This window comes from Pipra filicauda, unplaced genomic scaffold (assembly GCF_003945595.2).
Source record: "Pipra filicauda isolate LSUMZ 115617 unplaced genomic scaffold, ASM394559v2 scaffold135_size2527700_pilon, whole genome shotgun sequence".
Taxonomy (NCBI): Eukaryota; Metazoa; Chordata; class Aves; order Passeriformes; family Pipridae; genus Pipra; species Pipra filicauda.
Window position 1 is genome coordinate 254,672 of NW_024103829.1, and position 71,743 is coordinate 326,414.

General features: G+C 38.5%; 3 protein-coding genes across 7 annotated transcripts; all 3 read right to left on the reverse strand.

Annotated features, from left to right (window-relative positions):
• Positions 1-17,604: 17,604 nt before the first annotated feature.
• LOC114001938 (pancreatic alpha-amylase) lies at positions 17,605-24,196 on the reverse strand. Of its 2 annotated transcripts, XM_027747520.2 has the most exons (11): positions 24,011-24,196; positions 23,342-23,488; positions 22,944-23,141; positions 21,605-21,835; positions 21,088-21,221; positions 20,878-21,000; positions 20,694-20,793; positions 20,366-20,487; positions 20,129-20,254; positions 19,624-19,722; positions 17,605-17,823 (listed from the first exon to the last, which is right to left on the reverse strand). In XM_027747520.2, exons 1-11 carry the CDS (start codon positions 24,179-24,181, stop codon positions 17,697-17,699), a joined length of 1,578 nt encoding a protein of 525 aa, XP_027603321.2. In that variant the 5' UTR covers positions 24,182-24,196; the 3' UTR covers positions 17,605-17,696. The 2 variants fall into 2 exon arrangements, with proteins under 2 accessions (XP_027603321.2, XP_027603324.2); XM_027747523.2 differs by lacking the exon at positions 17,605-17,823 and having other exon boundaries at positions 19,400-19,722.
• A 2,204-nt stretch (positions 24,197-26,400) lies between these two features.
• Positions 26,401-35,261, reverse strand: LOC114001939 (pancreatic alpha-amylase-like). The gene is made up of 11 exons (XM_027747528.2): positions 35,204-35,261; positions 34,252-34,467; positions 32,595-32,741; positions 31,107-31,304; positions 29,665-29,895; positions 28,636-28,769; positions 28,426-28,548; positions 28,242-28,341; positions 27,914-28,035; positions 27,677-27,802; positions 26,401-27,079 (listed from the first exon to the last, which is right to left on the reverse strand). Exons 2-11 carry the CDS (start codon positions 34,417-34,419, stop codon positions 26,890-26,892), a joined length of 1,539 nt encoding a protein of 512 aa, XP_027603329.1. The 5' UTR covers positions 34,420-34,467; positions 35,204-35,261; the 3' UTR covers positions 26,401-26,889.
• Positions 35,262-38,589: 3,328 nt separating this feature from the next.
• RNPC3 (RNA binding region (RNP1, RRM) containing 3) lies at positions 38,590-52,383 on the reverse strand. 4 transcript variants are annotated; one of them, XR_005562396.1, is made up of 15 exons: positions 52,080-52,383; positions 51,029-51,076; positions 49,774-49,892; positions 49,081-49,161; positions 48,232-48,343; positions 47,701-47,769; positions 46,915-47,063; positions 45,937-46,062; positions 44,910-45,046; positions 43,939-44,100; positions 43,684-43,778; positions 43,545-43,603; positions 42,968-43,100; positions 39,030-42,123; positions 38,590-38,830 (listed from the first exon to the last, which is right to left on the reverse strand). XR_005562396.1 is itself a non-coding variant. In XM_027747519.2 (15 exons), exons 1-14 carry the CDS (start codon positions 52,377-52,379, stop codon positions 42,064-42,066), a joined length of 1,650 nt encoding a protein of 549 aa, XP_027603320.2. In that variant the 5' UTR covers positions 52,380-52,383; the 3' UTR covers positions 38,590-38,830; positions 42,051-42,063. The 4 variants fall into 4 exon arrangements, 3 of the variants coding, with proteins under 3 accessions (XP_027603320.2, XP_039234261.1, XP_039234260.1); XM_027747519.2 differs by having other exon boundaries at positions 42,051-42,123; XM_039378327.1 differs by having other exon boundaries at positions 38,590-39,757; positions 42,051-42,123.
• Between the last annotated feature and the right edge of the window lie 19,360 nt (positions 52,384-71,743).

Sequence of the window (71,743 nt, forward strand, 5' to 3'; positions counted from 1 at the left end):
ATCATCAGACTATCCTTCCCAGAGATATTTGTGCACTGCCTCTCAGGGGAAAAAAAAAAAGGGGGGGGGGGGGGGGGGGAAGGAAAAAAAAACCCCAAACACCTACAGCAAATTGTTTATCGTGGGACCATGCTAATTGCTGACTGTGTAGGGGATGTAATTTGTTCTGTTTGTCTGGTTACTGGGGGTTGGCAGCAGGAAGGAGGGGGAGTTTGTTTATTTTTCAGTTTTGCTGTTTGCTTTTCTGTTAAAGATATGATGATCCGAATTCCAGTGCCTGTGACTCGAACTGTTAAAACTGTCTTGCCAGAGCAGAATAATGTTCCAGATTTGGTACAAACCTTGGAAAATACTTCCAGGTTTTACAAATGGCAACTTTGCCCACGTTTGAGGCAACGTCATATTCCTTGCAAAGTTCCTCACCTCAGAACTACATGGCAGTTTATTTAGTCACTGTCACTCAAGTATAATAGGAAGCTCTTAATAAACTGATTTAGTGATCATTTTAACAATCCTTTCAAATAAATTAGAATAGAATAGTTTCAGTTGGAAGGGACCTACAACAATCATTTAATCCAACTACCTGACCACTTTTGGGCTGACCAAAGGATGTTATTAAGAGCATTGTACAAATGTCTCTTGAACACTGACAGGCTTGGGGCATTGACCACTCTCTAGGGAAACCTGTTCCAGTACATGACCAGTCCTTTAATAAAGCAATGCTTCCTAATGTCCAGACTAAACCTTGCCTGATTCACATCTTATTTACAGGCTTTGTCAGTGTCTCAAAACCTTCCCATTTGACCTGTTAAGACTCTGGTTAGAGGAAATGCGTGTGTCCCCCCCACAATGTTGTAGCTTAGTGTCCGTAGTAGCTCCATATGCTCGGCAGGAAGACAAACTGTGGATTACACAGCTGTGAGAGGCAGGAAGGACAACGACTGCTCAGTGGGGACAACATCTCTGGGAGCCTCTGTGCCACACAGTGTGTGTGTGTGCCTGTGTGGAGGTGCATGTGTGTGAAACAATCAGGCACAGAGGGACTACTCAGGCTTTCCAATCTTTAGGTGTAAGTCATGTTTCTATTCAGACATTTAGGCCTTGAAGCCCAATCACTGTTTGGAATTTTTTTTTAACGCACTGTCAATCTGAGAGGCAGCAGAAATGGTAATGTACTTGGGCCACACTGATGCTCTGCTTTGCTTTTTATGGCACCTTGTGAAACAAATGTTTGAATAAATTTCATACCGGCTAAAAATCCGAGGCTCTAAAGTTCTTGAAAGGTTGGCTGAAAAAAATCCTTTATGAGATTTTATCCAAAGTATATTGGCGTTGGCAGTTGCACAGTAACAATGAGGAATTGCAGTGTGTTTCGGTTGTGTCCCAGGAAGACTCCTGGCTGAAGCAGCAACTCAGAGGCTTTTGATGGGCTACTGGCATGATGGAAATGTGTTTCAAAGTGTGAGTCAACTATCAGAGCCCTAAAGACCTACACAGCTGAAAATAAAATACTGTTTTCTCTAAACTCCAGCCACAGTGGGCTTTTAACAATGGTTTGCAACTTGCTGGATAATCTAGATGTGAAAACCCAGATTTGAAGGATCAGTTTTGGCACCCAAACTCATACTGGGTTTTCTAGATTTCCCTGAATCCGTAAGAACTAAGATGCAAGAACAATTCTAAAAGGTAAAGCAAAAGTTTGTTTATAAAGTTGCCTCTTTAATCTATGAAATAGCATATAAAGTAAAAAACTCATTCACAGAAATTATTCTTTTTTTACTAAAAAGCTGCAGAATCTTTAAAACAAGTGGCACTTCCATGCTTATCTAACATATGGAGGTTTTAACATAAACTGACTTCAGTGATTTGCACTTTGGCCTTGCCTATTAAAAGTACACTAAAGAAGAAGCTAGAAGAAGCAGGTATTAATAATGGATACTTTTAATATCATAAAGAAGTTTCAATTGCATTTTCTAGGAAAGTCCTCATAGGGGACTGAAAGGACGTTTATACAGAGATATGCTATGTAATTTGTTTTGCATGCTCATTTGGAGTTCTAACAGAAAGTTTTCAAGACCTGAGCAGAGAGAGTCTTCCTAAGCAAATAAAACTGTAATAGTGATCTAACATATGCCTTCAACCATCTGTGCTTTGCTGGCTTATAAAATTTCTATGAGAGTTTGTTTTGATGATGTAAGCAGCATTTTCTCATGCTTTCTATGCATGAGAAAACAAATACAGGGATATTGCACTGCCACTCCATAAATGAAATATTGTCAGTAACCTGTTTTCTGTAGGAAACAATGCTGGCACTCCGTTTTCTCTGCACTACTTATAAACCAATAGGCCTGAGCCTTAGGGGGAAAAAAATTAAATAACCTTATCTCTGATCATATAGATTGCCTTTTTCTGCACCATTTTTCTGTTAAAGCAAATATTATTAATAAACATTTTGTAAGACTGATGTTCATTTAACAAAAGCTAGGAAAAGCTTAGAGAGCTCATATGACATAGAAAAGGAACAAATTAATATTGTGATTAATGTGTATTTCTAGAACTAAAACTTTGTCCTGAAAGAAACATGTTTCTTTTACAGACAGAAGAGTAAGAGGACTCTAATATTAAATCTTTTTGATACTTTAAACATATTAAGTATATTTAAAGATATTTATCTTAGGGTAAATATGAAGTGATGAAATTTTGGTTCTATTAAACTGGGTGATAAAACCACCATAGCAGATTCCTTTAGATCCATAAAGTGTCTAGTTCTGTTGTTGAGACTAAGCTTAAAAGTGTCCATGCTCTTGAGAACCTTTCTGCTAAATGTAAGCCAAAACACTACTGTTACAAGTTTTTAAATACTCTGGAGAAGAAGGAGATAGACTGGGGAGATATTCCAAATATTTCAATGCCAACAAATTTAAACAGAGGGTGATTTTAACAGGACACTGGAAGGACATTGTTGAATTTGGAGCAGAATGGTGACTCCACATTCATGTTGAATGCAGCCAGAAAAGTACATTTGACTTGTACCTAGTGTTCCTTTCTTTTGCTAGGAAAACTTTCAAAAATTCAGTCATCTTTGAAAAGCAGAAAATAGATTTGAGTACCAGGGGAAATAGTGTGAAGCCTTGCAGAGCTTTTGCAGTCTCATAGAGAAGACGTGAAAAGGGCCAACAAGAGAGATCTAGAGATGCAGATGAGATTCAGCCACATTTTGCTAAAATGATTGGGGTAACCCAGTTTACAGAAATGTGTTCAGAAACCATCTTTTAACAGAGAATATTTCAGCTGTAAATCGCTTACTGTGAGCAGTTCAGGTTCTTGTTGCTGATTGTTACCTTTTGGTGTCATAGCAGTATTGGTACTCACCTGTTAAACCTTGTCAGTACAGGAAGTTACTGCAAGGTAAACACAAAGATATGACACTGTAGTACAGTCAGCTTTTCTCTATTAATTTACTTTATACAGTACCTGTGGGCAAAAAAGACAAGGTAACCAATTCCACTTTCTGTAGTAGCCCACAAGGAGTAGCTGTTGCATACTAAATGTGTGTAACAGCCCTTTTCCATACAGTAATGCCCACATCTGTGTCACCTGGGTAACTTTAGATCAGTCTTGGGGCTGTAGCGTTATTCTGATTTTCAGTTGGAGTATGAAGCAGCCAACACCAATGCCACTACAACACAAACCTCAATTTAGATTTTGGATGCCTTGATTCTTATTTTCTCCATGCTACATTATCCATTTTTTACACTTGCTCATCCTATTCACTGTAGGGTAGTCAGAGCAGATTATGGGATGTATCATGGTTCCCAAAAGTACTCTTTGCAAATGACAATTCTTCCCAAAACGACAGTACAATATTAGACAATGGGTACATTCTGCAATCACTCTCAGATATATGCCTTGCAGGAAACCTTCTTGGGGTATTGATTTTTCAAATATGCCAAAGCTTAAAGCTTTCATCTCCTTGAGTATCTTTGAGCTGCATGTCACCTGAAGAGTATGCACACATACGAACACAACATACACACACAAATACACCCACCCACCCATTTCTTAGGCAGTGGGTTAGGACCACTAGAGGATGAAAGACACTCAAAAGCAAAGAAAATTTGATGCTTCTTCTGATTTTCCCTCTACTCTGTCCTTTTTTTTTTTTCCTTAGGGTATCTTTTGCCACCTCTCAAACACAAAAATAAAACCAGTGATTCTTGCCTCTGTGGCAGCACTATTGCTCTTTAATAGCAAATAAAAATGCTAACAAAAACGTTTTTTGCTGTAGTAACGATTCATTAACCTGAAAACATTGTGAAAGAATGATCTGAATTATATTTAAGATAGAATGAAGAAATGTTAGGCTAGAAACCTTAGTGCTTTGTGCTTTTTTTTTTATTTAACTAAGCAGTTCCTCACATCTAAAGAAGTTATCCCACAATTTTCCTTTACATTCTTTTCTTGCACTTTCTACAGAAGTTGGTCACTTTCAAAGACAGAATATTGTACAAGATATGTGGGGCTTATTCTCTGGCACAGCAGATCCAGTGCTCAAATTCAAGGTGACTTATGGCACAGCTTGTTGCTGTCCTTTGGTCCTGTAGCCCTTGTCATCCCCTGATAAGGTATGGCAGAGTGACAAGTTACCTAGATGCATTTAATGTGAAATGAAATATGGTGCCTTTTTTTGCTTCTGTTTATTAATTTTTTATTTTAATGGCATGTCATCTTAAAATATATACTTGAAAACAGTTTTGAACTAGGGAGCATATTAGTCTACAGGTCACTTTATTATTTATTTATACTTTCTTCCACGCTGTCATGCTACCAAAAATGCAGCAAAGAGATTCTGAGTTTTAGGAGAGCTGGAAAATGTCACAGTACAGAGTGAATAAAGTAATTAACAATATCAGATATTATTATCTTTTCTTGGTGTGTTTTGAAGACAAAAATACAAACATATATATATAGTCTGGACAACAGTGGCTTTCCATATTTGCACAGGAAAATACTAAAAGTTCTGCTAAATACTTTCCTGGTTCTGACCTTCCAGATCTCCACTGCTTTGGTGGACCCTGACCTGTAGCAGTAACAGCTTGTTATGATAAATCATAGAAGGTTGTTTTTAAGGACCAGTTTCCCACACACTTGACACTAAAGGCTGGATATTCTCAGCCCACTGCCTATGTATCCTTCATCCCTATTTCACTTCATACAAGTTGAGTTGGAAGGTAGCTAAGATCGCTCTTTGCCTGTAAAGACAGAGCTCCCCATGGGACACACGAACATGTAACTAGGTGTGAATGTCTAGTCTAAATGCTAGAGGTGTAGGAGAAAATTCAATTTCTAATACTTGTGTGGAGAACTATTACGTCTTTCTCAGGAAAACTTGAATTATGACAGAGAAGTTACACTGAGATCAATGTGAAGTTTTTGTTTCCATGAAGAGTAGGCATTAATGGCTACTGATGAAAATTATGAAGCAAAATGAAGGTTAAAAATCATGCCTGAGCTGTATGTCCACAATGCCTGAATGTTTAGGCAAGCAGTGAGTAGAAAAGGTGGATTCGTCTGGCACTTGATATCATCTTCTTGAGAAGAATTCTAGTTGCAAGGGTGAGACTGTGCAATTCAAGATATGAGACAGATATAACATTCAAGATATAATGCTGAAATACGTATGGTAAGATACTTGCTTTTGGTTATTTTAAAATTAGCTCTGTGTAATACAGTAAGTATCTTATTGTCTAATAAGGCTTTGGTTTTAAATAGTTTGGTTTAAAAGACATTCTTAGGAGTTGCTATTTTCTGGAAATTCAGTAAGATTTTTTAATGAGAACTGAACTCAGTTTCAGATCCAGTAGAAATACTTAGGACTAAGAACTGCACTCTTAAATTAAGGTCCAGAGTAGCTGTGCATAGGCATTCAAGGACAGACTTATTTTCCTCAGGGTGTGTCCTACTTTGATGTTTCTAGAGTCTATAACCTTTTAAAGTTAATGGGAGTTACATGGTATAGTATACATCAAGGAAAAAAGATATACCCTGCAGTTAAATATAATAACATTCCTCTTCATAGACCAGTACTATGTTCACATTGCTGAAAAACATCCCTTGAACGAGGCTCTGTACTAGCGATTTGCATCTGTCAGTGCAAACAGAAACAGATATGTTGCGTTTGTCATGGCAATTGGCAGACTAACAAGTTCTTACTACACCATGACAAATCTTTAGTGTGGCAAATCAGCAGCTCTGCAGCCTGCAACTGCCAGCTCCCTAGCAGAGTGCTCTCTGAGACAGAGACTAAAACAGCAGGTGCTGACCTGCTGTAAGCGATTTCCCACATGATTCTGGAGGCAGGCATGTGTCTAGGACTCCTCTTGCCACTCTAACAGTGTACAGACAAGACTAGATTTTCTAGCTTTATATCATGATGTATGTCCCTGGAATAGAATTTCTTTATAATTCCTCATCACTCCTTTTAGCACTGTACAAGCATGTATGTGTGTTTATGCACAGGAGTTTATGTGCCTTTGAGGAAGCCCTCTGACTGCGAGACCATCCAGCTCTCACTCCCATACTGGGTAAGATCACCACCTGTCTTCGACCTGCTGCTGCAGAAACACTTTGCTGTGATTGTTTTGTTATAAGAGATGACAGCAATAACTATTTAATAACATAACCTGGAAGTGCCCCAGAAAGGGAATATGATGTTTACCCTTGAGTATATAGTATCATTTTATCTGCTTGCTCTGAATGACACCTTTTGCACACAGCACATTTTATACCTACGAAACAATGCCACAGCAGCTTCCTGCATCTGCTCTCTCTGCTGCCTGAAATTGGCTGTAAATATTAATGTGATAGCTAATGCACAAAAAATAGCTGCCAGACGCTACTTAATGGCCTCAAATTTCTCTTCTCCAGAAACTGAGGAAAGAGAAAAAGAGTGTCCAGTGTGTTCATTGATTGCAATATGTTCCTTATCTCTATGTGTTTTGTCTTGAAATCCAGTACCATTGTTCCATTGTAGCATTGTTCCACTGGAGTCTGAGCCACAGTATTGTACTGTTCTACAGTACTTCTTGAAAGGAGAATTAAAACAAACCCTGCAGATACTCCTAACTTGTGATTACCTTTCTTGAAAATATCCATCTTACATTGTAGTTGTAAACAAGTGTTATGTGTACTATCTGCTACGAATGGTCGTAGCACTATTGTTTTAGTGGAGTAAGCTTTATATTTTAAACAGTAATGCCATCTTGTGGTATGACAAGTTTTATCATTCTGTTTCTTTTTGCAACCTTCTTTTTCTTTATTGTTTTGGCAAGAATTCCTGAAATGCCACGGCACATGCAACAGAATAGGTATCGTCCCAGTTACAAAACATTCACAGAAAAAAAAAAAAGCCTATATCTGCATGTCATAAACTATTTCACCAGACTTTTAGCAAGATAATTTTGTCTTCTTCCACTGAAAGGAAGGGAGTAGATAGATAGTGCTTCTATTAGAAGGGTCATTGTGAGACACGTGATTGTAAGAGCTGCCTTATTAATTATTGCCCGCTTTTGAAATGGAGTTTGTTCCAGACACATACCCTTCAGCAAGTGTCTGGTCTCTTTATGTGTGTGTCCTGGACCACTGGTAAGCTACAAGAAATTCACAAGACCATTCACCATCTACAGTCCAAAAAGGGACCTGTAGTATCTTAGGAGTACTTTTATTTCAGACGCTAATGATAAGGGCTCAGAAAAAATGTTCTGAATTCACAGTGACAGAGGTTCAAGTTCTATTTTTCTCAAAAATTCAATGTTTTCTGTGTTTGTAGAGTGCTAGTACTAAGGGACCATGCTCTGACTCACTGTTGACAATGTTAATCATAATGTACCACTGACACTGGCCTCAGAAGATGCCCTGTTAGAATTCAAGACGTGCAGTCCATTGGATAGGACTGCTCAGCATTTCAAAGAGTGACTGCAATTAGCCTCTTGGTTCAGAAAACTGAAGATACAATCCCTTTCTCCCCTTCGGTGAAGCCTTTTTACTGCACCAATAATTTGTCAGGTAACTCTGAGCTCTGCCTTGTTACATGAGTTGCTGAGCACCTGGTGTTACACAGTCCCACTGAAAGAAAGAGGCTGTGACTTCTGCTGCAGCTTAAGAGATAGGCACAATTTCTTTTCCCCTCTCTTATCTATGAAAAATGTCAAGCTACTTATTGTCTGCTCAAACTTTCATAGAAAACAGCAAGTCTCATATCAGAACTACTTACATTCTTGGTATGAAATCTTCTGGTGACCCCAAGAGAGCATCACCCAAAGCCAGGGCTTTCCATATCTGAAGCCAAGGCCCTGCAAGCAAGCAATGGTTTCCCTGGGTCTTTGCTCTTTCCCACTTATCTTGGAATTGTTCTACGTGGTATAAAATCAGTAGTTTTCAATATTCTGGATTTGAGATCCTGTAGAAATTTGCCAAGTACTAAAGAGGTACCTTTGAAAATCTCAGCTGTGTGAAACACTGTATAGTGCACATGAACTTTAACTTCTTCTTTCAGGACAGTCAGGTTGAGCCTACGAATCAGGATTTCTTATTTTGGACGCCAAGTCCAGAGATACCACAGTGTCAGAGAGGGAAGTTTACTGACAAAGAACTTTTCTTGATAAACCAAGGATTCCTGACAAACTTTCTCCATATTAAAGCTTATCAAAGTTGTACAGTCTGTGAAGGATTCTGTTTTAACTTTCCTGGCCACAAATCTAAAAAGATGAGTTTGTGGAAGTAATATCTTCAGCCTGGAAAGTCCCAAAATGAGTAGCCTTCTGTTGGAAATATGCTAAAGAAAAACAACAGGATCTGTATTTATCCATGAGTTTCAGGACTGAGTTATAATACTTATTGACATCCTTTTTTTGTGCTTGACCAGTGAGCATTGCTAGAAGATCTGTGCTACATAGTTTGTACTTTTATTCCTAATAGCTTGTCCCAAAAATACCATTATGATTGGTAGAAAAATTTTCCTCTGTAATAAATCAGAAAGCAAACACATGAAAATAAGATTTCAGCAATCTGTATGTCTTCTGATGGATAAAAGCAAAAGACATAATTCTTTCACTGTAGCGATATAGAAAATGCAGAGTTATTGTGGCTCAGGTTTCAGAATACACTGCAAATGATGTACTGCACATCCTTTACACCTAGAACCAGACTGAGATAAAAGATGAGATTACATTTATTTATGCATGAATGTAGCGAACATCTGACAAAAATCTATCTAGTTATTTTAATTCTTCATTTCAACAAACTTGACCATCTGCTCTGTCATCAGCAGAGATCTTGTTCTAAAAGCTAAATCAAAAGATCAGCTGTCTTGTGTGTCTTGTGTATCTTGTTCTCGCTTAGCAGAAACAAAATTCTAAAGTTATCCCTCTGGAGGTGTGATGGTGACCTGCAGCAGGTACACACTTATTAAGTCAAAATTAACAGCTGGAACTGTAGTGAGCATAATGACAGTTAAAATGTTTAGACTCTATCAAAGACTAAAAGTCCCCAAGTCAGGTGTGCTGCTTAAAACAGTCACTCTATATAATCATAATACAGAATTTTTAGACATATAAAAGCCAGTGACACAGAAATTAAAATAAGTACACTTAAGGTGATGCTAAAGTCTGGAATGAAACTGTTGAACTTGTATGTTCTTTATATTTCAGGGTACATGGTAACATACAAAGGTTCTATGACTGCATAAATATAAAATGTAATACAATAATACATGACAAAGTATTACAAATCAATTGTATTATCAAATTACAGAATAGAACATTTCATTTTTGTTGGGTTTTCAGGTGTATTTTTTTTTTCTTGTTTCCATCCTTGTCAAAATGAAGGAAAATAAGAGGTAGGTGTTACATTACTTCAGTGCTCCCTAACAGGAAAGTGTTAAAGAACAGGATATAATCATGTCATTTGACTTAATGGGCTTTTGTATTGCTTGCACAGCCAACGCTGGCCTTGCAGAATTTTACTGTGTTAGTTTCAACAATAAAAATGTGGAAGCTTTGCAGGACTGTGAAGACTTCAATAAAGAGTCAACTTCCTCATAAAGGGAAATCTTCCAGAACCAGTGATCTTCAGGGACTGACTCCCCCAGCTCAGGCTGCCTGAGGAGCCGCTCTAGCAAGAAACACTCAGTGCTACTGCAGCTCAGGCAAGCTGAAACTGCTGCCAACATTTACAATGTTTTGTTCCTGTTGTCAGAACCCGAAGTCTTCTCTAATTGAGGCTGCTGATAACAGTATATAGTTGGTACTTAGTACTTAGGAAAAAGGCAGCATTTATGCTATGTGCTTATTTGCAATTCACTAGAACTGTTTTGTCTGGCATTGGAGTGAACTTGTTTCTGTGAACTGAGTACAGTCTGTCAGCAAAAATTACATGACTTCATCATTTTCTATCAATACCAATTAGCAGCTATTTTCCAGAACAGTCCAATTTAGATTGAGCTAAGCTATTAATGTTATTAGTATTTATATTATCCTGATGATCATGATCCAGCTTCTTTAATTAGGTACATCAGTGTGTCTAAGACTGCACTTTTTTAGACATTCTTTTTAATTTTTATTTATTTATTTTTTGTTAGAGACCCATTAGCCTTACTGACACATCATTTTGTTCCCAGAAACATGTGGCATTTGGGCCTTATCTTTGAATTACACGTGATCTTTCTGAAATATTTTTAATCAAAAAATCATAGGATGGCATTCAAGGAGTAGAGATTATTTGAAATAATAAAAAAAAAATCTAGTAATGCTTCACTACATGCAAACCTGGGCTGTAGAGTAGTAGAGGTAACAGAATAAAGCATTATATTTACTCATGAGAAAAGCAAATTTCTTTCCTCTCGCGAATTTACTGTGTCTCTTTCAAAACCCTCCCCATGACAACACCTTCATTGGGCCCGCTCACAGGATTAGCTTTGCTGGGCACAGGGTGGCCATTGTCACACGGAGGCCACGAGAGCCCATCCTGTGGCACCAGCACAAAGTGGGCAGGGCAGGGCTGGCCAAGGAAGCACCACCGCCACACCCGGGATGGCTGGGCAGGTCCTCTCCTGGGCAGGTCCTCGGAGAGGTGCCAGACTCCTGAGACTGGAGCCACGGCCCAGCAACAAAGAGGAGGTGGGTCCTGCTGTGTGAGGTCCCTGAATGCTGCCCAAGCCCTGCCACAGCAACAGGGGTTTGCCAGAGCTCAGCCTGTCCTCAGCCTCTTACCAAGTCACTGTAGTTAACTCCTGGGCTGGATAGTACCGGAAAAAAAAGCCTGTGATATTTCATATATATTTGATGCTTTTTTTTCTCCACGCAGAATGGCCTGTTCTAATATATCAGATGTTCAAACAGATTACATTAGCATACTATCTCTGAACAAAGCACTTTACTCCACGTCAAAGTTGTCCAGGTAATGGCAAAAAGTAATTCTGAAGGTTGATATTAAGTATAATTGAATGCATTCAGGGCACAACTGCAAATCTCTTGAAACTGTCATAAACTGTGCAAAGCTACTTCCTCAGTGACAGTTTGTTGAGCATAAAAATGGAATCTGAAGATCCTAAGCTATTTATTTAAATTCAGTGAGATACTAAGCAAAGCTTACAATTTTGCTACATTCTGTAGAAATGCAGTGTCTCCTGAACACACAGATGATGCTATCTGTATTATAAATATGGATACAACACTGCCTTTGTGTGTATCTCTGTTTATATGCAATATATACACATCAGCACCTAGCATAAGAATATGTTAATTTAAATACTTTCAGAATTAGAGGGCAACAGAATTTTGGTTTTATACACTCTTTATCTCTGGCCTAGTGTATATTGTTTCTAAAGTAAATAGCAAAATGGTTTAACATAGAAAAATTGTGCCTATGACTTCAATGGCAGCATGGAAAGTTTCTCTAGAATGCTTAGATATTTCTTTCAATGAATTCGTTCACTCACATACATTAAAAGTTTGGTAAGTCCTCAGTTTTGCTGATCCAAGTATTTGTGGAGTTGTGTGTGTAGCTCCAAGCTAAAAACAGGCAATGGATGTCATGAATGTAAAGAGTGTCTTAAAGAGTATCACATTGTTGCGAACAAAACAATTTTCTAATGCTATGACACAAGAAATTTTTTTTTTTGATGATTAGTTTTTTAAGAGCAGAATGGCTTTAATTTTTCAAGAATGATAGAAAAATGCATGGAATCGTAGACTGAAGAGGTGTTGCCAAGGTGCTCTACAGCAGTACATTCTGAAAAGTCCAAAGTAATTTTAATTACTAGCAGCACAAATGTATTTTGGGCAGCCGAGCAAGTAATTATTTCATTCTGTATATGACTGCCTTGTAGTCGGACACCAAACAGACATGTCAGCTCTCGTACTTTCTTTATTTTATAAGTGTGAAAGTATCAGATCATGTGAGGAAAAAAAATCTACTGAATCACGCAGTATTAGAAAAATTTTGTTACTAGAATTCTGTGTCTACTTAGATAAAAAAGAGGAAGGGAAAAATTGAAGTGGGTTTCATTTTGTGGCAGTTGATTTAAGCCTAATTAATCTACACTACACTGACATTCAACATACACTTAGTTTCTCTGCTATTGATAGGAAATATTGTCAGGGAAAAGACAAGGTGTTATTTAAGGTGATTAATGAGTAGAGAACTATAATATGGAAATGTAAATTTTATCTTGCCAATAAAAAGAAATCTGCCCGTAAAGTCCATTAGGCACTAGAATAGCACATCAAAAGAAGTCACTGATGCATCGACAAAGCCATGTTCAAAGTAGACCAGATAAAACATTTAAGAGGCAAGTTGAGAGGATCATCTTGTAATTATAGTGCAACTGATATGACCCCAATGGTCTTATCCAACCTTCTGATCTCTAAGTGTGGGATAAACATAACATGGCATTTGAGTGTGAAGATCAAATGAACAGAAAGCCACCTGTGAATCTGGAAGACGAGTATTTTTCCAAAGTCAGCAGACATGGGAAGAGCAATTGTATTTAATCCATGACAAATGGGAAAGATAGGAATAGTAAATCAGGGCTGAGTTATGGGATGTTCCCTTCTTTTAGAAAAAAATAGCCCTCCATAGTGAAGTTATATCACTTCTCCAATTTTGTCAGCTTTGTAAATCTGCTGTAGACCAAATATGGCTATTCTTAAGTGAATTTATTTATCCTATGAGCTCAGGCAGCAGTTATTTGAGCTTAGTCTCAACAATTTCCAAGCACAGATATTCTTTCCAAACCTTAAAGACAGAAAAGTTTGGACAATAAATAAAGGCATATTTTAAATACAGACCAATTCCAATACTTGAACTGTACCATGGTGTCCTGTAAGATAATGAGTCAACATTTTAGTAACTACCTCCCACACACACATTCCAAGGGAACAGCTCAAGAATAATACCAGTGTAAATTAGGTCAATGTCTTAATGTTCATTATTATAAACATAATTAGTTCCCTGTAGTCATTTTGCCCAAATTCTAAAGGTTAACTTTCTTCAAGGGTCTCCTGACTGACTCCATGCTCCACAGAGCATTCAGAAGGTTGCAGAAATTAGCATCCACAGTTATTACTGTTTGTCAACTATGAGCACACAGAAACTGCTAAGCTTCCAAAGGCTTTATTCCCAAGTGAAATGAAAAATAAAATATGAAGGCAACATTGTATATTACCATGACATCACCGTTTTTTTTCTGGGGGGAAAAAAACAAACCAAAACCATAAATCTTGGAATAAAAAGAAAGTATAATGCAGTTAATTAAGGTGGTTACTTCTCAGTCTTAGTGCCTGGATAATGCAATCTAGTTATTATTTTAGGACCAATGAAGACAATGGAAGACAATGTCATTCTCTGACAAATGTTTGGCATTTCCATTTTCAACTCACAAGTGCCGCAGCACTACTCACACTTTTCTGCTCTCCTACAGGGTGTAAGTCACTTTCTTAATCCTACATTAAATGCTCTGGCTATTTATGCCAATGCTCAATGCTTTAGTGTGCCAACTGGGTGAAAATCCAAACACCCACTCTCACTTTGACTCCAGTAGCTGGAGAGAATTCACCACTATTGTCTCAAACAGCGTCACCGGAATATTAATAACCAAGACTTTCATATTAAATGCAATCTGAAAGACAACATGTTTAGTAACATATTTGCTAATAGCATTCATTCTTACCACCATCATTCTGATTTAACATTTAGGCAAAGTTAAAATTGCCATAGCATGAAAACACTTGCAAAGGAAATATCTGTATATTGTTTAGGATACATTGTGAAATGAGACTAATAGACTAAGACTGTTAAAAACACAGATTGCAGATAAACACATGATCAGCAATTTAAAAGTTAGTGTTGTGTGTTGAGTTCTTAATTTTTTCCCCTTAAAACAAAATGATAACTTGAATAAAATTTTTCAGTCTCTATAAAAAACACAGTAGACTGTTAGCTTCCCTTTACAGAACTCCTTCTTCTGTTAGAAAAATAACAGAGATTCAGGGAAATAAAAAGCTGACACAGACATATGCAGAGCTGAACAAAAGTTTCCAGCACTGAGATGAGAAAATAAATTGCCATGAATAATTCAGTAAACTTAACCCTCTGGTCCACTCATGGACAGTACACTAGAAGTTCATGGTTTTTCTAATACCACTATTTATTTCACCTTAACTGACAAATATGTAATTTTAACTCTGTGGATTAAACCCCCTAGAAGGATAAATAATCTTGTGATGTATCAAACTCATGCTTTCTTTTTTCTAATTGGATGAATGTGAAAGTGTTTACTTCCTGAATGTGTCCATATATATAACTTAAATATGAGCAGTTGCATATACAAGTAGCCACTTATTTGCTTTATTGTGCATCACTTCCATTAAATTCTGATCACTATTATGCTGAAAGCTACATATAGAGACAGAACTACTATGAAAAAAAAAAAGAAAAAAAGGAGAAAAAGAAAGTGAAAAAGAAAAATAAAGAGAAAAAAAAAGAAAAAAGAATGAACAAATCTACAGCCTTATTATGCATCTATAGAATCAGAAATTAATGTCGACTGAGACAATTATTTCTCCAGTTTATCAAATTACTTGCTTACCTCCTTTAATCTCTACTCAGTGACTGCTACTTATAACCAGTAACGCTCTGAGAAGGCATCCTCATATGTTGCATAGCAAATCCAAATAATTTTCTTAAAACTGAAGAGTTGGACGAAAATGAATTCAGCTATAAAGATGGGGATTTTATTGTGACTTACAGAAGATAAGAGATAAAATAATCAGAAAACTCTTATTGCCTGGAACCAGCCCCTTAAAGTGTGAGCTTTCATACTACTGGTGTGTTCTCTGATTACAATAGTCTGATTTTGGTGTGCAAGATTCTGATAGATATGGATAAAACTAATAAAATAAAAAGTAATAAATTAGGCAATTAAATATATATTATTTGAAATTAATAATGTTTGTGAATTTGCATTTTATGGTATTACATGGTGTTCTGCTTAATTCAGTGCAGTGTGCTTTGTTTACACATATTCAGAGAGCACATGGCCAAAACAAAAGGACATAGCAAGAAAATTACATCTACTGCTATGCTTTATTTTATTGTTCTTTTTCTATATTTTAATTGTCAGAGGCTGAAGTGAACAACAAGTGTTTTATATTTACAAAACTGACAATTATCTACTGTCTTTCCCAACCCACTACAATAAAACATCCCATCACAAGATATATTTAGAAAGCAAAGGACATTCTTTCTTTATCACCCAGTTAAACACAACTACAATTAATTAAATGAGAAAATTATAAATTATTCTTCATTGATTTTGCAGGTGTTAACTGTTAAGGATTTACCAGCAGCCCCAAAATTTCCTTAGTGTAGAGAGGACAGAAGTTAAGATGGTCAACTAGAGGACCATAGTAAAGTTTAAACAAGAATTGTTAAAGTCTTAAAATTTCTCTGTAAAACCATTTAACTGCTGTTCCTAAAATGTTCTCTAAGGGATATCATTGCTAATAATGGATACTTACAGACCATCTGGGTGAAATAAGTTAAAGAATTTTTCTCGTACCTACACTGCAAATTAATTATCTCTGCATTGATCTTCCTTCTGTTCCAGTCTACTTCCCTTAAATGCCTCCATATGTTGTACAGCACAAAACAAACCATGTTTGAACAATGTGTTGATATATACAAAATTCTGCTTAATTTCAATTATGGTACCTGTGAAATGTAGATATTCCAAATCATACTTTTATAGGCTTCATATTGCTTGAATATGGTAGTTACAGGACAATAGTTACAGCCTCATTCCACTGTTGCTCCAGCACATTATAAAGAAAATAAACAGCTTGTTCTTTATTTAAAGGTGTCCTCAACACTCACCATTAGTAGCTTTGGTGTTCCATAAATGCAAAAGCTTTCATAAAACCATCATTGCTTTTGGAGTTGTTCATTTTCTACATTATCCAAGAGGACACCATATTTCTGTAAAAAGATGAAATTGTTCAAAGAGTGGAGGTGTCTGAATCTAACACAGTTCCTTTAAGCTTCCCAAAGAGCACAAAGGAAGAGCTGGCTAGGATGGAAATGGTACTTGTCATGTGACAGAAGAGGCAGAAAAGCAGGAAAAGCAAAACTGGGATAAAAGTGTGTGGAAGTCTAATAGAACCGAGTAGAACAGAGGGCAGCTGGAGCAGCTGAACCAGGGACAAAAGAAGGACAGAAGGCAAATTTCTCAGATACACTACTATCTTATTCATCATAAGTAAAGATGGATAGATACACCTTCTGCCCAACCAATGTCAACTGAGCAATTCTTCATGACTCCGCAGCTGCATTCATGCTCTTCTCCAGTGAAGGAACTGAAATTATATAACAGAACTAGTTAAACTTCTCTGGAAATCTCACAGATCCCAAAGGAAAAATAATCTATTACTAACTGTCATCTTTCTTCCATTCACTTTAAACCCCAGCTGATAACCAGATAGTACGTAAAAGTCAGCAGTATTTACCTTTGCTCAGAAAGTTTTTTCCAATCAGGTACCTGGCATATCCCTAAAACGGGAAATATTGTTTTTTGTGTGCTTAATCCCAGCTGGTTAGGTCTGGGGACTTTTCCCATGTTTAAATTCTACACCAGATTTCAAAGTAAAATATAAAAATGAGAAGAGAGCGTACCTGGAAAACTCCAAATCTAGAGTGAAAATAAAAGCCAACTCTTATTCAAATCTTTACTTTCTTTTATATCTCAGAATTTCTAGGGTTTGAGATAGTATTTTGGAAGGCTTGAGACTGGTAATATTACAAAAAAAATAAAAATCAACCCATAACAGGTTTTGACATTACTCAATTAAACTCACTGATTGGCCAATGACAGTGAGCACCACTTGCCACAGAAAATGAACTATTGCATAATGCCCACAAAATTCTAAAGTTTTACACTTCAGCAGATCTGTTAGACACAGATCTTCTTGTGCCCCAGCAAACATTTTACTTTAAACTTGATAAATTTCATAACATAATTTCAATTTTTCACTGATTACTGGTACACAAGATTAAGGCCTTAGTGCCTTCAATTTACATACAGAAGGGTGACAATAGAAATGATAACAATAAATATTTCCTAGTACCAAAATTTTTTAAAAAACTTAGCGATCATCAGTAAAGCTGACTGGGGTTTGTGAGTTATCTGAAAGACCTGGTGTTGCTCTGGATGACACTGTTGCTTTCTTCATCATCTTTGTGCTCATACTATAATGCAATGTGTTAAAAAGCCTGAAATAAAAGGAACAAAAAACAGGTCAGGTCCTTTCCAAGCAATGAACATTTGGCCCACAAAGTTTTACTTACATATAAGGAAACTGTCTCCAGATTTCTTTTCCTCCATATTTCTATTTAATTCTACTGTGAAATGCAGAGCCAAGTGAGTCTACATTAGGCAAAACACTCACTGCACTCCAACATAATTGGAAAGCGGATCCACATATGTTCACAGGCACAGACATAATCTTCTCCATATTCAGCACCGCCTGTTGATTTATGGACACCTCAGATCAATGTGTGTCATTTCAGTCATTTGCCACAAAAACTGTGGGACTTGGAGGTGGATTTGTAATTGGAAATGTGGACTGACAATTCCATTTGGGATTGGGTAGTGCCTGAATAATAGCTAGTATGGAATCACAGTGTTTCTGAGGGTTAGAGCTGAATGCAGGGCTTAAACAAACACGGGTACAGTAACCCAGGAGGAGCAGGCAGTGCCAATCAATTTCAAAGGGGCAGAAGGGCTCCTGACCTGCCCCTGTGGGCAAACAACAGGTCTGCACTGGCTATGAACATCCTGCCACACGAATCTCCCAATCTCTGACACTGCTCCAGTGAGTGGATCCAGGGGCTGCGTGGGTGGATCCAGGTAGTGCTGGACATAGCCAGCAACGCAGACAGACGGTAGGTCCAGCACTAGGCCAGGGACACTCTTCCTACACCACGACTGCTTTGACAGACACTCTGAGCCCTTGGGCACACTGAGAGCCAATAACCACCCCCAACATCCACACATACTCTCTCTCCCACCACAAAAGGGAAAGAGCCCTTAAAAGTACACCTTGACCTCAAAAATTGCAAATCTGAGCAACCCTCTTCTATTTTCCCCTCCAGACCAGGCCACAATAAGTACTTTTGGTCTAGCAGACACTGACTTAAAGCAAAGCTCACACTTGCCTTTTAAGTCAGTATTTTCTCACAGCTGACAGGGAAACAGGGAAAGCCGCCAAATCTGTGTTCTGTCTGTGTAATTCTCTGAGATATTACAGAATAAGGGAGCCTAACGCACCACATAGACAAGAATATGCTGGGTTTCAGCCACTGGCACAAGGGGTAAGTGATGCCTGGATATACAATGTCCTTGGACACCTCTGGAACCCTCCACAGTGAATGTTCATTTGCAGCAAACCACTGGGGATAACAACAGAAGAGCTGTGGGTTTGATTTGTACGGGCACAAACTGTAACCCACTGGTTTGACTGAAGCCACAGACTGGAATAACTGCTTGGCATGGCCCAGCTTCCTTCACTGGCCAAGACCCGAGGTTTGGTTTGCCACAAGAAAGGGATAAACTGTATGCAGGTACTGCTTGTAGCTGACTGCCCACAACGTGGCTGCTGTGGGATACAGCTGTGTGTGCATGTATTAGCCTTGGAAATACTGCATTTTAACTTACTGAGGTGCTGGTTTGGGGGGGTGTTATTTATTTTATTTTCTCCTGTTAAGTGGGAATTGAAGCACTGCATTGCCTTAAAACCTATGACTGCAATGCCACTAGTTATGAGGTAATAAAGTTACATCCAATTAATTAAGGGAAAAAGCACGACTCTTCAATTTACTTGCCATTTACTATTCACCAGATACAGAATCATTCATGCTCAAAACCAGGAAACCACATATAGGGGAAACAGTAATGCACAGAAGAGGACATTTCTCTGGAGTTACAATTTCGCATCAACATGAATTGCAATAAATGGATCTTCAGCGTCAGTATTAATCTGGAAATTAGCCTTTCCATCACCAGAAACATACACCTGTTTTCCAGTACATTTGTTGTCCTCCTTTTGTCCAGAAATAACATCACAGTAAGTACCAGCAGGCAGTCCAGTTTGCAAATAAACACTCATATTCCTGTGTGAAAATAAACAAATGCTATTTATCCATTATTTTAAAAACAAACATTTCAAATTGTGTGCAAGATTTTTGAACCTGATGCTTCTCCCTTACTTTGAAGAGCAATGTGAAGCATAAGCTTTCTGATCCTACCCCTGCTTCATTCCCTATGCTCCCAGCACCAAGCCTGCCAAAGTTCAAGAAGTGTTTGGATGATACTCTTGGGTACATGATGTGATGCTTGGGGATGGTCCTGTGCAGGGCTAAGGGTTGGACTCGATGATCCTTGTGTGTCCTTTCCAACTCAGAATATTCTGTAATTTTAGCTCTCTAGACTTGGCATACACTTGAATAACTCGGGTTGTATTGTTGATGAGGGATGCTATGGTTCTCTCTGGGTACAGTGTTTCTCCCATTGACTTACCAGTCATCATTATTGAAAATGATGAAGCCTTTATTACCACGGCCAAAAGCTACTTGATTGCTGCCGTTGTCCCACCAGTTGGAGAAAGGCTCACCGTCCACCACATTACGGAAAATAACCATGTTCCTGAAAATACAAGGAACGGCTGTCACTGCAGCTGCAAGAGCTCTAAAGCCATGAGGAACATGAAGCAAAAGCAACTGCTTTCACTTAGTTTTTTCTCCCACAGTGTCCTACTTTATCTGACGCCAGCGATGTTCACAAACCCAGTCGTTGCCACAGGTAGTGTCCTCATTGATTGTCACAGGCTTTATTGAGCCATCCGAGTTACTTGGGGGTCCAACCCAGTCATTGATGTCCTGTAATTCAGAAGTTTATAACTTCTTACTGAAAATGCAGAGAGCCTCTTGGGAGAAAAAAGCTAGATGGAGCATCAAATTTTCACCAGCTAGATCCAACATGGCCCAGTGAAATCCCTTAACACGCTGAAATGCGCTGGACTACTTCTAGGGCCCTGCTCTGGTCCTTATCCACCACAAATGCATCGTCAGCATTGCAGGCTTACCTTTCCATCAACAAAATATCTTGGCCAGCGGAAACTTGACATCACACGTGTGAACCCATACGGATGGGCCAGCATGAAACCAAGTGCCATTTTATAGAGCCTGTTGGTTGGACAAAGCAAGTCATGAGACGTGCAAAGAGAAACAGACAGACAAAACAGCACCCAGACAAGAGCAATCCCTTACCTGGCATCCCAGAAGGTCAGAATAGCAGATCCACCGGCCCCGTGCCCCCGCTGGTTGTCATGATTGTCCACAAAGACCAGGGCTCTGTCAGAAGGCACAAAGCCCCAGCCTTCTCCCCAGTTCCTAGCCAAAAACACAAAGAGCTGAAGTTACCCTGTCAACTGTTGCATCCAGTGTAGCCCAGATAAATAGCAGCACCTCCATCCTTACTTTAGGTAGGCCATCTTTTCTCCGTTCCACTTGCGGATCACTGTCCCCAGCTTTGCACCGTATTTGAACTCTGTCACTCGGCCATTTCCAAAGTACTCGCTGCCTGTGATCGGCTCTCCACCCAGGTCAATTACCTGGGACAGGAAGGAAAATCTGTGCGTCTGTTCTTGTCTCACAGAGACCAAAAATGCAGTGTACAGAATTCAACATTAGTTCTTGCTTTACATTGAGAAAAAAATACTTAAGTATGTGTATTTCTGTTGTGTAAATCAATCCAAAGTCAGTATAATACATGATGGACTCAAAAACATGACTGAATAAAGAAATGGTAAAGTTGATTGACAGTTTGTTGTGGAGGCAGTTTTAAAAAGCAAAATTACTTATGCGTGCAGCACTGTTCCCAAAAAGCTCTTTCTGGGGTAAGCTGGATGAAGACGTACTGCTGTTCCTCTGAAGGAGGAAGGCAAAAGAGATGCAAAAGACAAAAACAAACATAAAGGGCAAAACAGGGGATTACCTCCTGGAAAATGAATGGTTTTGTTCCTTCAGGAAACCATGTAGTATTTAAATCTTTCAGCTTGTCCAGAAATGCTCTAATGTCTCCAGGCCACATGTGCTTGGCAGCATCAATTCGGAAGCCTGCTACACCAATGTCAATGAGATGGTTCATGTACTCAGCCACCTTCGAGCGCACGTAGTCCTTCTCCAGGGCCAGATCCAGAAGGCTGACCAAGCGGCAGTCCCGGACCTGGGTAACAGAAAAATGAAAGGTACATCTCGAAGTGTCTGTGGCCATGGCTATGTCTGTGCCACAGCAGTGTCCTTCTGAAGGGATTGGGGCCCAAGGACACGACTGTGCTGCAGCAGGTACACCTTGAAGCATCAGTGGCTGTGCATGAGCACATTCTGGAGCACCTCAAAGTGTTTTGCCATGGACAAGCCCACAACAGAGCAGGAACACCCCTGGAGGGACTGCAGCCAGGGCTAAGGCCGTGTTGGCAGGCTCTAAAGGAACAGTGGCTGTGGGTAAGGCCACACTGGAGCAGGTGTATCCCTGAAGACTCTGTGGCCCATGGATAGGAACAGGTGCCCCTCAAAGTGACTGTGGCTGTGGATAAGTCTGTGCCACAGCAGGTGTCCTCCTGAAGAGACTGTGGCTCATAGACAAGGCTCCTTCTGCAGCAGGTACAGCCCTGAGGGACTGTAGTCTGTGGATAAGTCCAAGGCAGAGCAGAGATAAGGGGAGGAATTCATTGCAATGTTAAACACAATGGTCTGGTCCAAAGGGACTGGGGTGGAGATTGAAATGGAAATACCTTTAAACTGTTGTAACCCAGGATTTCAGATGCATGTTACAGAAACACAGATGCATGTTACAGATGCACATTAGGAGCCACCTGAACCAGTGAAGGGCAAGCCTTACATGAAGAAGTGCCAGTGCAGAAATATCATAATGTATTGCTGCAAAGTGTCCAAAGAGCTTGAGAAAGAACTGCTACACATTCCAACTACAAAAACCAGTAAGTTGCTCAACCAGGGCACCACCTTGCACTGCTCTCAGTTTTTCAAGGGGGCTCCTTATCATGATCAGCTGAGCTTATAAGCTATAAGAATGAGGTCGTGGGCTGAGCTGAGTACGCTGGGCTCAGTTCAGGGGAAAACTTCCACACACAGGTTCTTGATTTCTCACTACTCATAATATTTTGCACCACTAGTACCTATGGTTACAACCTCATTCGTCAAGTGACTAAGCACAGATTTTGTGAGAAACTACACCCTTTGTTTCATCTTACTGTGGAGTTTACACAACATGTTAAAAAAAAAAAAGAATCAAAACTTTTGCCAGAGGAAGTTACCTGATATATATCACCATAATTTTCAATTTCTCCACTTCCACTGTGACATTTGCCATCATTGAAATCCCAGCCAGAGTATGGCACAGCTGGAAAATCTCTGTTTCCAGCATTAAAATAGCTTCCACAGGTAGAATGGGTGCCCGAGCCACCTGCAGCTCCACACATGTGGTTGACAACAGCATCCACATAAATACGAACCTGGAAAAGCAATGTGAGCATTTCACTATGTTTTGTAGTGATTGTGAAGCAATAGCCTCAACTTTACCACACCACTATTGACTTTTTTCCACTTCAGTTTCTTCTCAGTATATGTTTCCTTAGAGGAAAGCAGCAGTACCTTCCCTCAGCTGATACAGCACTTCTTGCTATATCAGATACAGATTTTTCAAGGCACTTACTCCAACATTGTTGCATCTGGTCACCATGTCTCTGAACTCATCTTCGTTTCCTGACCGAGTGCAGAGCTTGTAGCTAATGGGCTGGTATCTTTCCCACCAAGGTCTGTTTGGGTTAGTAATGACAATATTTTCATTTGGAGGTGAAACCTGTAGATGAAATTATATACTTTGATAAGAAATCAATTGGTTTTATTTTGACATTTTAAGGGCAAAACCTGCATTCAGCATCTCTACCCTCAGAGGCAGGCTAGCACCCAACCCAGCCTCTCCCACAGCATAAGGTCTGAGAGATAGCTGTCTTGTACACTGGCAAGAAAGAGGTTTTATTTTTTTTCTGTGGGTTGCCCAGGTCCAGCATGGGCCTGCTTTCAAGGGCATGTGCACGGGAAGGCTGAAGCCACAGGAAGTATTTGTAACTGGAGTGGTGACAGCTTTAGACAAGCCAAACCTCAATGCTTATGCACTTCCCTCAGAACAAGGGAAGAGTCTTACTTAGCTTTCAGGGGAAGCCTTTCAGAGGAAGGCATGCCCCTTTGTAACTGACCCGCTAGAGATACAAAATCATTGGCCCTCTCCAACAGCAAAGTTACTTGGAGATGGCTGTTTCCATCTCAGGGATTTTGATTTATTAATTAAATGCTACAAATGCCATTTTCCTAGTACTCTTACCTGAACACCTCCAAATCCATTAGGAGCTAAATAGCGTTCACACTCCAGAGCAATATCTGCCCAGCGCCATTCAAAGAGATGCACAATAGATGTCCTCTTAGAGAGGGTGTTGGGGTTGTACTGCCCCCAGCAAAACCCCACAGCTGCAAGGAGGAGGAGGAGGACTTGCATGGTGCCATCTACTGAAGGCACTCTAGTCTCTCCACAGGCTATTTATGTTCCTGCAAGATGACAAAGTTCCTACCACAGCTGTCAAAATTCACAAGGATCAATGCTATCAGTTATTATTTAGCTAGCTAGATCAATGCTATCAGTTATTATTTAGCTAGCTAGCTCAATATCATTCCTTCAGTTGTTTTTTCTCCTGGATTGCCCAACAGCTGAAGATAAAATACCTTTTCACAGTGATTATACACTATCATAAACTAAGCAGTCTGTGAGCAGTGTACCCAAATCCAGAATTGCACTCTTTCATGTAAACAAAAATACTTTATCAAAAGTATTCCAAAACATAACACACAGACCCTGAAAGGGGTCTTTGGAAGGTAAAAGGAGGGAGAAGTGACTGAAAGATGAAAACATAACAGCACTAGGAGAATGACTGAGTTTATCTAATCCTGACAGCTGGACACCTCTGAATGCTTGCAGAGTTCAAACCAGGGGACCTGATCAGCCACTCTCAGTCAATTACAGCTCTATCGGACAACAGGCTGTGGATCTTCCCCAGGTGAATCACATTGGTAACTAGAAACTGATGCCTTTTCATACCTGAAGCATTTCTCTAGTGTCACTGCCCAGTCTCTGCTAGGAACTGTTATCAGTTTTCTTCACACAGCTGGTTGTGCAGAATAGCTGTCGCTGTACCTGACTGAAAGTCATCCAAGCTGTGTTTCCTTCTCCAGCAGAAACTTTGCATAAGGTTTCATCTCATTTTAAATGACCATTGATTCATCTGAGCCAAGGAACACAACCCAAAATCAGATGTAAATGATACTGCAGATAAGTGTTAGCTGACTGACATAAAACAGAATCTGAAAGCCAGAGGTGTTGCCCAAGTCCCTTTTGGCTTTTCCTACAATCTTCTCCTTTGAAAAAAAAAAACAACTACTGACTTTAGCTCATAAGATGCCTTCAGGTCTTCATACAGAACTGACTAATAAAATCAAGGTCTTAGCAACAATTCTCCATGAACAAGCTTGAGTCATACCAACACCACTCTGAAAGAATACAAAGACCATAAAACTCCTGACATTTGATGAATATCTGTGACAAAAACAAAAGTTAGAAAAAAGGTCACATCTACTCCAGAAGAAAAGAAACATCAGTACATCAGTGCACTTTGTACCCAAACTACCTCTAGTCTGTTTTCTGAAACTAGCCATGCCAATATGTCACATGCATCCTTCTCTTTCCCAGAATTTGTCTTCAAGGACAAAACACAGAAGCATTTGTCCCATTTGTCCACCTGTTCATTTTCATGTCACAGACCTTATTAAAAGCCTCTTTTCCCACTACTATAATGAAATAGTAAATTACTGCAAATGACCTTGCCTACTCACTAACAGCAAGGAACCAGTGAGCGATTGCACCTTGTGATTACCAACTCAGTGAGAACAGACCCCCTCATCCCTCAATATTACTGAAAGCAACCAAATGTGCCTCAGGTTAATTTTTACATCATCATTCCCTGTGGGGTTCCACTGATGAGATGGCATGTCACTGCATGACTTTCAGCTTCCAGTGGCATGCGTTTTCCACTGAAAAATATGCTGCTGTCAGCCAAGAAGAGTAAGGACCCATCCTTGCTAGCCTGATGCAATGGATGGCAAACCCACTGGGAAAGAGGACTGAGAGCCCTCACACGACAGGCTGTGACTGACTGTCCAGGGGTGTTGCAAGGAATGCTAATTTAACACACAAACTCTTTGTGTGTAAGTGGTTTAGTTGAGTGCATTAGCTGATAATGTAACTGTTTATCCCAGAGTTAATTAAAAAGGGTGAATATCTCCTTGGTTTAGCCAGACCAGCATTGGGAAGAATGTAGACATGGCTCAGTATAACAGAGGTTACACAAAATTAAAAACTAACAGAAGTTTTTTTGTAGGTAGCAATGGGCTTTAGCTGGTTTCAACCCACATATTCCTTTTCCATGACTAGGAATGCCTACCATCCTATTGGTGATTGTATTATAGACAGCAGTAATGGAGATAAAGTCAATTTTGGGGTAACCGTGGAAGAACTAAGTTTTTTACTTGTACAGGCACAAGGTGACTGTGAACCAGGTAATAGATGGGCTTGACTGATGCCAAAGGCTGGAATAAACAACTGGCACAGGCCAGCTTCCTCTGACCCAGACCCCATGTTTGGTTTGTCACAAAAAAGGGACAGACTTGATTTGAATGCCATTTTTTATTCACTAGATACAGAGAATGTACAGATCAACAGAGGAAACACATTTTCAACTGAGTTATCATTTGGAAGCGACTTGAATTGTGCCATGTTTCAGCACAAAAGTGTCTTCTCTTGGTTTCTGGACATCCCGTCAATTCCCAGTCCCACTTGCCCCTAAAGAGAACCACACTACTTCCACTCATGGACAGAGCAGTACCATTTAAGTAATTTCAATTTTCTCCTTTCATTTTGTATGAGTATTTTAACTGAATAAAACACGCTTAAAAATGCAAACAGGTGTACAGCACCACTCCCAGATTTGTGCTGGCACCACTAGCTCCTGTCTCTGTAGAGCAGCTGCTCACTATTTCATTAGTATTAACTAATAGACTTTGCTCTACCTTGGTTCATTTGGTGCTGGACATTCGGCCCACCTGTATGTTCTTAGCAAAAATACAGAAGAAACAACAGATGCACAACAGATCTGGCTACAATTTAGCATCAACGTGAATGGCAATGAATGGGTCTTCGTCCTCATTACCAACCAGGAAATTTGCCATGCCATCAGCAGCAACGTGAACTTCAACTGCTGTACAATGGTCACCGTTCTTTTGCCCAGAAATGACATCGCAGTAAGTGCCAGCAGGTAGACCAGTCTGCAGAGTTACATTCAAAGACCTTTGGAAAAGATTGAAATGCAGTAAGGATTACGTGGACTCTAAAATGCTCTGCAACTCATATTGGAGACCTTCTCAGATGTTAGGTAATTCTGGAGTTATCCTGTAGCACTTCTCTGGACACTGCAAAATCTGTACAACCACTACATCTTCAAATTGCTCATCACCACAACCTGCTTCTAATTATTACAGGTCTGACACACTCTCTTTCTCTTATCATCTCATTCTTGCATAAAAGATTGCAATACAGTTTTTAAAACTGTCACTTTTAGACCACTTTCCCGAGTTTACAAGTTCCCTCATTTCTATAAGTTAAGACTTTGCTGGCTGACCCTGCTCAACGACCCAGCCAACTTCAGAACTGGGAAACAGTGAGATCAGAATACAAGGCCTAACTGCCAAGAGTGAAGAGTGTTCCAGGTAGAGTGGAGAATGATAAGTTTAAATTGTTAGAAAAAGACACAGAGGATGCATCTGTTCAAAAGATCTGCTGGAGCCAGCAACACCCTAAAAGCTTTCACTGTTACCTAGATTTTTAAAATAAATAATAAATTATTTATAAAAACAATAAATTATAATTTATTCCTCTCTTACTTACCAGTCATCATTATTGAAAATGATGAAGCCTTTATTACCACGGCCAAAAGCTACTTGATTGCTGCCGTTGTCCCACCAGTTGGAGAAAGGCTCACCGTCCACCACATTACGGAAAATAACCATGTTCCTGAAAATACAAGGAACGGCTGTCACTGCAGCTGCAAGAGCTCTAAAGCCATGAGGAACATGAAGCAAAAGCAACTGCTTTCACTTAGTTTTTTCTCCCACAGTGTCCTACTTTATCTGACGCCAGCGATGTTCACAAACCCAGTCGTTGCCACAGGTAGTGTCCTCATTGATTGTCACAGGCTTTATTGAGCCATCCGAGTTACTTGGGGGTCCAACCCAGTCATTGATGTCCTGTAATTCAGAAGTTTATAACTTCTTACTGAAAATGCAGAGAGCCTCTTGGGAGAAAAAAGCTAGATGGAGCATCAAATTTTCACCAGCTAGATCCAACATGGCCCAGTGAAATCCCTTAACACGCTGAAATGCGCTGGACTACTTCTAGGGCCCTGCTCTGGTCCTTATCCACCACAAATGCATCGTCAGCATTGCAGGCTTACCTTTCCATCAACAAAATATCTTGGCCAGCGGAAACTTGACATCACACGTGTGAACCCATACGGATGGGCCAGCATGAAACCAAGTGCCATTTTATAGAGCCTGTTGGTTGGACAAAGCAAGTCATGAGACGTGCAAAGAGAAACAGACAGACAAAACAGCACCCAGACAAGAGCAATCCCTTACCTGGCATCCCAGAAGGTCAGAATAGCAGATCCACCGGCCCCGTGCCCCCGCTGGTTGTCATGATTGTCCACAAAGACCAGGGCTCTGTCAGAAGGCACAAAGCCCCAGCCTTCTCCCCAGTTCCTAGCCAAAAACACAAAGAGCTGAAGTTACCCTGTCAACTGTTGCATCCAGTGTAGCCCAGATAAATAGCAGCACCTCCATCCTTACTTTAGGTAGGCCATCTTTTCTCCGTTCCACTTGCGGATCACTGTCCCCAGCTTTGCACCGTATTTGAACTCTGTCACTCGGCCATTTCCAAAGTACTCGCTGCCTGTGATCGGCTCTCCACCCAGGTCAATTACCTGGGACAAGAAAGACAAGGTACAGCTTTCTACTTAAAAACCAAACAAGTAAGAGGCATTCCCTTTAGCGTTGGTTTAAGCAACAGGTAATACTCGAGCTAATTATATTTTTTGGCCTTCCTGCAAAATTATATTTAAAGCTATTTTCCCCTTTTACCATCAACCTAGCTGTGAACTTGTTTTCCATCTCCATCCTATGTCTCCTTATGCTGACTGATCACTGATTGGCCCGTATCAACTTTATATTTAGTTTAGTCACCAATGCCTCTGCTTCCAGCAGTTGGGCAGCCTCATTTCATTCTGTAGCTAAACACTGTTTCATTATTGGCCCTAGTGCTTGCAGGCCCGATACCGATCTAATAAAATGTGTCTATCAACTTTAGCTTCTGCTGACTGAAACCAGCAACTACCTGCTTCTTAGGTCTTGTTCGGATTCATTATTCAAATATAAAGCACAAATTCAGAACATCAAGCAACACTAGTTATGGCATTGGAAAACAAAGTTTCAGACTGTAGACACCAGTTACATCTTCTGTTACAATTTATTATCCAGAATTTAAAATTCAGGAAGTGAAATCTGTTTTTTTAGACCAACAGATTTTTTACACTAACTTCAATGCACTAAATTTCATCTCAAGTGAAATTTCCAGGTGAAAATTCCAGAAGATCCAAAACATCTGGGGCATTCTGCACGCCAATTACTGTTTACGGGCAGATTAGATATTTGCAAATTATCGTGATTAAATCTTGATGATGATTTCTATAAATCTTGAATCTGAAAGGTGCTTGGGTTCAGTCAAGCAAAGCGTTGCTTTCCGTGTATGAATGAGTCCATACTGTGCCTACAAAAAAATGCATTTGTTCAGTAAAATTTTTTAAAAAAAATAAAGATTACCTCCTGGTAAATGAAAGGTTTAGTTCCTTCAGGAAACCATGTAGTATTTAGATCTTTCAGCTTGTCTAAAATTGCCTTCACATCCCCAGGCCACATGTGCTTGGCAGCATCAATTCGGAAGCCTGCTACGCCAATGTCAATGAGATGGTTCATGTACTCAGCCACCTTCGAGCGCACGTAGTCCTTCCCCAGGGCCAGATCCAGAAGGCTGACCAAGCGGCAGTCCCGGACCTGGGCAAAAATTCTGAAATGAAGCATTTTTCCCCTAATAAACTAAACATAGTGTTCTGCATACATTTTGAATTTTCTTGCCTACGTTACAATGCCAAATAAAGCATTCACTAGCCTTTGTAAACCAACCATATCTTTGCCTTGGACGGGTACCTTGGACAGTCATCTACACAGAAGGAGCATTAAGAAATCTGCATTCACCCAATTTACGCATTTGCAGGTGCTGAAGGATTAGACTATATTATATTACATTTATAATCAGCTTTTTAAATGCAAGTATAAAGCATTTTACTCAGTACAGTCATTTCTTCTCTGATATATGAAAGATTTCTAGAAATTATATTCCTAAATATTTTCAAAATCCCAAGTTACTTTAGCCTTCTAAAACATTAAACTGTAATTTCCTGTAAATACAAAATGATGGGCACTGATTTTCATCAAAAGAATACTTTAAACAGACACTGAATATACTGAGATGCTTTTTCTAAGAACACTCATTATGGGTTTCCATGGCTATGCACATCTTCCTGGAAAGAGCAAGGAGCATTAGTCTATCTTGCAAACTGAACTAAAGAACAGTTCCTTTAGAACTTCTTCTGTCATTTCTCCAAAACCCCTTTCCCCTCAACTTAGATTCAGGAAAGATCAAAGGCATTTGAAAGGTATAAGACAGTATTCAAGAAAAGTAGGTATTTATTTTTAGAAGATAATTTTTTATTCTTTGGTAGTTATAAAGTCCTGACCTCAAAATCTAACATAGAGGAATAGATAAGCTCCTAGGAAGTATCTGAACAAAAGGTCAATTTTCAAGATTTTGGCATTACTATTTTCCTTTAAAAAATCCTAATCTCTCTTTTCTGAAATTGAGACCAAAGAAAACTTCCAATTACAATAAAAGGCAAAAAATAACTCTTACTTTTTTTTAAACACAAAACTCCCAAACAAGGTAATCGCTAAATAGATTTTATGAGCTTTAAATTGTCTTTATAAAGTACCTAAGCATATTTGTCTAAATCTGAAACTGAGCCATTGTCTCAAATAGAGCTATCCCTTTAAGAAGTGGTGTTCCTGATAGCAACACTAACATCTATTATTAATTTGGATGGTTTTCTATGAGGCATTTTGTTTTAAAAAATGTCTGACTGTAAATGAGAGTAGAGAAACCACAGCACAGGAACAGACGTACATGAAAATCATAGTTCTAGGTTTACCTGAGATATATCATGATAATTCTCAATGTCTCCACTTCTAGATTTACATTTACCGTCATTAAAGTCCCAGCCAGAATATGGTACAGCTGGAAAATCTTCAGTCTTTGCATTGAAATAGCTTCCACAAGTGGCATGGTCACCAGCACCAGCATTAGCTCCACACATATGGTTGATTACCGCATCCACATAAATATATACCTAGAGAATAATATTCACATAACAATTTGAGAAAGCTACTTCCCACAGCAACACTAATTAATGTTCTCTCTCCCACACCTCCTGCCTCATCCCCCTATATATGCTTGATTGCTTCACCCAATATTTTATTAAAATTATTTTTCTTTTATTAGTATACAGCAATGGTGATACAGCATGCAGCCCTACAAACAAGCAGATAACATTGCATTCGTTTTTTAAAATGGTAGAAAGGAGGATCCTGGAAACTACTGACCTGTCAGTGTCACCTATGTGTCTGGGAAGATCATGGAACAGATCAGAAAATCATAGAATGGTTTGGGTTGGAAGGGCCTAAAAATCACCTAGTTCCAACCCATTGGCCATGTGCAGGTAGACCTTCCACTAGATCGGGGTGTTCAGAGGCCCATCCAGCCTGGATCCTCCTAGAAACTGTGCTAAAGCACGTGAAGGACAAGAAGGTGATTTAAGACAAGGAGCACAGCTTCACCCAAGTCCTGTCTGAGTAACCTAGTGGCTTTCTATGATGGAGTGACTGCATCAGTGGACAAGGCAAGGGTTACAGATGTCATTTATCTGTATTTCTGTAAGGCCATTGACACCATCTCCCATAACATCTTTCTCTCCAGATTGGAGAGACTGGATTTGATGGGTGGGCTGGTCAGTGGATGAGGAACTGGTTGGATGGTCGTATCCAGAGGGTAGTGGCCAACAGTTCAGAGTGTCAGTGGAAATTGGTGACACGTGGTGTCCCTCAGGAATCCGTACTGGGACCAGTGTTATTTAATGTCTTCATCAATGACACAGATGAAGGGATCGAGTGCACCCTCAGCAAGTCTGCAGATGACACCAAGTTGAGTGGTACAGTTGACACACCTTAGGGATGAGATGCCATTCAGAGGGACCTGGACAAACTTTAGAAGTGGGGCCATGGGGACTCTCATGAGGTTCAACAAGGCCAAGTGCAAGTTTAGACTAAATATAGGAAGCTTTTTCACAATGAGGGTGGTAAAACACTGGCACAGGTTGCCCAAAGAGGTGGTAGATTCCCCATCGCTAGAAACATTCAAGGTCAGATTGAATGGGGTTCTGAGGAACCTGATCTAGTTGACGATGTCCCTGCTTATTGGAGGGGGGTTGGACTAGGATGACCTTTTAAGGTCCCTTCCAAACAAAACTATTCCACAAAAACCCCCACCATCTTCGCTCCAGTGCTACCATGTCTTCCCTTCCAAATTACTGCTTGTCTGTATCCTTGCATTGTTAACACCAGAAGGTTTTCAAAGCACTTACTCCAACATTGTTGCACCTGGTCACCATGTCTCTAAATTCAGTTTCATTTCCAGATCGTGTGCACAGCTTGTAGCTGACAGGTTGGTATCTTTCCCACCATGGCTGCTTGGGGTCAGTAACAATAACATTTTCATTTGGAGGTGAAATCTGTGAATAAAACAATGGCACTTGGTAACAGGATACTGATAGTGGTTAATTTGTTTGCCCATGTTAGAGAAAGAACATAACTCATATAGATACTCAGTATCCTCTGCTTAAACTGAAAATAAAAGACTTAGGCCTGGTTTTCAGCAGGTAGAAAAATACTATAAAAATTAGGTCCATGGACATAGTGTCCTAATAGCTTTTGTAACTGCAGGCCTCAAAGATAAAAAAAATTATCTGAAATCAAAGAATTAGGTCAGCACATATAGGATCAGGAAGGAACTGACTGCATAACAACTGATGTAACATCCTGCTCTTAAAACTGATCCAACTTCCCATTTTTGTAATGTTTTGGATAAAAGCATTCTTGACGTAATTTTTGCAAGTTTCCAGGTGAGTTATACCTCTTGCAAAATTTTACAGACTCTCTTCAGGATACTTTTTAGGTAACAAGCTTTTGCTGCTACCTCCAAGTCCTCTGAGCACAACCACTTGATCCCACCACTTCTCAGAAAGATCCCTAGGCTGCAGCCTACTTAGCTGCCACAGCTTTGTGACCATCTCAGCAAGCCATCATCTGAAAATCTTTCTTTCTGAGACACTGTCAAAGAATGGCTTAAAAAGATATACAGGTATATACCACAGTCTGAAAAATCAGTTTAAAAATCAATCAGGTCTGTGTGTCTGGAAAGAAGATTGCAAAGAAAAGCTGTTATTATTTGAATATTATGGGAGAGTTCTTACTCAGGCCAGCTTGCAAACTTCTGGGCTACAAGAGACAGGCAGGCTTCTCACCAATTTTTCCTGAGCAATCTGACATGCAAACTGAAATAGCTTAATAAGTGTCTGCTCTCCAGCCACACTACACCACCCATCTGACAGTACTGGTTCTACAGGAACATGTCTCTGTTGTTCAGACAGAACAGACTCACATAGGCACACCCCCACCAGAACCTGTGTTCAGTTAATTTCTGCCTGCACACACCAGGTTCCTACAAAGAAGGGTCTCTTAATGGCTTACTGTGACACTTGGTTAACAGAGAGAAACTTGCCAGTTTGGGTGAACACAAACAGCAGCTTTTCATACTTAATTATTTAAACCTTCAGCACTTCGTTATTCTGAGAGTAATTTTTTCAGTCATAGTTCTATTTTATGTTTATCTAGCTCTTAAGAGCTTCCCTCGATTTAAATAATATCAAGCAGATAAACATGGGTTAGTCTTCACAGCAGTAAAAAAAAAAGATTTAGCCAACAATATGCAATTCTAATTCATCTAAATGTAATAGCACAGAATGCAAAATGTGCACTTTGGAACAATGAAATAAAGTCATGCTTTCTCAATGATAGCTGAAGAATATATCTGTCAGCATTTATGACTTCCATTACCAATTCCTATTTTTCTTTCTCACTACCTGTCCTTTGAACATTTGGAACAAAATTGAACATTTTCTCTGAAAAACAAATTATCATCCATGTAGCAATTTTACTACCTACTGATAGGAACAGACATACCTGAACTCCTCCAAATCCATTAGGAGCTAAATAGCGTTCACACTCCAGGGCAATATCCTCCCAGCGCCATTCAAAGAGATGCACAATAGATGTCCTCTTAGAGAGGGTGTGGGGGTTGTACTGCCCCCAGCAAAACCCTACAATTAACAGAAGAAAATAGATACCCATCCTGTGCTCGGTGATCAGCTGTGCTCTTCCTACTACCTATTTATGTTCCTGTAAGAGGGTAAAGTACACATTAGAAAATACACATTTAAAAGTAAATGCCCACCTCTGGCACTATATTTAACTTGATTGTCATTCTGTATGAGAACTGGATTCTATCTATGCTATATCAACCTCCCATTCTTACAGTAACTTTGTTTTCCTGAAGTTACAACTAAGATATTGATAGGCTGTCCCCCGTAAGTTGTATTTTTATTAGTATAAAGCCAGAAACGACCCCAAAAGGCAAAAGAGTTGTTATATAAACTAAAATGGATATTTTGTTTCTCATTTTAATCCCTAATATTTTACATTCCTATTTATCCTTGAGAGGCATCTTTTTTTCAAAATGGCGTTACTATGACTTGCACATATTTAGACAAGACCTTGGAGAAGCAGAATATTTCTTATTGTGAGTTGTCACAAACCCCCACATATTTTGGAGGTCTAACATGGGTGTCTGTCATTCATGATATTCATGACACCTGCCATCCAAACAACTACCCTAACCTTGGAAGATCTCTCAGACACAGAAATTATTATAGCAACTCAAAACCAGAAATGCTCATGTCTAATCTCTGTACACTTGTGCAATTTCTGTGGAGATACTGTCCTCCCAAAGGACACGAGGCAATGGCAGACATTAGAAGTGCTGTGAAGCTCCATAATCAAGAAATCTTCTCAGGGCCAAGGCACAGAGTTCTGCATACGAAAGAGCTTTCCAGAGGAGGAAAATCAGCTGCATTACCTTCTGATGAGCTAGGCTAGGAACTCTATTTCCCAATTCATATCCTATTTGTATTTACCTGTGAACAAACACAGAAGACAAGCTTTATATTTAAATTGCCTCTCCTTTTTCTCACCTAAAGAGATACAGTCTGTAACAAATCAGAAGTTAAACAACTATCAAGGTTTGCATTACTCTATTTAGGATCTTGTTTCACACTCTTCATGTTTAGAAGTTGATTGTTACTTTCCTTTTAGGAGCTGTTTATTATAAAAAGCTACCTTAACACAGAAACAACACAGGGCAAAGAGGGAATAGGGAGATTCCTCGGTGTTGTTATAGGGAACACCAAACACTTCAGGGAAGGTTTAAACATGAACACAAGGGCCTTCAAGGTTTGCTACATGAAGGAAATCAGTGCCTTTCCTAATTTAATACACATTTGCGAATGCACTGCTGAAAACTCCAACCTGCTATGATACAGATACCCAGGCCAAAGTTTATATCAAATCTTCCACGACTTCCACAAAATGATCCTCATTTTTGTTTCAAGGAAATGATAATTCATATCCATCAGCAGTAGAGCTGCACTCTTTGGAGCAAATTCAAGCACAAAATACACCAGTTTATATATAGTACAGAATCTGCTTTCCAGAGCCTGTTGCTATCAGTTGTCACTATTCTTCACAAGCAGACAGAGTTATTTAGAATCAATAGTTTGGTATATTTAGCTTGTTTTTCTTCTTGTGAACAAAATCATTTTAATGAAATTATTTACTTGTAGATCTTTGGTAAAGTACACAGATAAATTTCAGCCACTAGCAGTTGTTGTGTGCATCCATTTTCATGAAAAAATGCTTCTTTGCCCTGATAGGAAGAACATACATTAACAGAAAACGAGCTAAGAAGGTTTGATTTTCTCTGATGAGAGAAGCCATTTATCAGACTGGCAAATTTTACTTAGAGCAGTAAGTACATAAAGCAGTAAATTACACAAAGCAGTGAGACTAATGTACTTTGACCCAACCAGCTCCAAGGCCTAACACTTGAAGACCCAATGTTGTTTTTCATTTCTTTGAAATAGATACATGGTTGTTCTAACTTCAGTACAAGTAATGATAAGAGAATGAGGATGTTGAAATCCCCACCACATTCTGATGGCTCTGGCTTCACAACGCTTTTGAAACTTAAAAACTAATAGGCCTGTATTCACCTACGGAAGAGAGCACAGCTGACTGGACTTCAGAGAACGTGCGAGAAAACTGTCTCTGAAGAGCACTATTGCTGTCGTGGACAGCATGAGATCTCAGGTCACCTTGTCTTCTGGGTTAGTCTGCGCTGTGAAGCTCAGCTGCAATCTCCAACACACCAGCAGCAGCATTTACATTTGCGAGAGGTCTGACGCAGGCCTGCTGAAGCTGTTACAGGACAGCAAAGCAGTGTCCCTGTCACTTCGAGTGGCTCCCCACCACCAGCTCGGTGTTTCGCACAGGCGAACCAAACCCCGCTTCGGCCGCTCCTCCAGGGCCCGGCAGGGGCAGCGCCGCCGGTCGCGAGTGCGCCGGGCCGGGCCCCCTTGCTCCCCGAGCTCCCCCGGCCGCGCACACCCCGAGAGGAGCGGCGGAGCCCCGGGACCCCGTACGTACGTGCTGGGCCGGCCCCACTCCCGCACCCGCCGCCCGCCCGCAGCCCGAAGCCCGCAGCACCGCCCCTTCCGCCGGGACCGAGCCGGGCACCGCACAACTGCGCCAGAGCCCCGGGGAAGAGCCGAGCTCGCGTCTGTATACCCGTCTCTGCTGGGGATCGCTATTTGGGATTTCGTTTGTTTGCTTTTCTTTCCCCTGGAATGCTAGTTTTGTTGGCCACTGGTTTCCTAAAGGAGCTTGCCTTGCTACTGTTCCTGTTGTAGGCCAAACACTGCAGCTCCTACCCGAACTAGCAGCTCCTGGCAGAAGGTCCTTACATGTTATATATAGACGACCAAATACAGCTGTTTACTTTAGTTGTGGTTTTGTCCATTCTCAGAGAAAAGAAACATTTTTCTATGACTAACTCCATTAGTTACTTTGTATGTCAAAGCCACTCTAGCAACACTAAAGTAGAAAATATCTAAAAGTTTTATATTACACACGATGATGTCGATTCAATGTAAGATTATAGTCTGGAACATATTCCTGAGATTTGGAAAAGGAAGGCTCTAGGGATATACAGTTATTGCATGCCTTAAAAAAGTATTTTTGTCCTTGAGCACAGCACCACCTTGCTGTTACCCTACTTCACTGCTTTGAAAACTCACTTGCTGGCCTTTTATGCACTATTTTAATAACTTGGTCCTGTACTTGTAGCTCAACACGGGTGTCAGGACACACTATCATAGAACCATAGAAACAAAGCCCCAAATACAAACCGTCAGCAGAAATAGGTATACAAAAACCCAGTTGACTTAAAGGAATGAAAGTTTTTCCTCCTGACTTCCAAAAAAATATTCTCTCAACAAGACTGCAAAAGTTTCCTTGATAGTTTATGAGTGTAAGATGGTGGACATCATGTTTTATTTGTATTTTACTTTAATAATTAAAACCCCACCAAAAATACAGCTTAGCTTTATTCATAATGGCATGGCCACAGAACCCACAAAAAAAAAATTAAGCTACTTTTTTCTCACTTCTAAGCATCATAAATCCTTCAGCCACTCTCATAAAACTTCTCTCAGTATATTTTTCCTGGTCTACAAGTCCAAAAACAAGTAAGATAAACTAACAAACAACTACACAGTCCACATGGGAATGCAACAAATAAGCTAAAAAAGAATTCCAGTAAAAGCATTTTATAGTAATATGATAAGCCAATTCATATGGAAAGAACCAGCAAAGATACACTTACTTTGGTCCAGACATCCTAACTAGTGATTTGGACTGCCTGCAGCTGGAATGATGACAAAATAAATCTTTTACATGAGCCAGTTACTAGACCATCAACCATGACTTAGTATTTTATGGAATAACTTTAAGTCCACTAGACTGGACTCCCTATTGCCAAGTAAACATCATTAAAATGTTTCCCACATGCTTTGAGACAGTTACAGTAATCTGCCAAATATGTAAGAAATCCTACTATGTGACCTCCACAGCATTTATTGTTACTAATCACAGTTCAACAGGGCATTTACACAGGTTTAACACTGCTTTAACTGCTACTGTTGTTTTAATGACTTCAGTCTCACTACTGACATTTTTCAAGATGCAGGTGAACAGTGGAAGTTAATTACTGAGTAAAACAGTGCCTAATTTCACAGTACAAATTCATGTCGGTGCACTAGTCCTCCTGTTGGTTCCAAGACAGGAAAAAGATCCGTCCCAACTCAAAAACCCCACAATAAAAGCCAAAATGAAGAGAGAAAGGCAAAACAAAGAGAAAGGAAATAATTTATTAGATTTCAAAAGCAAACTAACATACATTTATCATATAAGTCTTGTGACACTTTAAAGAGGTGGAATCTTTAAGACGAGAAAATGTATAGTCTGCCAATTTATAGTCTGCCTTAAATACTTTAGAAACGCTACTACGCACAGTTCAAGAGTCCTGACGATTACACTGCTTCTTCCCCCAGCTTGATAATACTTGAAAGAGATGGAACACAAAAGGGACCTGGAACATCACAAAGGCATGTTAAAAGTAAGAACAACCAGAAAACAGCACTGTTATACTTTGTTTTGACAACTAAACTGAAAGATGTTAAAGTATTTTAAGAAGTGCTTAATGTCTGAAAAAAATATGACTTAATAGATGCAGGCTGTATTAATTTTAAATTACAGAAAGTTAAATAGTAATGTAGTATGAAACCCACAAGAAAATTAAGTCACTGGCAACAACACTACCTCAGTGCAGAGAACAATCTAAAAAAAAAAAGACACCAACAAAAAGGTAGCAGTGATTAATAGTTGAGTATTAGTTCAAATACTTCATTGCAAGTTATTATTAATTTTTTCTTTACTCAAAAAAGACATAGTAAGGAATGTATAAACTGAATCAACTACAGATTGTTTCTCATATACCAGGACAACAGTAATCATCAAATGATCTAAATACCTGTCAACCCCTTAATATTAGGAATTGCTCTGCAACATATTTTAGCCAACATATTAATATAATAATATTTATTTAAAGAAAAACAAAGTGACACCCTCAGTGTGAGCTCAGCACAGCTCCACATACATCAGCTTGTTTGAGCTAGAACTGTTTCACTAAGGAATGGGACCACAAATTAGTAAGGTATATGACCTTTGAGGAAAAAGGTGGAGGCCACCTTTTAAGACTAAGAACCTTTAATGTGTCTATTCACACCACACAGAAAACTCATTGATTTCTTTTTTCCCCCTGAAAAAGCATCTTTTGCTTTTCAAAATTACCAGATTAGCTCAAGCTTTAAACATGTAAACTCCTCCCCACACCTACTCTATATGAAAACTTAGATGTAGTTGAGTGCTACGGGAAACATTGCACAAAAAAAGGATACAACAAGAAAGGATACACTCTGCATGACAGTATTACTGCAGTATTTACGCAGGAATGTTTCTAAAGAAGAACAGCAGAATGTGGTTTAATTTTACTTGATTCTCAGTATTGCAGACACATAACTTTATGCTACCTATCAAAAGCAAATATGCTTGTTTGATAAAATACAGTTCTGACACCTTATGAGACTTAATGAGGGCTGATGGATCCACCAACACTAAACTCCATATTCAAAAGTAAATACATTTTTTTGTAACTGGAACTACTAGGATACCACCAGATTTTTCTGTTTCATAATTCTCCTTCAAGTCTTTGCCATCTCACAGACTCACTTTTTTTTTTCCCCATCAGGTCCAAAACCCAATCACATTTCCATTTAATGCTGGCTTTCAAGTCACTTCTTCCTAAGAAGAAGCTGGAGAAGTCTCAGCATCAGTTTCTTCTACATAACCTTTCTCCCAAAAAGTTGTATTTTAGCTACAGGAAAAATAGTCACCCCAAATACTAACTGAACTTTTTGCCAGTCAATCAAGAAAGATATTTCAGCCAGCGAGGACTTACATAGTATTTTTATAAACCATAGGTATTATCTTCTCCACAAAGGATAAAATCTCTATAGAGGAAATTTTAAAAACCCCAAACAAACAAACAAAAAAATCCATGAAACACAAAACCAGACTCAGATTTCTATAATGGAATTTTGCATCATAAATCAGCATCCACCCAAATGTTCCAGTAGGAAAAGGAAAACATAGTCATGCAAAAATGCTCAGTCTTCATCTATCAGGCTTTCCAATAGCTAAAATGTTTCAAGTTTCTTTTTTGAATATCAAGACACTTAGTAATCTTCTTATTAGATGCTAGATAAAATATAAATACAAGTTTTTGCTAACAAAGCAGGAGTAGGAAACAAGACTGAAACTGTCTCATCAACACTTGTTCCTAATAAGATACTTTAGCCACGGCTCGCTTCTCTCTTTTCAATGACCAATACAGAAGAATGCCTGTAAAAAAAATTACTTTTAATTTTACAAAATATAGATTTTGCAAACCACAATCAGTTGTACGAAATAGGAACTTCTAAGACCAAGTAGTATCTCAGATATGAGGGAAACAAGTTCAAACATAATCTGATTAAGAAATCCTTAGGACAATGGATACAACAAGGAACATACAATTAACATAACTGTTGTAAATAGAAATACTACCCTCACAATAACCATTCTGTGGGGTCTCCAACCAATTTGTAAAAATCAAAACCAACTGTTCACATCCTTTATTTCAAACTTCACGTTTTCTTCAAAGTAACAAGGATCAAACCTCCAGATTAAAAACACATCATGGATTAAGTAGAATACTTCATAAGCACTCAGCCTAAGATTTGAGTTCATTTTGTCTTAAGTGGTGGCATACCCAGAGCAATCCCTAACTGTAACCAGTGATTAAGTTCAATGCCCTTTAAATTTGAACTCGTTGATCTATCAGAGGGTGCAGCTTGAGAACTGAGTGCTTCTTATTCTTGCATCAGTTACTTCACATAAGAATTTGAGAGTTCACTATGCAAATGTTTTCAGGCCATGAAACCCATCACAGTTAAATTAGAGCTCATTTCGCTTGAGTTAAAAGGAAATAGAGTAAGCAGTAGTGAAGTAAAGCTACATCATAAGAAATAATAGCAATTACTTTCTGCTATAAGTTACTTTCCCAACATGTTATGATGGGATAATAATGCCAAAAATCAGGACCTACGCATTCCACAAAGGAAGTCTTGATTAATGCAGCATTAAGCAGCATGTTCTGACAGAAAATCCTTCACTAATTCAGATAAGTTTAAAGGATGCTGCAACAGCACTAAGATCTCATCTTCCAAAGTTAGCAAAGCCAAAGGTCCTTTACAGCTAGCAGAAGTTCATTGCTGGAACCAGTTCTTCAGCATCACTTTACTCCTTCCCTTCCATCCCTACCAATGTAAAGAGGCAACTCTTTTCAATACCAAAACCCTGGAAGATTACTAAAAGGTAAGTGGTCCAATTCCACATAATTATTCTCCTTAGCTCCCCAGATTAAGGATTAGAGAAACTGACAGGTACCCTATGAGATCAGGAGCAGTGAAATGTCAGTCTCCGAATTGTTAAACAGAGGAAGAAGCAACGTTTTAAACTTACTATATACCTTGCATTCTGTTTTCCTCATATAAGCACATATTTAAGAAAAGAAAATTGTATGGAATGTTTCCCAGTATTCCTAAATAAGCCATTAAAGAGATATTACATAAAAACAAACAAACGCACACGCTAACAAAAAAAATCCAAGCCTAATTATTTATTTTTATTTTCAGGCAGAGAGTCCATACCTTGTGCAGTGTTCTACTTTTTCCTTTTCCCTTCATTGGCATCCTGTTTTGGTCTAGCTGAACGAGCAAATTGCTGAGATTCTGTTAAGGACTACAAGTGTCCGTGATACGTAGAAGCCAATCAAGAAGAAAAAAAAGATTACTTCTGCAAATCACAGTCTAGAAAGTGATCTTTACCTGTGAATCAATTCTACTACAGTATAAAGTTACACAGTACTAAAGTTATTAAGAGAGACTGTCCAAGAGTTTGCAATACTAAGTAAATAAGGAGAACTAACTGGAAATAGGTTTGGTGCAGAGTAACTACAGAGGGATAAATGCTTGATATCTACAATCTTCCATCCCAGCATGTTAATTCTGTAACTTTGATGTCTCAGAATTTAGGAGGAAAAAAGGTAAAAGGAACAGAGGTTGGGATAAATGTGAGCACAAAGAAAATGAAACAAACTATGAAACATTCAAGTGAAAAATAAGGAAAGATTTACAGACAAAAAACAGTGCCATGCAACTAAAAAGTGACAGTTCCAGCTGGAGACCCAGTGTAAACAGAGACAACTGACCCCAATAGGAACACTTCTTATGTTCTTAATTCTGCAAACATAGGCCCAACCAAGTCAAAAAGCTTGTATTTAATTTAAATACAGAGGTCATACAAGCTAAATTATTTTTTGTATTGTCTTTGCAGGATCGGAGGTAAGACCAGAGAATCTTATTGTCTTATATTATCACCTTTACTCTCCTATTTTAGAAGAGGTGCCTCTATTTTTTTTCAGCTACCATAAAACTAACAATAGTACACTGTGTTATGCTGACTGGTTTTCTGTTTTTCCTCTTTTGTAGAACACTATGACAGCAAAACAAGAGATTGATGGGCAGATTACAAAGAATATAACGTAAATGTTTGAAGAAAAAGATACAACCACCATGGGTTTTTCAAATAAGACATATCCATTTGCTTCTTTTAATGCTTTAGCAGCTGCTTTTTCATTAGGAAGTCCAATGAAAGCCTGTCCCTTCATACGGCCTTCTTTCATCAAACGTATATCAAACCTAGAGGCAAAATGGAGAATTGGGAATTACTCAGGTTTCACAAAACTTTCATATTTCACAGTAAAAATGTGATTCTCATGCATCAAATTGGAGAAATAGCAGAAACAGGAGCAAAGCCTACAAGTAGGAATGATGTCCTTGGAGACCATTTTGCCTGGGGGAACCATTTACTAAAAAGTAACATCGGACTGCAGGATGGCAAATTGGTGTGCAGTACTACTAAATAGGACATGCAAAATGACCAGATACACACAATCATCTACACTGTTTATAAAACAATTCTATTTCTGTACTTGAGATAAATGAAGATTTTCAGATGAAACACATTTTTTCCTTATGTAGAAACATAAAAAACGATGACTAGTTCTAAAATCACAATTTTCAACAGTATCGTAGAAGATAACATAAGAAACTTAAATCTAACCAAGTACCAAATGAACTCACATATTTCGTTCCACTTCTGACTGGAAGTCAACATATCTTCCAAAAATGAACTTGAGATCCTGAAATTAAAGTGTAGGTATAAGAGAAAAGCCAAGAAAAAGCCCTTTTGGATAAATATTTGATTTGCTTGTTTACCTACCTTTTCTTGGACTTGTTTAGCTAAATTCTTCACATATATCCTGCAATTTGGATCACCTGGTTCATAGTTTTTGAAAACAGAAAATTTTTCCATTTCTTAAAGAAGAGAAAAAATAGAGAATGTTTTAGTTCGTTTACTTCGCATATTTGCTCAGTACATAAAATAACTTATCAACTAAGAAAGGAATTACTTATTTAAACTATTTGTTTCAACAAATCAAAAAGGTATTACTAGATAATACATTCTCAGTTATACCTTCTCTAGAAAGTCTGTTTTTTTCTAGATCCTTTCTAGAAATAAATTCTGATGGTATTTCATCATCCTCCTCTTCAGTTTCCATTTTATCATTTGAGCTAGGAGCTGGGAAAATCCTTCCAAAGCCTGTATTATTGATTTCTTCTGTGGTTGCAGAAAGATCTGAAATTTCAACACATTATTTAAGCAGTTTGTATGTTTATTCACAAGAGGATCAAGAGCAAGCAAAAGAAGTATACTCCTTTCAGTAATATTTTAATATAGTAGACTTTGTAAAGCAATTTGAACACATCCTTTAGAAAATTAGTCTTAATCCCTGGTTTGACAAAAGCATCTGCTCTATATGGTCCTATAAAACCCAATGTACTACAAACAAAAGCCATGGCACATGCTAGTTAGCATAAAACAAGCCTTCCTGCTCAAGCTTGTATCCCTTTCTATGGTTTATCTAATTTTGATTTAAAAAAACTGAATATTACTATAAAGTACTAAGAAACACAAACTGACCATAACCCTATAAAAAACCATCACATCTCATTGCTATTATCACCCAGCACTATTATAGCAGATAATCAGTGCACCACAGAGAAGGACTTGGCAATCACTTGGATGCTGCTCTCTAAGAGCTGGAAAAGGAAAATCTGAAATTAGCCTGATATATTCATTTACACTATAAAATACTGAGAATGCATTTGTAACATTTGCTAAAAACATCTTAACATTTAAAAGGCAGTGCAATTCACCATAAACCTACAGAGCACATAGGAGAGAAAGAGACCTTTAAAATCCTCTGTATCCTTTACAAAGCTTGTAACATGGGAAAAACAGCAAATGCAAACATGACACAACTTGGTGTTGAAAGCTCCAGTACAAAAGAAGAAAAGAATTTCCTGGCCTAAATTTCAGCACCTTTCTACACATTGAACCCCGATGATTTTAGTATTAAATACATTGGAAGTACAAAGTCTTACCATTTTTTTCTTCTTTTTCTGAGTTTATCTGAAGAACAGCTGGGATGTCAGTACTAATATGAAACTCTATTTTTTTATGACCTACATGATGTGGCTGCTCAAAGACATCTGAAGGTGACAGTGTAGGGTGCAAATTACTGTTTAAAACAACAACATGTTAATTAAAGGTTCAGACACTGATGAATGCATATTCAAATACAAGATTTCTTCCAGATGTATTTAATGCTGTTGTTTACCACGAATACATGTGTTCTCCATTTCATAAATCTCATCCAACACAGTTCAAGTTGATCAGAACACAAATACAGTAGGTATTGCTGGCAGTGGGAGCAAAATCAAGAATACATACCACATACCACATTACAAGACAAACAGGCATTTATTAAAAACTTTAGCAGTTACTTAAATATGAAAAATAACTGGCCTTGCTGCTGCTCTCACCTAGTGTAAAAAATATACCACATTTTAAAAAAATATAGCAAATCACTTGGAGGAAGCAGGTGGCTATTACGAAAAATGCATTCACAATCACTCATCACCACACAGAAATACTACACTGGTGACTACTGTGCCACAGAACTGCAGCTCCAAAAACCAAACTCATCTTAAACCAAGTCCAGTATAATAATTTTATTATAACTTTTTATTTTAAGAAGTATTTAAAAAAATAGACCCAGATTGCTTCTGTCACAGCTGTGATACAGAATTAGTTATTTTTTTTATGAAAAGGAATTTTTATTAGTTTGATAGCAAGAGAAACACAGATCTTGAACAGGCACACTTTACAGATTAAGGTAGTTGAGCAGACTTTAGTTCAAATTACAGGAAAATTTGGACTTTTTGAGCAATAAAACCAAGCATGAGGATAAGGGAAGACCATCTTCCCTTCATCTGCCAAATTCAGCTATCAGTGAAGAATGCTTGTTTTAAAAAAGCAACACTAAAGCAAACATGATGCAGAGAACACAGTTTAGTAAAAGGAGTAATCTTCTGAAAAAGTGAAAAAACCCACAGAAAAAATACAAACCTGTGGGGAGTACACACAGGAACATTCAGTAAGTCTTTAATTCTTTGCTTTTTTCTAACACCTCGTTTCTTTGTGTTTATCGGTCTTTTAGGCTGAAGGGTTGCTAATTCCATCAACTTGGTCATTCTATTTTAACAAAAATAAAAAACAAACCAAAACAAAGTGGTTTACAGTTTATTTGAAAATACTCATTATGAAAACCCTTCCCCTCTCCTTAAAGCCTTTGAAATAGAACTTTCCAGAATATGATTATAAAACTAGGTACCTTAAAAATGAAACTACACTAATAATCTATAATTGTAATGAAGTCAATGATGCCCTTCCTTCCCCAAGCATGCTCCTAATTAGGACACTGAAGCTGTAAGGAAAGCTGTGACACCCCAAGCTGAACCTGAATTTATAACACAATTTCCACTCAACAGGAGTGCCTTTTTCCAAATGCATGTCTCTTTCTGAATAAAGCATAGTGACTTTCTGATTTACTTTTCACTTTAAATAGCAAATAAAAAACTGTTTTTTTAATTTTAGTATGAGTTTAAAGATTAAACAAACCCCACTTCCAAAACTGCAAGAGCATCCTCAGCACACAACCTCCAATTATTAATATATGATTTGGGCTGAGTAGTTAATTCAGTAAAGATATGGAACAATGAAGAATTCAAAAAACAAACTAATGCTTCCTTGTAACTGCACTGTGGGGTTTTTTTGACATGAGAACAAATGATAAATTGCACACCAACAGGCCGTTTTCCTTTTCTTACTGCATTTAAAACAGCACTGTCCTTCTGTTATTAAGTTGATCTGGAGTTTCTCTAAGCACCTAGAAAGATTTTTATATACTATCTACTAGATACTATATCTATGTACTGCAAATGTTAAGAGAGATTCCACCACTTGCTGAACTAGAAGCTAGAAGAGTAAAGGCACCCACCACTTTAAGTGAGCCCAAAACCTTGCAAATGACTGCAAAACACATACCTCTCCTTTTCCTCATCATTATCACTTTCATATTCCGATTCATCCCCACTAGGTAGTTGCTCTTCGTCCTCTTCAGGCAAAGGAGGCTCTTCAGGAGGCAGAGGTGGGATTGGGGGAGGTGGCACAGGCACTGGTAAATACTCTTCATACTAATTATGGGGAAAAAGTTTAAAAAAGTATCTAAATTTTGTATGAAAATAAAAAGTGTGTACCTTCTTTTCCTTTACTTAATAAAAACAGTCAAAGCAATAAATTATAATATGACAAGAAGCATTTTCTCAAAGTATACTTATAGGGATCTAGATGCTATTTTGGTAAACCACATTACTAATGAAAAACTTTCCACAACCAAAAAGAAAATGTTGCTGCTTTCTGAAGCACAGCAGTGAATGTTTTAATTCTTTCAAGCTGAGGTAATAAGAAATATGGCAAACCCATGGTCCTGGGTTTCCACCTTGCACTCAGCTTTAAGGACTTTCCTGAGAATGTGGTCAAAACATACAGGTGGAGGCCTAACCTCCAAAGCCATCTCAGTTTCTACAGTGAGCCAACAGTTTGAAACATTCTAGTGCTACTGTCATATACGTGTATTTCTTTGTTCTAAGTACAGTCAAAAACATTTCTTTAGAAGACCAACATGCACATTGTACCCAGTGAAATGCAGCAGTATTTGCTATCCTCTAGAGATTTCTCCAGCTTTTAGAACTTAGATCTCCTACCATATTACTGACATTTTAAATTGTGAATCACTTCTACAGTACTTAAAACATATATTTAAAAAGTTACCATGGGAGGGCGAGCAGTAATCGGTCCAAAGGGTGGAGGAAGATTCATTTTATTCATTAGATGAAGTACCTGAAATTATTCAAAATAAGCAAGGTTTTCTTAAACAAATAAGTGACAACAGTTCCTTGCTAGGTATCATAGCCAGTAACTTCTGGCAGCTGAAAATCAGCAGAGTTTTAATGTTAATGAACAATGTGAAAGCCTCCACCCGAGACGCCATACTAATGGTAAATAAAAGCAACACCCTAAAAAGGCTAATCAGAAAAGCAAAGCATCTTCTCAATTGAAATTCCAAGTACTCAAGTCACATCTAATTAGGAAGAGCATATCTAGTTAAGTCTTCAGTAAGCTATCTCTGGTCAATAAAATCTTATTATCTCAACATGGTAAAAAATTAAGATTGATTAACACTGTCACAGAAGAAGTAACTTATTATTTACTATGACAAAAAAATTATTTCTGTGCATAACTGAAAGAGGAAAAATGAGATTTGATTTTTATACTCAATTTTGTTTCCTGTTTTTTACTTACCTGGACATAAAATTTCGGCACGCTTGCCAAGGCATTTGCTATATTTGCTAGAATTGCACTTGAAGGTGGTGGGTACAAATATTTGAGGCAGGAATTGATGGGAAAGGTGAGGCTGAGGAAAAAAAACAAGACACCTTAACACCACTGCCACTGGTAACACTTAATGATTACTAGAAGCTTAACTATTCATTACATCTGAAGCAACACTGAAATATTATTATTTCCCCAAGAACAGCTTTGGTCCCCTTACATTGACTTTAACACCAGGGAATAGGCCTCAGTGCATGACAGACTTACTGGGCTGGGCACAATGAAAGTATCAACCTAAGCAGAAAACCTAAGTACATAGAAACAATCAAAGCATCCAAAACCAAAAGCACAGCATAGCAGGCTGTACCAACATCATAAACTCAATACTCAGAGTGTTGAATTTACTAGCCTCCAAAAAACTTGTTCTTCATGTATGCAAAAATGCAAATGGCTGGGGGGCCGGGGGGGGGTAGGCGGGAAAGAAGCAGTGGCATCTGGAAAACCAAAAATCAGTGGTATTCTGCTGTTAACACTGGGACAACCCACCCAGCCCTCAGACTCCTCCTGAGAAAACAATGCATAGTGCTAGAAGGCTACTGTGCAATCCACAACTTCATGGCTCAAAGCACCAGTCACTACTTGACTGTGAGGATTCTAAACTTGAGGAATTGAAACTTCATCTTTAAGACAATTCCTACAGCTATGCTTGTGGAATAGTAGCATACTAGAAAACAGAACTATTGTTCAACAGTACATAACACATTTCAAAATAACCTGTAACAGAATAAAATAATTAAGACAAATAAAAAAACCACTAACCCGTGGTTGGGTGCAATTCCATTCTCTATTTTAACACAGCTTGGTTCTACCTTCTCTTCTTCTTTCACTGGTTCTTCTGAACTGAAATTTAATTTAATCTTAATTAAAAGAGGGCTAAATTTAAATGCTTCACGTAGTATACAAAATAGGTATCATCTATTAATACTAGAAATTGATTAACACAGGTATTTTTAACATCTTTATCAGTGGTATTACTACAGCCATTATCAATGCTTCAGAATTAATACATGTGGACAATTATTGTAGCCACAGTCTTCTAAAATAAGTACTCATGCAGATTTAAGTAAGCCTCCCTATATTAAAACACTCCTGACTTCAATCTACTCATAGGAAAAGAACTAAAATGATTTCATGCTGCACTCTGTTCAGAGACTGTAGAAATTCAAAGGTATTAAATTATTGCTTTGTTCATATTCTAAGTAACTTGAAACCTCTGCTACAGTTGTTTTAATTAAACACTATCACATAGCTTTTATCACTTAGTTACATATTCCAGAGGTAATGACACAGGTCTAATGTGAGGAACGCAGTCACTTATCTGTGGATCTGAACCTCCTTGTTAACACTTCTTTGTGGTTACAATTTTTCCTTTGAGTTAAAAGGACTACCAAAGTATCATGAATATGGAATTTCCTCTCCTTGACCACAATCATAACTATATTACGCACATACCTTTTACACTTCTCTGAGACAGAAGGCTGGCTAAGGGCCTGTACACTCTCTTGCTCCTTCGCAAATTCAACAACCAAGGTGTGACCTAAAAGTTTCAGCTGATGCAGCCTTGATAAAGCCTTCAAGTAATTACAGTGGAGAAAAGAAAGAAAGGGAAGAGGAAAAACATGAGAATCATTTTAAAGCATAACTGTTTCTCCTTTGATTGGTAAATTAGCCATAGGATGCAGTCCCAACTGCCTTAAGCTCAGTCTGTGCCACTATGGACACAGGCAGTCCTGCACTGTGTTTGCCTTCACAGCCCTGCTTTTAGTGCCTCTTTCTTGCTGGCAGGAAGAGACAAGGTTGCACAGCCAGAACGACGGCAGAGTTAGGTCATCTGAACACAGTGGTGGGACTGCAGCCTCAACAGTGATACTTATTACACAGACTAGTACATCTCTGTGATTTCAAGTAACCAGCCTCTTGCTCATAAACTACGAACATACTGAATTCCGCTAGTAACAGCTGGGAATTTTAAGATCAAGATTCTTAAAAGTAACAGTAAGAAGATCCAGCATTCTGCAAGTCCAGAACACAACAGGCTGCTAACAAGTGACACAAGCAACCTAATTCACCACTGTTCACCTCACACAGTCTTTGTAACTTTTTGAGTACTCCTCTGAAATGTAGCCTAAAAAAAATAGAAGCAACGCAAAAAAAACCAAAACCCAAACACCAGGGCATAAGGCGGAAGTTCTAGACATAGGTTTTTTAGCAGACTAGTATTTAAAAAGCATTATTAGCATTACCTTTCTGGCATCTAAGTCTCCCACTAATGTGGTAGTTTTCTTATCAAAGTTGGCATTCAAGGTAGCCTTGAACTGTGTACGTCACTAGGGAATTTTATGGCAAATACGTAATTATGCAGAAAACAAGAAAATTAGGTTTGCTTTAGTTTGTATATAAATGCACATACATCCTTGACAGGGCCCAGTTCAGTCTCAGCTCCTCTAAGTTTGCCATGATCTATGTGAAAGGTTGGATCAGATGACTTCCACAAGCAATTTTCAACTCATCTTTCTTAGGTATCTACTGAAGTGTTCATTTCATCAAGTCCTGCAAGCAAATCCTGAAACAGAACTCTAATACTACATTGTGCTGCTTTGTTTTTTCTAGCATTAAGTACTAGATGACGTGCAAAACATTTTAGAGCACAACTGGTAATCCAGAAAAGTGCTTTGCCAAACCATTCAATAACAAACTCAATACAAACCTTTGCAGCTGCATTTTCACTGGGAAAGGTGGCAAAAGCAGTATGTTTCTAGAAAACAAGCAAAAAAAAATTACTGTATATAATATATATACATTATACTGCATTCAAAAAGTTGAGATTGCATGTAAAATATAAGTCCACAAGAAATTTGTAAGTTCAAGCTTACATATTTGAAAGCTTCCAGACAGTAGTCACCTAACTCCCACATGGAGCAAACGTGAAGGACTAAAAAACATTTTTCTTAAGAATTTAAGATATAAACCTCCTGCAGTCAAAAATCAAGACAGGAACTCAGTTGCTTGAGGAACACAGGAAAAGCTTTTTTTCTATAAGCAAAAGCCATCCTAAACTGCAAAAAAGTACATATGGATAAAGAGGTCTAATCCTCTTTTCAAACAAGAAATTTATTTCAACACCTCACAGTAGCACATTTTCATCAAAGCAACTTCTAAAATACTATTCCTGCTACAAAAGTTGTAACTACTGTTGTGCTTTGAATGGTTTCTAACTAACATTTTCCTCTATTTTTTAGGTTTTAAAAGGATGCAAGCTTTTCAAATTAAATCAAAGCCTCACAGAATACACAGTTCATCTCAAAGTTATATTTGTTTTAACAAACTTTATTACTTCACCTTGCCACTATGTGATTTGGTACCCAAAATGATTGTAACAAAGTCAGTATTTTTGATATCCTATAAAGAAAGCACGACCCTGACAGAAGATGCAGACATCAATTATCTGTAGCTCTGCAGGAATACAAGGCTCTTTCCGAACAGCATCTGTCACCAAACAGATACGCCCGCGTTTTTTTAACTTGGAAAAAGAAAAAAATCAAGAGATTGCTACAGACACATCTGTGAAAGTGCGCCCCTACACCTGCAAGAGGCCCCTCTGCACTGCTCTTCCACAGCCCCATCGCTAAGAGCCAGTGAGGCCGAAGCCGCGGCCCGGGGCACCCTGAGCCCGCCGCTCTCCCGCCCTCCCCGCGGGGCTCCCCGCCCGGCACACCGGCTCGGCCCCGCTGCGGCCTGCCCCGGGCCCCAGCCCTCACCAGCCGGCCGTGGTCCGACAGGACGCGCACAGACACCGCCCCAAAGTGCTGCAGCAGATCCTCCTTCTCCGCCGCCGTCAGCTCGGCGGGCAGGTGCCGCACCAGCAGCGTCCGCCCCCGCCGCCGCGACACGCCGGGGTGCGGCGGGACAGCTCCCGAACACGGAACACCGCTGGGGTGCGGTGGAACAGCCCCCGGGACACCCCCTGGACCCGGGACACAACTGGAGTGCGGCGGGACAGCCCCCGGGACACCGCCCGGCCCGCCCGCCCGCAGCTCCGCACAGCCCGGCGCCGCCATCGCAGCGCGGGACCGGCGCGCGCAGGGGCAACTCGCGCGAGAGCAGAGGCGGGGCCTGAGGCCTCAAGTCTCGCGACACTGACACAGCCCTGGGAGTTGGGCGGAGCCGCGCGCGGCGGGACCGGGACCGGGATCGGGACCGGGATCGAGATCGGGACCCAGACCGGGACCGGGACCCTTCGGTTGAGACCGTGTGCCCCCTCACACACACGGCGTGCCCGAGTCACGTCCCGAAGGATGCCCCTCACACACATGGCGTGCCCGAGTCACGTCCCAAAGGATGCTCCAACGTGAGACAAAACCCTCCCGCCCCAACAGTTCAGAGCTTGTCCTCAGACAAAATTCTAAGCTGAAGAGAGTTGACGGACCAGCGAGCTACTGACACCTCACTGGGACAGTCATTAACCTGCTGCCCTGGTGTCTGGACAAGGCAGGCGGTGTGGGTGGAGCACAGCCCCAATGACAACCTGGGACGGATCCCAGGGCGAGCAGTGAGGACAGAGGCAGATCGCAGCCAGTAACCACTGCAGCCACAAGGGCTGCTCCAACCCTGCCTTGCTTCGGAGGGCAAAGGTTGTGATCTCAAAAGGGGGGGAATCCCCAACCTTGACTGATGAAGTCTCAGGTTTTAGCGCATCTAATTAGCTGTTTGCTGGCTGGCAAAAGCACCACATGCCTGTGTCACTGTTGCCACTGGCTGTGGGTCCCACAGAGCCACTCGCCCGATGCCTCTGTGCAGAGCCTGCAGGCCCTGCGCTGGGGTGCACTGAAACCACCACGGAGAAAACATGTTTGGAAGGCTGTGCAGTGTACCTGCTGAATAGGGAATGGCTGTTTCTTGCAGCTTTCAATAGAAAAAAACCAAGGCCTTCAGTCCATAAAGTCTTCAAGTCTCCTGTTTCTTGAAGAGTCACAACGGACCTGGCACCATATGTGCAGTACACCTGGAGGGTCTTAGGCTGTGCTTATTTCATGACTGAACACTGGCAATCTGGGAAAAGATCTGGCCATAGTGGGTGGTCACAGGGATCTCATTCAGTACATCAGATGACAGTCCAAGTTCATCCAAATGAGTTTGGGAAGGAGTTGGCTGAAAAACAGTCTTTAAAAAGGATCTAGGAGAAAAGCAGAAATTTAGGAGCAATTTCTTACAGGATCCATTAATGCATTTTTGTTGCTGTTATTAGGATAAGCTGGAAAATATCTATGAACTTGAAAACAGGTGGAATAATTAACATAGCGTGCAAATAGGGCAGTGTACTTTCTCTCTTGATAACACCAGCAGTACTGGTTTTTCTAAGGCTGTTAAAACTTTAAAAGTAACACTGACCAGCCTAGCCAGCTCTCTGTGTGACTTGTGGTTTGTATAAAGTCCAGAAGACTTTCTGGGATATGCTGGTCAACATGCAGTTGTAGCAGATGGGAGGATGAGGATTGCAAAAGCAATTCTGTGGTGGCTGTTCTGCAGCATCCTGTTTAAATTGGCCTGACTTTCAGTTCACTCCTGGGTAATGACTTCAGACAACTTCTTATGCAGCAGGTCTGTGAAACTTGTAGGCAAACCAAACTTCCCTGTTTCCCTTCTAGTTCTCTAGGTACATTCCAATTATTAATCTGCACATCATTTACCAGATGGGGAAATAATTATATAACTTCAAATATGTTTTCCTTTCAGAACTAAGAAACACTGTTCTCAGTTCCGCTCAGAAAAATCTGAGAAAAATATGTACTTTTTAATTACATTGAACAAGTGACAAGAACAATTTCATTTGAAATAATTCTGATATCTGATGGCTGTTCATCCCTCCTAGTACAGAATCCCCCCCAAAGAAAGAGAAAAACTCTTTTAAAGTCTCTTCACCCTGACAGACCAGGCTGCTGAAGATGGATGTCTCTAAAGCAGAGGTTTAACAAAGTATCATGCAAGTCAAGGGGATCAAATTGTGCATGTGATCTTTCTAAGATGCAGAAAGAAAAAAAAAACCTGCCCTTTCTCTCCCCCTCATGTCAACAGGCAAAATAGGTGAATAATAAGTTATTTTCTTTTTACTTTCCAAGATTAAAATTTCCAAGATTTAAATTTATAGATTCTTGAACAATAGAGTTCTTCAACAGCAGTGCATCCTGATTTTGTGTCAAAATTCATGGTTAAGTTCTTTGCTTATACAGAGAGAAATTTCAGTGCAAGTGTTTTAGTAATACTAGTGTGAGTCAGAACTACAGACTCATTCAGGTTAGAAAGGAAAGAGATCCTTTTGCAGCAATCTGTAGTCTAGTCTTCTACTCAAAGCAGGGTCAGCACTAAAATCCAACCACATCACTTAGTACACTCTCCAGCCTGGTCTCAAAAGGCCCTAAGGGTGAAGATTCTATAGCCTGCATAGACAAGCTTTTCCATTCCTTAATTAACCTCCTAGTGATTTTCTTTTCTCCCTTTTTATCCATTTGGAACTGACAATATTTATATAAATGTGTTGTAACTCCATAAAGACAAAATTTCAAATTCCAATTAAAATTTATTGAGTTGGTAAGAAATACAAGTTTGAAAAAAAAAAAAGTGAAGAAAGGCAGCTTTGCAGAACACTCCGATGTTTTGCACATCACTCATTACCCACTTGCATAAAGCTGTCTATTAGTGACATCAAATCAGCAGTGGCCAGGGGCAGATACGGTTGTCCAAAGTAATAGAAGTCCAACTCAGCCTGTCCTTTACAGTTACTTAGGAAAGCAGTAAATTAGTGCCACACTGAATGATACACATGTTTATTTAAATCTATAAAAAAATATGCAATGGTCCACCTGAAAGAGATGAGTTTTCTTTTGGATGGTGTGAGTTAGTGAATTCACAGATTTTTGAAAAGTACTTATCTGCATCATTAAGCAGTCAAAAGTGAGCATTATTATGAGAGCAGCGATGCTACTGTTTCTTGCAGAAATTAAGATACACAAAGATACTGTTATATCATCATCCTGATAAAGTGAGACCAGAAAGCTAAATGTTGAAGAAAATAAAAGCTGGAGTGTGGAATTTTTTATTTTTTTTTTTAATATGCCTCTAGGTATTTTCTCTTGCCTCCAGTATATATTCCAGTTGGCTGGACACAAGGAAGCGCTGAGTGAGGGGACAAGTAGCTGCATTAGCATGAAGATAAGCCCAAGGCTTGTTTTACCTTCTCTACATAATACTGTATATCCATGTACTTAAATGAATCTGTGAGGGCAACCTAACATGTTGGAACTCTCTTGTTTGACTAGGACCAGATAGGCCACGAGAAGCAGAGTTTTAAATGGCCCCCAAACTGGTAACACAATTCACAGAATAAATAACATTGTATAATGGGGTCACATTCTTTCATTAATGGAATTGCGTATTAGAGTTAGCACTATAGAAAGACTGTACAACTGAATTTACTGACTCTTCTGCTTTCGTATTCATCCTTTACTGACACAAGAAAAAAATCTTTCAGATTACAACAGCAGAAACTCCAAATAACCTTAATTCAAGTTTCTTCTTCCAGAAAGAAAAGTATGGACTTTCAATGCAATTTGAGAGGCTGTCAACAAAGGCTTTTTCAAAGAAAACAATCTTTTCACTAAAGGGAGGAAAAAATGCTTTCCTCAGTTATTTTTCTCAAATGATACAGCTGTTTTTCTTGGGTGGGTTTTTTTTTCTGCTTTAATGAAACACATGAAAGACTTTTGTTACTCTCTATCCATTCTGTACATTATTCAAACTATGGCCACTGGAATTCTAGTATCAGAATAAGGAAAGCATTGTCCCTGTGCACTGAAAAACCTCAGCAGCAAGTTCTAGTAATTCCTTTACTGTTTAAACAAAGTTCCCAGAGTTTGTTCCAACAGTGGGGCATTTTGCCTTTCTTTCCCTATGCGGTTGTGTTCTGATTGCTTTTCCTCCAAGCCTTTGTTTGAATAAAAAATTTTGTAACAATGCATCTGCATGTTTAAGCATGTTTTGCAGCATAGGTATAAGAAACCATTTATTGTAACAGTTTCTCTGTATTATAAAGTGCCACATTTTAACAGTGAAGTGTCAATCAAAACAAATTACTTTTCACTCAATATGTCCAGGGGAAAAGCTACATGCTGCATTTCATCATTTCCAAAGTTCTAAGGTTACATGTGCAATGCTAAGGTGACGTATTTCATACCTTAACGCAAGGGTCAACAACCTTTCAGGTGAAAGCAAAAAATACACCTCTACATAAGCTGAGTGCCTGGCTTTTTTACCCACAAGGAATGAGGTTCAAGACCAATACATTATTGTGTGTTATACTTCTGTGTAAGATATTTAGTTTCTTTTTTCCACCAAACACACTCAATACTTTATATGGAACTACAACTACATTCTAGATCATTGGATTATGATTTTTCAAACATGCTGCCTTATATTGAAAGGAAGAGCTTGCAAAATCAGCTCTACCCTACCATTCCATAAGTAACTGATATTTTATTTTCAGCAAGCTGCAATTTCCCTTCTCTGTCCCCCCTGCCCTGTGGAATGATATCTATATGTAAGAAATAATTAGAGGTGACAAAAAATAGATAGGAGGGGGAAATTTGTTTTTCATCAGAAAGAGGAATGTATAACAAGCAAATGGCTTTTAGAATTGTGGCATCCACAAGAATATAATTTTAGTTCTCCAGAGTTTCAAATTTGGCACTTGACAAAATTAATTCTTTCACTCTCATCCCATCCTTTTAATCATTATGTTTTCTGCCTTATTTCATAAGTCATTAGAAAAGACTTGGTTTGATCAAAGACTGTGTAGTATAGGACATTTATTACTTCTGATTAAGAGTTAATTCATCATATAAGATTTGGTGACATTGTTACTCTGACTCAAACATGTTAAAAGGGTTAATATTTGTATACTAAGTGTTTGGCACAAGAAACCAAAGATATTTAAAGCCATAAATAAATTTCCTTGCATTTCAATGGTATGTTGATATGTGGATTTTCTCAAAATATCAAAAATGTTTGCCTGTTCAGCATTAGGTGTTCTTTAGGACAGTATCAGTGCTGGTTTTGCTGTTTTTGCAATTGCATCCTTTAAAGCAGAACTTCTCAGTTTGTGGAACGTGGTGCAGTGTAGATTCTATCCATTGGCTGACAAGTAAATATATTTCCTCTACTCCTGGGACAAATGTCCAAAAAAAGACTAATATAATATAACAGCACAGATTCCATCTTAGCTTTCAAACTCCATTTGAAACATCTGGTCTGTAACTATACAGTGACTTCCAGAACTGTAGAATGTGCAGTCAGGACTGTTTGACTGGTTCTCTGAGTGAAGTCTGCTTTTATTTTCCCTCAATAGATTCAAAATACAGGTTACAAATACTATTGAGCACTCCGGTTTCTACAAAGCTTCTGCAGCTGCTCTTGTATGTTTGCATACAATTACAGACAAATTGAGAGGCTGATAAGAATGTCTCCATACACCTCACTGATTTCAAGGCCTCTGCTGTCACGCTAGGCCTGTATTTCTGCATTAGATTAGAGTGATAAATATTTCATTCTATACAGAATAACCAGGTGTTACTAACAAGTATATCAAATCTGATTTTGAGATAAACAAAAGTAAATGAAATTAGGCATAGCCACCTGATAAGAAAAATTGTTGTTATAGCTAAACAAGTCAAGACGAAGGTCCAGACAGGTCTAGATGAATTCAAGCAAAGCAAGTCTGACGTGCCTCAGTTCTTCGCAAACTCATTGAAGGCCTGTGGCTCTTTATTAGTAATGACAATATTGTATTTACTGGTTTACAGGCTAACATTCTATATTACCAGGTCATTGTTGTAATAACAACTCCATAGATCAAAAATATTGGAGTAATAGGTAGTATTAGATGATATTCAAACTTAGTTCCCAAAAGATATTTTTTCTGTCTAATTCCTTGTGAGCTAGACAAGGCTAGCAAGGTGTTTGTTAAGAATTTTGGAAGCCTCAGGCCAAAATGTTTTAATTACTAAGGTAAAAAAGAAAACCACAAGAGTAGCTTTGAGATACAAATGGCAACACTACCAGAAATTTGATTTTCATGGTGGCAGTTCTGTAACTGTTTTCGTATTAATATGAATAGCGTGGTGTAACAAAGCAGCTTTAGAAAGAAGGTTGCAGAAGGACTACAGTAATGTTGACAAGGTAACGTCTGTAACTGCTGGAATCATGTCCATGTTACAAAAGCTTCGGGTGTGTACCAGCTTTATTTTGTTAGGTACTATTGTATAGGGTTTGTGTGGCAAGGTTTTGGTAGCAAGGGGATTACAGGGGTGGCTTCTGTGAAAAACTGTTATGAACCCTTCTAGAAGAGCCCATGCCAGCTGGCTCCAAGGTGGATCTGCTGCTGGCCAAGGCCGAGTCCATCAGCAGCAGTGGTAATGCCTCTGGGATAACATAGTTAAGAAGGGGAAAAGGTTGGTGCACTAGAGCAATTGCAGATGGAGAGAGGAGTGAGAATATGTGGGAGAAACAGCTCTGCAGATACCAAGGTCAGTGAAGAAGGAGGGATAGGAGGTACTCCAGGTGTCGGAGCAGAGGTTCCCCTACAGCCATTGAAGGACCTCATGCTGGAGCAGGTGGATGCCTGAAGGAGGCTGTGACCCCATGGAGAGCCCAGGCTGGAGCAGGGTCCTGGCAGGACCTGTGGAACCGTGGAGAGAGGAGTCCACACGGGAGCAGGTTTGCTGGCACCAACACACTGAAAAGTGTGTTCCTGAAGGACTGTGCCCTGTGGAAAGGGTGCTGTGCTTGATCAGTTTGTGAATAACTGCAGCCAGTGGGAATGAGTCGAATTGGAGAAGTTAATGGAATATTGTCTCCCATGGTAGAGACCCCACACTGGAGCAGGGGAAGAGTGTGAGGAGTCCTCCCTATGAGGAAGAAGAAACAGCAGAGACATTATGCGATGAACTGACAGCAACTCCCATTCCCCATCCCCCTGCACCACTGGAGGGGAGGAGGTAGAAAGAATCAGGAGTAAAGTTAAGCCTGAGAAGAAGTGAGGGGTGGGGTAAAGATGTCTTTAAGATACAGTTTTATTTCTCATTATCCTACTCTGATTTGAATGGCAATAAATTAAAATAATTTCCTAAACTCAAGTCTGTTTTGCCTGAGACAGTGACTGGTGAGTGATCTCTCCCTGTCCTTACCTTGATCCATGACTGTTTTGTTATAGTTTCTGTCCCCTCTTCAGCTGAGGAGGGGAGTCACAGAGTGACTTTGGTGGACACCTGGCATCCAGCAAAGTCAACCCACCACAACTACATGAGCATACACATAACCCTAGAAATGATGTGTGTGAAAAATAACCCCAAAATGATTGCTGTGAAAAATAATTTTCTGTTAAGAGGGAGTTGATATTTAAAGAAAGCATTAAGTCATGTAACTGTTTTCCAGACCTTGGCCTGCAACGCTTCCTGAAGCATAAGCAGCCATTTTCTTTTTGCTTTTCATTCTTCTCTCTGAATAAAATCCCAAAACAATGGATAGATCACTAAGAATTCTCCTTTTCACGTATGACCACTAGGTGATGCTGTGACCCTTAATTGCAAATTATACTGTACTGTTAACACTGTTATTCTTTCATTTTATAAAACTCCGCAGCATATTTATATATGAAAAATTGGTATTTTCTTTCTCTTTCTTACATGCATTGTAGCTATAACCACATGTAGATCAGGGTTTTTTTACACAAATCCATATATATCAGACATCTTAGCAATAGCTCTTTCTGCCAGTACTGAGAATTTCACATGATTTTTGATGCTGTGCATATACATTCTCTGTAGATGAAGATGGGGCTGCTTTGAGTAAAGACTTTTGCAAAAAGGGGAAAGTGTACTGAGAAGAGATTTGATATATTTAATTCAGGTTTATATTTCATTCTGTTTATCTGTCCTATATAATAGGTCAGAATGGTGTTCTTAGTTTCAGGTTTAGAGTTTATTTTTCTATGCCATAACAGCATCTAGAATTAAGGGAGATATTTCTATTTAGCAAGTATTTCTAAAAAATTAGGTGATCTTAGTTATTTCTGTAGGCCTTATTTCTGTTTTCTGTTTCCATAAGTCATTTACCATTTTTATTTTAAGTGCAGTGATTTGATCCACACTGTTGGGTCTCTTAGCCAAGAGCTCTGTTAGACTTTCATAGATCACCCCATTTTACTGATGATCTTCTCAAAGTGGTTCCAAAAGAACAGCATTCTTTCATGTGAGCTAATTGTTTTTTCACCATTCACCATTTCTGTGAACTCCTTCAAAGACTTTTTAATTTCTGCAGCAGTTTTTCTGTCTTCTCATCAGAAATGTTAATACAATAAGGTTAAATTGATTTCAGCAGACAAAGTAAATATACTCAGCTAGCCACCTCCTGCATAGAAGTGCTAAGGGCACAGCTCCATTCAGGTGATCCCCATATGTCAAAAGCAGAGAAGGAATGAAAACAGGTTATACAATTCAGAACAGCTTGTGAGCTAGGTCAGTGCCTGTCAATTCCAGCAGAAAAGAGGTTTAGAACTAGCTTAATATTAGCCTTTCCCACTTCTAGACATGCATGTAGTACACTTCTGCCAGTCAGAGATCTGGATCCTATTTTCAATATGTAAGCAAGGAAATTACACTCTCTGAGAGGTAAGTAGTACATAAAACCTATTTTGCCCTGGCTGAAATGGCATCTGCCAGTCACTCTGGGCTCTAATTGGGAAATCCCTACATGGCACTGCAGTGCCACTGTTATATCCACTGCAGGCTCAGAGTTGAGGTATAAGTTGTCATTCATTTTAAAAGTGAGCTTCGTTTTTGCAAACTCAATTACACTGAAACTGAGCTCCTGTCACATAAATGTGCTAACTCTTTTTGGCACGTGTCTTTACTGGTTTACTTTGAGGTAGGCTTATATCAAAACCAGCAAATAAATACATAGGATATTACTCATTTTACTTCCAGGTGTAAGCTTACTGTCACCTTCAAAGGCACCTAAAACTGCCTTCCAAAAAAGACGTTATATACTTACATACGTAACAAGTACATGAAGTTTAAAACTCCTTAAGTAAAAAATTCAGCATTAAAATATGTTGAAAATGCTGTGCCACTAGAATGACAGTGTTAGGGACCCCAAATCTACAGAGCATGCTTACACATGTTCCTGTGCAGGCAGGAACACATTCAGCAGCATGACAGAGAAACATGCTTTCTTCAGGCTTAACCAGAGGCCAGTCTTGGGTTCCAAGAGACCTACAGCAGAGGCCTAAAGCCACTTGTTTTTCTTCTACCCCATGACCTGGCAATTTAGATCCTTGTTTCACTAATAGTCCCACTGATATCCAGGCACTGCATGAAGTATTTATTGGGTATTAGTAAGGATAACAGCAGTAAGGATATCTACCTGGACTTATTCTGGTCATAAAGCTATTAGTGTACTACTGCAAGGATTGAAATTGATACAAGAGGTTTCATCACCAGAATTTCCATTTAAATAAATCTATATATTTCCCAAACTTTGAAGAGTTTTACATTGTAACAGACTCCTATCTTGTTTGAGTGATATTTTTTTTAAACTTTCTTTTCTGTGTCTTAACTATTTTTTGAGTATTTTTTGGGCAAGTATATCCACTTCTATTCTGGTAGAGTTTCACTGGTGGGAAGAAGCTTCTCTGCTGCAAAAAGAATTTTCTTGAATACCTTTAAAAAGTCTTCTGGAGATTTATTGACTCAAATTACAGGAGCTCACTTTTCACTAAGGCTTTGTGTAAATCACAGAAAAGGATGACAAATTTCACATGGTAATAAAGTGGATTTCACCCATTGTCACTGATAAACAGAAGAGTTCAAACAATCCTTAATATTAGATGTGTACATATACTTTATATATTACTGCCAAAGTCAACTTGGAGATTGCAGTCTGGTCATATTAAAAAGGAGGAACACAAGAGAATGAGAGGACACTTTTTTAAGCCAGATGGCAAACCCAAGATATTTACTGGTGGTTAAATTCTTTCCAGTTCAGAGTGTCTATAAAATATATTTTGCAGCTCTGCTTCATTAAGACACAACTATAAATGGCTGTATTTCCCCCTAGGATCTTCTCCTTGTTGTACCCTAATTAGAGTTTTTATCTAGCGTGTTATTATTCTGGTTCTACTGAGTAAGAGCATGACTGCTTTGGAAGGCTTTCAAGTGCACACTTTCATAAGTCCACTCGCTTATTTTCCCCCCTAGCTTTTATAAAGCCAATAATTTTTATGTTTATATTATGATATTTAAGTATTACTTATCCCCTTGGGACATACATTCTTTTTCTATTTGCACACTAGATAAAAAAGCTGTGGAGGCTAACAAAGTCTTTTATACATTTAGACCAATTTTTTTGCAGTGCAACTTTGATACAGTTTATGCAGTGAAGCATGACATTGCCCTCATCTGTATGCTCCCAGACTGAGCTGGCAGAGGTCTTTAAGTGAAAGATCAACATCTTACTAAACCTTTTTTCCTATAAGGATAATACTTTTCAGACCAGGCTACCTTAGGCCAAGACCACTCTATGCAGTTTCATGGAATCCCTATACAGTAAAATAAAAGTTCCTACACATTCTTAAATGCAGCATTGTCCACCTAAATGTGTGTGGTAGAGGGAAGAATACATAGAACTGAGGAATGGTCTGGAGTGGACACATATTAGACTGATTCCAGTTTTGCTGAAGGGTCTGTCATGTGAACTGTATAAATGGAAAAGGTTTTGGGCTGGCAGCTTTAGAGAGACATTTCCTGTGCGAGAGAAATTTTTCTGATTCAGAAGAAGGTATTTTCTACTTGAGGACTGAAATCGGCATGCTCGAGTATTTCAAGGATACTTGAAGTGGACCAAATCAAAAAAGCTGCAGTTTACAGTAGGAAAATGGAACTGGTATTGTGTTGTATGGTTATATGAAATGCTTATTATTGAATGCTGTACAAATAACTCTTTACTCCTTAATGCTAATAATTTAAAAAATAATATAACCCTTAGTTAATTATGGAGTATATCACTTTTTCTAAAGATTATTCAAGCTGATTTTTTTAAAAAAAATCTGCTTTAAATTTCACATAATATTTCTGCTAAGAAAGATTAATTAAAACTGACATAGCATAGCCAAACTCCTGAGTCATGCTTCTGCTGTCAAGAGGTAAACTTATTTTCTTTTCCTTTCCTATCTATTTTATAGAATCCTGTGATATCAAAGGTAAATTTCTGTTCAAAAATTCTATTGTAAAAAGCTGTAACACCTCTAGGAAAACATGTTCTGCTTCCCAAACTGACTTTAATAAATAAAAAGCTACAGTGACCTTGACATTCTGTAAGGCCCTCAGGATATGAAAAACCATTTTAGAATAAATTTTTACGTTTGGCACTAATAGGTACCACACTAGCCAATTTAAAATGAATTTGGTGTGCAGCAAGAATGTTTCAAAGCATCCTAAAAAAAGGAGCACATATCAAATGACATTGAAATGCAGATGATACTAGTAACTGAAACCGCATACAGGTGAAAGTTTTAGTCATTTGTTTTCTTTTGTGCCTCCTTTGTGAACAGTACAAGTGTATCATTGAATGCTGAGGATTTCAGTCCTTATTCTGTATTCCCGCAGAGTTCACATAATGACAATGGAATTGGACCTGAAATGTGTAAATCTAGGGCCAATATATTTCTTAATGCTTTCTGAGTTTATATGCTAAAACCAGATTATTTAATTCTAAGCAGTCAGGCAGTTCAACTAGATGATCATCGTGGGTCCCTTTTGACTGAAATACTTCTATTCTATTCTATTCTATTCTGCAATCTTTATAAGCAGAAAGAATGTGGAAGTCACGGCACCACTCAGGTGTCAGGCTAGTGCTACCTGCTCTTCTTCCAGGAACTAAGAACTGCCAGAAACCCCACATGGTTTCTCTGGGGAAAGCAGAAGACTCTTTGACTTTACATCCTGTGAATTTGACAAATAGCTATAAAAACCAAAAGCAGAACCAAAACAAATCCTTCATCCAAATCCTAGAAAGCAGATCACTGCACTTCACACAAGAGGATAAACTGAGAAAGTGCCTCTGGTACCTGAAATCCTGCAGCCCCTTTTCTAAAGGCAGATAAAGAGAACTAAAGTTGTATGACTAAAAGCACCATAACATCCAATGTAATTTAAAAAAAAAAAGTGCTAAATAAATTATTTCAAATCAGAAAGGCCAATTTAGAATTAAAAATTGTTGAACGCTGTAAGACCTTTTCTCCAAGGCTCTGGAAATGTCCAGCTGAGACTCAGCCCACCTGGCTTTTGTAGTCAAGGAAGGCACTGCATTACAGCATAGAGATATATTTAAACAAGCATGCTACTCACAGTAAGGAGTTATGAAATGGTGTTAGTTCTAATAAATGCTTTCATGAGCAGTTATGGAAGACTGGTGTAAACTATACTGTGTGCAAAATAACATATTGTGAAAACTGGTGTTAGAATCAGATTTCGAAATCAGGTACAACCCTACTTTTTTCATTCTTTAAATAATTTTCAAACCAATAAAATCACCATGTACTTTTGGTGGTTTGTTTTTTTTTTTTTTTTCACAAATTAATGACACAAAATTGCCAGAAAAGAAATATGAGCTTCCTCTGCAATTCAAAGCAGAGAAGAGGAAATGCTACAGCAAATAGTCTGGCCAGATCTCTAATGCTGAGTGTTCTAGGATATCTGGAAATACTCTAGTGCAATTTGGGTTGTATAGGTAGGTTGGCAAGAAAGGGTTGTAGTGTTATAATCAGCTCAGGCTAACTGGTACTGTGTCAGAAGCAGCATCCCCTCTGCTCCAGCCCACGTGCTCTGCTGCACTCCCTGTGCTGGCAGACTCCAGGGACCGTCCTGCCATGGGGAGTTTCTGCTGCTGCTCTGGCTGAAAGCTAACCCGACGAGAGCAGGATTGTTTCACCTTCTTCAACATGTGCCTGAGATGCTTCTGCTACAAAATAAGCTTCTCTGTCCTAGAAGAGATGTATAACCCCCCTGGGTTACACAGATCACTTTTAATTTAGTAGCTTTTTTTTTCCTACATTGGCTTTCGGGATCATAAAATTTGCAAATAATGCCTCAAATAGATAACTATGAACATTAATTTTTATTTTCACTTTGAATATAGTGTTTGCAGAGTGCATAAGTGAGGTGTCTACATGTTAAAAGGCAGAAAGAGCTGTTCTGAGACAAAATTATTCCATGTTAATGTCATTTTCCCATTCATAGTTGCTTCAGTTTTCAATCAAAGTTGAGCAGACAAATCATATGCTCTACTCATGCTCTACCTTGCTTCCACCCATGAAGAAGCTATTGATTCATTGGCTATTAATTGATAGAAATAACAAGTCACTGTGTGTCAGAACCCCAAATGGCTTGAATGGCTTTTAGAGACAGAATTGGATAACCATGGGCAGGCACTTAGTGTATATGTAAGATTATGTATTGTGTGTCCAATTTTTTTAAATTGAGTAGGCTTCAGGAATAGCAAACTAAAAAATTCGGTGATATTTTTACCAAAAAGTTTGTTATTCTAAGTATAGTAAACTTTTTTCTTTCCTTCTTTTTTTTTAAACTGAAGAGTTTTAAACTAAAAGTTTCTCTGATATTTTTAGCAAAGGTTTTCTATTCTAAATATGTCAACTTTTTCTCTTGTTTTTCCTTAAACACTAATAAAGCTGCATGCTGAATTAACTATAAGTATTTCCTGCGAGTTGAATTTTATTTCTGAAGTTGCTGACCTGACTTCTGTGTATGGCTGCATCAGAGGACCATCTGGGAGACATCTGTTAAGCTGTAATATCTCTCAGACAGGGAACATATCCTACAGTGCAAATGCAAAAAGCTGAGGTAACCTTCAACCTCTATCCAAGTGTTCTTTAATAAATAGCAAGCAGTAAATAATAAAACACTGATCAAGTTGCTTGGATTCTGTCCATAACTGTGGATAAGATCCACTTATGAATTGGGTGACCTTGTATTTGAATACAATAAACAATAGTTCAACATTTTTGTAGCATATCTAACTTTTTTATAGTAGCCTCCTTATCTTCAATACAACTAAAAACACAGTTCAGTTGCAAACTGAGTTGTTTCATTGCTTTTAGCTATCCCAACAGGCTCTAAGAGATTAGTATCTCAGAAAGAAACCATATAGATTTTAACATATATATTCTAATGTGTTTCCTGGTTCTCCAGCTGTATTTTTACAAGTTACAGTAGTCTTAGTTTAAAAAAAAAGTATATCTCAGAGGAATGTAGACAAATTCATGCCTTCTCATTATAAATCCACTTATTTGACTCATTTTATTCTACCATTATAACAGCGATCTAGTTGGAAAAACAGAAAAAGCTCTCTACACTACAGACACTGTAAGGCTCAGAACAAACTGAACCTCCAAATTCAAGCAGTAGGTTTCAAATTAAGAGTATGTGTTTTTTAACTTGAGAAGTATACTGTTTATCTTGTTTATTAACATGGCACAATATACAGTTTTTCTGCATTGAAACCCCTCAACATTGAAGAAGAAGAATTTCTGGTGAATATCACCAAACTAGAGTAATTCCCTGGTGTATTATACTGCAAAATGAATCTGTCATTACCATTAACACTGTAGTTCTAAGGAACATCAGGAATGGACTTGCTAGCCATGGATGTAACCACTGAACACATAATTTTATTAAGCACAATATAACATGTTTGCTTGGCTTATTAAGAAGATACAAAAATGAGTTACAGAAATTATTTCTTAGTAATTGTACATCCATATGAATATATTTAAATAAAAATAAATTCAAAATTAAGATAATTTAAATAATTTTATATATAAAAGTACTTATTTTGTTACTTACAGTGTACACACTGCAAATTCATTCAAAGATGAGAGAAATAAAAGGAATTCGCAGAAGCTTAATAGTGAAGTAAAAATGGTGTAGTTCCCTATTATTTTAAAAAGTGAGAGCTGGTATTGCACTAAATCAGAGAAAAGCAGGAGTCTAGAAAGCATTATGTTTCATGTTGGTGGTATATTACCAAAAAAACAGGGGAACAGACATAATTTGATTTCCAGCTTTCTAATAACTCATCTGCCTCCTGGTTACTATTTAGTATGAATATAAGAGTGGGGACATGATCAGCCTTCAGCCACAGCACTACAATGTCTTGACCATTCACTAGACGGACCATGCTGCAAATCTCCTAGGATTTTCTTAATTATCTTGGACAGCTGTGCTTTCCATGATCATTAGATTGTGCTAAGCCATTCTTCTGTACAGTGTCTAGTACAGTCTGTACTTCTATAATTTATTTTTAAAATAAATTATTGTTGCTGTTCTTCAGCAAAATCCTGCTATAGCTAACAACTCACCAGGAGTCTGTACTAGGTCTTCATCTTCCTTTAATATAGGACTGAATTACACTGAGCTTTCCTATTTTTGCATCAAAATCCAGTTAAACAATACTTTCTAGTTCATGTGGGAAAAGAGTTCCCTTCCTTTATGCTGCAGGCATCCAGAATTGACAGGATATTGGGTTTGTGGGCTTGCCTAAAGTAACGTCACATCTAAGAGCCGAGGAAGGCATCAGGAAGCAGTTATCTGAGTGAAACCAGACATAAAAGATACAATTTTCTAAAATGTAGCGTCAGCTAAAAAGTCTGCTAAGAAAGCTGCGTCTTGCTGATGCTTCTCTTTTGCTGACCAGGTACATAGCAACAAAGATCAAAGATGTCTCAGCAATCTGAAAGAGCTACTGCACATAAAGCTCATCCATCAAATTCAATACAGTTTAAGCCAATTGGCACTGAGACAAGTATCTGAACAAGGTACAAGACAGCAGGAAATCAGTGCCTCAGAGGTGCAAGACAAGTACACTTAGAACAGGTCCAGTGAGTTTGTGATGGACACATTCACTAAGTGTGCACAAATGCTGTGGGCAGGCAGCTAAGTCTGGTGCTATCACTAATTTATCTTACTTACATATAAACAGAAAAATACTTCTGACCTGTAGTGTTCTATTCACATCTAGCCCTTGTATCTTTACTTTCTTATTTGACCTCCTCTTCCCTGGCTTGCTCACCTTGCCAGGTTGTGATACCGTGACTGAAGTCAGGCCACAGTCCCACCGCTGTAAGGACACAGAGGCAGAGCCCCATTTAAGGCTTTTGAGATTGAAGTTACTCAGACTTATCGACCATCTGTTAAAGTAAAAAAAGTTCCTTCCATTAATTTTAGTGAATTTTGGAGAAGTTGTATGCGTTTTAAATATGCTGGAGCAATATTTCCTTTTATAGTTTCTATAGAATCTGTCACAGACAGTTGCAGTCTGCAGGTATTGCTTTGAGACAGGTGAATAGTACCACGTAAAACTCGAGGCTCTCAATATTGAATATTCACAGTAGAGTGTCCAGTCTAATCCACAGATCAAGACAGTATGAATACATTGAATAAAGCTTAGAGGAAGTCCTAAAAAGAAAAGTTTATTATGATAATTTTTTACATTTTTTCCTAAGAAAATTTTACGTTACTAAGTTCACCAGTGTGTAGGATGGTTTCTTTTTTCTTTAAAATTAATTATGTATTAATATTATATGTTTAATGGAAATGCATATATGTGTATTAACTTGTATTTGGTTTTGAATTGAGTGTACAATTCCTCTGTAAAGAGGTAAATTTTCTGCTTTAATCCTTACCTTGATGGCTTTACACCATTGGAACCAACAGCTGATGGTAAATGAAGTGATTTCTCTTCTGAGAAACTTTTAACAGCTAAAACACCTGATCTAGTTAGCAGTATTTTAACAGTTTAAATGAATCTCATTGACTCTCATTTAAAACCATTCTACCATTGAAAAAGGCTAGTTTGCATAAAAGAAACAGAATATATTCCAATTTCACTATATCTTATGGGAAAACTGGCACAGATAGTGGCTGATGGAACATCAAAGCATTTCCAATTAATGACATGCATTGTGTCACCCAGTCTGCACTGAGCTACAGTCAAGAACAGTGACTTGTCCTATCCCAGAAAGGAATCTCTTGTACCATTTGGGTCTCAGACTCCTGCTTACAGCAGTTGCTGACACTGGTGGTATATGGCACAAAGGATTAAAAGTCCAAAGGGAAGGAATGCACAGGAAGTGGGAAGAGAATGCCACAGCAGGGCGGTCCAGTTTTGAGATTTCCCAGCGACTTCCTCCATTAACAGCAGGTCTCAGTTCTACTCACTGTAGAATCCTGCAGTATCTGCTTGACTTCACTTATTCATTAGGGTCCATTATCCATCTGGGCCTGTGATATAATCTTTAACAAGGATATATACGAGTCATGTATTTAGATGACTCATGGTCATTCATATTGACAAAGCTTAAAGCTCTGCAGTTAAAACTGAGCAATAAAGTTTTAAGAGAGAAAAGACATCTGACATATGTATAATGATGCATTTACAACATCAGCATATCTGCAGTCTTCTGAGTGGGTGACATAAAAATGTTTATCTCTGCCCATTTTGTTTTGACAAAGAAATAACTGTTATTTCACATTAAAAAGACTTTCAATCCATTATAAAGGAACATACAGAAATGTATGTTGAAATTTATATATTCCAACTCCTCTTCTTAAGGGTCATATCACATACGCGTGACCGCAGGAGAACAATCAGTCCTGTTAGGAAAAAGTGTAATAATCTTCAGATTTTATGCTATTCAACTCAGTAGAGCAAATCTTTGAGAACAACAGAAAATAATTTTCCTGTCAAAATGACAGAAGATAAATTATATTCCTTTATGTAGAGTATTTGGACTGACAAACTGTCAGAACTGGTTTTCCTAGTCCAAAAATGAAAGGCTTATAGACCACAGAATAGGAAAATAATATTTGCACTTTTGGATCTTGAATGACCACCTTATCAGTGATTTTTGGTAATATCAAATCAGGACATAAATGACTGCATTCATTATAAGGAACCAAACTTTTTTTATTTCTCATTTTAATATTTTCTCAGAAATTTATTACAGTCTTAATCTTATAATCAGCATGGCTTGAATTTCTGATGATATTCAAGTGTATAGATAGATTTACATAAATAAAATAATCTTATTATTGTTGATATATGCTCTTTTCCTTTCTTCCATGTACAAGATATCATCACATTGAAAATATGCTTCGGAGTAGATATATTTCTACTGAAACACATTGTCTTTATTTTTTTATATCTGAATAACTCCAAGCATTACATGAAAAAGAGGACCAAGGACTTCAGTTATGTAAATAAGAAAGACCTGATTTGCATCCAAAATCAACTTCTTTTCCTAGTTTACTCGGCAAAATTACCTCATTAGGCAGGAAATTGTAAGAACATATTGTTGAAATTTTCTTCAAATGTTTGTCTATTTAAGGTATTACAAAAACCTGACATATAATTTGGAAAATGTAAATGCAATTTCCAGCTAGCAATTTGGCAAGCTAACAGTGGCATCTATTGGCAAAGCAAAATGCACAAGAAGGGGCAAATAAAATCAAAATACAGAAGGTAAGTTGATGGGTATGTGAGGAGATCACAAGCCAGTTATGAGCCAATACCAAGCTTTTATTTTAATAAGGGCTCTGTACAAAACGGGATTATGATGCTCATAAAGGCTTCATAATTATTATATGGGAAAAAAATGTAGTCATTTTGCATATTGGGATTTGAATTCTAAGCCCTGAAATTTCCTCCATAGTGTATAGCAAGTGAAAAGTAAACGTGGAGGAGCACATCAGGACTCCCTGTGTGGCAGGGTTTGCCCAAAGGACGTCTAACTGAGGCATCCCACCAAGTCATGCCAATCAGAACAAGCAAACAAAAAGCATGACACAACTAGGAGGTTCATTTCTACTGTTTAGTTACAGCAATTTAATAAAGCCTGCAGAGGATGTGTAGAATGGAAAACATCTGTGTCCACTGATATATTTAGACTGCTCTGGTGTTTAAAATAAGTATCTCAGACCATGAAAACACCAGAGAATTATGTGAAGAAAGATTCTCACTAAGGAATAGCTTGCATTGTTAGAGGTAGACTTTGGGATGATTATCACTTACACTTACATATCCATCTTAGGTACTTACACTGGGAGTTTAGAACTCTTGTAGGCAACAAAAATAAAAAGTCACTTTTACAGGACAGATAAGAATGTAATTTCATAGGAAAACTAATATCTGAAATGGCTTCTAAGTAAGGTGATTAAAACAAGCTGGTATGGAAATGCCCGGTGTTGGGCACATTGATCACAGACAGAAATCTACTCCATGGGAATACAAGGAACAATGAGTT

Excerpts from the sequence above, each read along its gene's own strand:
- LOC114001938 (XM_027747520.2), bottom strand. The coding sequence starts at position 24,181 with ATGCAAGTCCTCCTCCTCCTCCTTGCAGCTGTGGGGTTTTGCTGGGGG. Across the intron at positions 21,001-21,087 it reads GAAAAGATGGCCTACCTAAA|GAACTGGGGAGAAGGCTGGG; the intron begins GTAAGGATGGAG and ends GTTTTTGGCTAG. Across the intron at positions 17,824-19,623 it reads AAATGTACTGGAAAACAGGT|GCTTTTTAACACATTGCATT; the intron begins GTATGTTTCTGG and ends CTTTTATTTCAG.
- LOC114001939 (XM_027747528.2), bottom strand. The coding sequence starts at position 34,419 with ATGGGTATCTATTTTCTTCTGTTAATTGTAGGGTTTTGCTGGGGGCAG. Across the intron at positions 29,896-31,106 it reads ATTATCATGATATATCTCAG|GTCCGGGACTGCCGCTTGGT; the intron begins GTAAACCTAGAA and ends ATTTTTGCCCAG. Across the intron at positions 28,342-28,425 it reads CTGACCTTCTGGGATGCCAG|GCTCTATAAAATGGCACTTG; the intron begins GTAAGGGATTGC and ends TCCAACCAACAG.
- RNPC3 (XM_027747519.2), bottom strand. The coding sequence starts at position 52,379 with ATGGCGGCGCCGGGCTGTGCGGAGCTGCGGGCGGGCGGGCCGGGCGGT. Across the intron at positions 49,893-51,028 it reads GTGAAAATGCAGCTGCAAAG|GCTTTATCAAGGCTGCATCA; the intron begins GTTTGTATTGAG and ends AATTACTTGAAG. Across the intron at positions 43,101-43,544 it reads TCAGAAGTGGAACGAAATAT|GTTTGATATACGTTTGATGA; the intron begins GTGAGTTCATTT and ends TTTTGCCTCTAG.